This window comes from Cryptomeria japonica, chromosome 3, assembly GCF_030272615.1.
Source record: "Cryptomeria japonica chromosome 3, Sugi_1.0, whole genome shotgun sequence".
Taxonomy (NCBI): Eukaryota; Viridiplantae; Streptophyta; class Pinopsida; order Cupressales; family Cupressaceae; genus Cryptomeria; species Cryptomeria japonica.
Window position 1 is genome coordinate 79,097,203 of NC_081407.1, and position 72,089 is coordinate 79,169,291.

Sequence of the window (72,089 nt, forward strand, 5' to 3'; positions counted from 1 at the left end):
CTATTGCCTCTCCTATTCACAAGTGTTTGAAATTTCCCCATAATGGTGAAGTTGTTACTGTCAATCATAGTCTCTTTAAACCAGCTGAAAGAACTTCTAGCGTTCCTATTGATTATTTTTGGCCTAAACAATTCCAATCTCTTCCTCCGCGAAGTGATCATCTTTTCAAATCTTATCAAAAGTGGAAAAGAGATATGATCCTATCTCTAAGTGAACCTAGAACACCCAAACTTGACATTCCTATCATTCTTGAGAAGGAAGTTCTTCCTTTGAAAGATAAAACCAATGTCTTTCCTCAAGAAGATTCCCAACCCATCCCTATGGATGTGACTATGCCTATATCTAATAAACTTCCCAAGGGTAGACCTATACCTCCTCGTCATGATGGACTTGGTCTCCTTCCTAAACCAAATATTTCTCCCTTATATGGAGCAGTTCCTCCTCCTTCCTCTTATGGAGAGAAGAGACCTTCCTCTTCTCCTATTATTCAACCTAAGAGACCACAACCTAAACACCCAAGTGATAAGGATGAGAACATTCCTCCTCCTCAATCTTCTCAACTTCCTACTAAGACTAGACGAAATCGTTCTACACGTGAACACTGACGAAAGCGTCGTCTTAGAGCTCAGGCAGCTACTGCTCAAACTTTGCAATCCCCAAAAACACCTTTAACAAGCATTATTCCATTTTCTCCTCAGCCGACAATTGAGCCGAAATCTCCTAAACATAAGATGCATGATGGTCTTGATCCTGTGCGAGTTAAAGATCCTATTTTTATAAATCTTGATGATGATATAGATGAAAATGTTATTCATGATGCAAATGTTACTCCTGTTCATTCTGATAGTGAATATGAACTTGTGGATATCGATAACCATTTATCTAACGCATTTTCTAAAGCACTTATCCTAGCTCCTAGACAAGAACAATGTGGCTCGGAACATGAACATAGCCCTTGTTTGGATCTTGTGATAGCTCCATCTGCTGTGTTGGATGTTCCTCCTCTAGCGTGTTCCCTACCTTCCCGAAATACTGATCAGCAAGATCGGGGGGTAGATGACGTGCTAGACTAGTTTCATTAGCATAGCAGATTCTCTCTCCCTCTCTTTTGTTACTTCTTCTATGTGTTATTCTCATTCTTCTATTTGTTGTCCTTAGTGTTGTCTACTTGAGGATGATGCAAAGCATTGAGATCTCTCGATCTCTCTCATGTTGACTCAAAAGACACATGTGTTCCCTTCTTCTAGGTGACCTTCCTTGATTGGGGAATGAAGAACAATTATGCATACATACATATGATATACATGAATTATCATACAGCATACTGACCCCGAGGAAAGCGAAGTCACCTTGTGCTTTGTGTTTTGTGTCTATTATCCTTGGGCTTATCTCACACTTGGGGGCTAAATCCTTGTGATAACATGCTCCTTTCTCATTTCATATATGTATCACTACCTTAAAGCAATCACCCCCGGTGAGGTGTGTGCGATCGCTTTAACGTAGGGGGGCATACATCCCATTCATATCTTTTCAAGATACTTGAAAATTTCTTGACAAATTTAGCTTTGCCTTTTGATATCTTTCGTGCATGACTCATAGTGAGGGAACCTTACTACTGACAGTCATGGTTCTCCCTCGTGATCTTCCCTTTTACTTTGTCAATCGAAGTCGTAAGATCCTTAGTCCACTGGGGGCTTGGTGTATCTTGCCTCCTTGACGTGGTGAAAGTTTTTCAATGTTGTTTCCTTGTACTTTACCGGAAGTATTGGCGTACGCTTATACTCCCGCTAAAGTGGGGGCTAAATGTAGCGTCCTAAAATTGCAACACTTGCAATTTCGACCGCATTTGGGTCTTCACGATGGCGACGCAACACTGAAGCTGAATGGAGACCCCGAAACTTGCTCACGACACCAAAAACTGCATTTTCTTGCACCCTGGCCTGATCCTCCTTTGCACCCTGCTGTCCGGGGAGGTGGGACCAGAGTGCCCAGCGCCCTGGTCCCCCAGGACCATAGCGCCCAGCACCCTGGTCCCTGGCCCTATTTTGGGCCCGGTCTCCTATGGGACTTCGGTCCTTTTTGTTTGCAAATTGGAAAATAACATTTCCTGGTCGGCCTAAGGTCAGGAAAATCAGTCTTTTAACCCTAATTGGCAAGTATATAAACTACTTTTCCTCTCTCATTTTGGAGAGGATGGAAAAAAGGTGGAAATGATATTCAAACATTCAAGCATTCAAGCATTCAAGCATTCCTTCAAGCAATTGATCATTCTAAGTCTCCATTCAAGGCTAAGTGTTGCATTCAAGACAAGGATTCAACCATTGAAGAGGAGATCACTTACAACACATTACATGCTACAACATACAACATACAACAAACAACAACATCTATACCTTCGCATATAAGGATACAAACATCCTTACAACAAGGTATTAGTACTTGTTTTACATTACATTTACAGCATTTCTCATTTCTTGGTTAATTCCAAAATCGGGGTTTGACCTAAGGGCAAACCCCTAATCCCTAACCCCCCAATCGTCTTCGCTTTTCTGTGTGTAGGTTGCAGGTACGCGGCTAAAATTGAAGATCTGGAATCCTTGTGCAGAGACGAACAGATCCCCCTTCGTTTCGCGGATTTTTCGGAGGACCGTGTGCATGCCGGGCGCCATTGTCCCGTCAACTTTTGCTCAAATTTGCAGGACAGCGCCGTCTCGACATTTTACTGCTAATTTCAGGTCCGCAGCTTCATATCATATCCCTAACTCAGTTTATAAGCGAATCTTTCTCACTTTCTATGTATTCCTAGCTTAATTCTTCTATCAACATTCTTTACAAAAGAGGGTAGCCTTGCTGTCTTAACCCTTGAAACTCATTTAGCATCCAATCTTGCATTGTGTGGGATTGGATCTTGTGGGTTTCAACCCCTCTTTTGAATGTAAAGTCTCCCAAGTGAAAACCATCAACCCTAGAGACTCTCCCTTCTCTCTCCTCGGAGTTGGGGAGGGGAGAACGACTAGGGTTCGATTTTTCCACTTTACACATACATGTAGTAACCATTGCATTTGTGAATCATATAGAATCAAATAGACATGCATCCATACATGGAAAACAAAACATAAATAGATCGCTGCCAAAAACTGCATATCATATATATATAACTCAAAAATGATAATGTGTATGAATACAATAAATAAATTTGAAGGCTCAGATAACATGATCAAAATGTCTCAACCAACACTGCCTCTGTCAGTGGGTGGATCCTGTCCACTAGGTCATGTCCTAGGATGTTGAGGTGGTCCCATAACACCACCACTACTAGTTTGTCGAGAAGTAGATCGACTCGATCTCCTCCCCATGAAGGAACTATAACTAGGCTCTCTCTGACCCTCAGCGATAGCTCTCTCATAAGCCTGTCGATAATAAATAGCCTCCTGTGCAACAACTAAATATCTATCTGCCTGGTCACGTACCTCTGTCGCTGGTCCGAATAGTTGATCATATGCATCCATGGTGATCTGAGCTCTCCTGACTACCTTAGCTCTCTCCCTCTAGAGACGATCCCTCTCAGCCTCTAAAACATCGTAGTTTGCACGGTGGACCTCTCTCTCAATATCTCGTCTAGCGACCTCCTCCTCCAAACTCTGAATCTACGCTCTGAGAATCTTCGGATCATCCTCATTGCCCACCTGTCCTCTCCCACCCTCTGCAGCAAGCACGTCCTCCATCTTCGACATATCATCATCGTCATCTCCATCCTCGCTACTCAATAACTCTGAAGAATCATCGCTATCCCCGTCGTTGATAGACTCGGTGTCTCCACCAATGTCTACATCCTTGTCTCCACCTCCCTCATCTCCTATCTCATCCTCTACCTCCGCTCCTCCATCTCCCTCAGCTCCTCCCTCGACTCCACCTTCCTCTCCTCCGACTCTCTCCCTTAACTCTAGTCTCAATCTCAACCTAAGATGGCGAATTTGTTGTGCTATAATTAGAATAGTAGGATCAGTAAGTGGAATGGGCCTATGTCTGGCAAACCATGCATCATACTCTGACGTAGTCCCTAGATCCGCTGCACCTCTACCCCAACCCAAAGTAATGGTTGAAGAGCATCAAACTCAGTAGAAGCAACATGCGACTGTATGTACACCCCCCAATTAGATACCTCCCAAGATACACAAGCAAAGTAAGCAGTAACAACTGGTGTCACCTGTACCTCTCCAAATTGTCTCAATACCCAACCTGGGAGATACATCTCTATAATCCGCTGCATCTCAAAAGTCCTATCGATCAAATACCTTTGTCGTCGATAGAAAGGAAAGTGTACTACGTCATCCGCCCAACCGGGGCAATCTAAGTATGGTCTCCAAATAAAATGCTGCAGTATGTCAAACTGATGTCTCCAATACAAGGTGTTACCTGAACCCTTGTGTTTGATACCTGTTGTGTACCTAAAAGCATAAGGCTCACCAGGCTGCAAATCAACATGAGTAACAGGCCTCGAAATAGAAATATGCTCCCATGTCCAAGTCTGGAGTAGTGTCACACCATAACTGATAGACCGATATCCAAGATATACAATCCCATGCATCTGATAATACAACATGGCAAGAAGACATGGACCCCAAGCATATACTCGTCGATGAACAATCATATCATGGAGCACTCTGCCCCATCCCACTGGAAATTTGTGACCTCGTCTGTCAGGTATCAACAAACCACCAACAATACTGCACAATACAATAGTCATGTCATCATAATCTAATCGGGCCCAAGGGATGTCATATCGACCATTCATCTGCAAGTCCTATATCGCACACTCAAAAAGTGCATACAATCCAGCAATGCCATCATCATGGTCGTACACAACTCTCTCACCATGAATCGGAATACATAGTATACGCCATACATCCTCTAAGGTAATGGATGCCTCCCCTGTCGGAAGAAGAAAAGAACATGTCTTAGAATGCCACCGCTCTATCAATGTTGTAATCATGGCCCTGTTGGTCGTCACCTCTGGCAAGTGTAACACATAACACTATGCGGGGGAAAAAGTGACACTAAGAAAACATGCCCTAATCTCACTTTCAATCACACACTTATGGAATACGAAAGAGCCTAGAGGTATCACACAATTGGCTACTTCTTTTTGTGGAAGAGAGAGCCACGGGCTACCTATTAGGATTTCTATTCCTTTGTTGCAAATGATAGATAAAATGATGCAAGTTCAACTACTAACCCTAAAGTGTAAGTATGAACTAGTAGCTTTGAGCACAAGATTGTAGAATTGAGATTTAATGATGAACAATTGTAAGGATAAAAGGAGAAATGTAAATGTGTACCTTGAATGGATTTGATTCTGCAAGATCTGCCGCTGAAGCCGGAAGCCTGAAATACTGAAGCTACTACCTCTGAAACTGCTAAAATTCACTGAAATGGACAAGGACCAGGGCGCCCAGCGCCCCTATCCCAGGGACCAGGGCGCCCAGCACCCCTGTCCTGGCAGGACCAGGGTGCCCCATGCCCCTGTCCTAGCTTTCTGGGTTGGAATTCGGTGTGAAGTTCTGTCTCGGTCTGCTTCCGTCGGATCTGCAACTTGTGGCGTCCTTCGAATTCGGAAATCTGCACTTATATCTGAAAAGGGTTGTAGGCGGCTATATAGGGTTTTGCCTTAGTCAAACCCCTGCTTCGGTGATTTCCACCTCCACGAATAGCCAAGTTGTATTGTAACAGTAATGTGTGTGCAGACCTTGTGTGTGTGCAAGATCCTAAAATGCAAGTAAGCAAACTAGAGCAACCTAGAAAGTAAACCCTAATTGCTTGTAAATGATAATGTAAATGCTCCAAATCAAGATGCAAAGTGATCTAAAGCATGAATACAAATGATACAATGAGGCTTATGCAAAGACATGAAAACAACATGAAATCATACCCAACCCCAAGGGAGGGGTACAAGCCAATCTTCAGTCGGTAATCCCCTATTGCTCTTCAATGTCTTCGAAGCCCTAAATGGATGAATGAAATTGATGAATGCTTGATGGATGGATGTTGAATGTTGTTGAAGTCTTCAAAGATCTGCTCTTTCGCTGCATAAAAGGCCCTTGAAACCAAAATTCCCGATCCTTTCAAATGAAGAAAGAGAGCTCTTATATATGAAACCCTAGGTCTTAATTTCAACTTTTGGCCGACCTAGAGATTGAATCTCCCGCCAATATCTTGGGGTTAAGCTTTATTTTATGATTGGATCGCGCTCCTAAAATTTTGAGAAAAATGTCTGGGACCGTGTGCACTCTGAGCGCCATGGTCCTCTCCGGGCGCCATGGTCCCAACAACTTTTCAACAAATTTTCAAGGCCGTCGGATATGATGATTTTAGAGAGAATCCTGAAGTTACAGCTGATTTCGAGATGTTTTGACCCCCGAAATCAAGCCCCCAAGTTCAAAATAGGACCTAATTAGGGTTTTTGATTAAATGATGTATTAGAGGAATAAAATGAAAGGGGCACACTTTAATGAAAAGGGCCCAACTTTATGATATGGGAGATGATAAAATAGAACCTTAGACCTAATTAATTTGATTAATTAAGTGCTAAAGGGGAAATGCAATGCAAAATACAAAATGCGCCAAGGCAGGTGCTAAACTAGGTGTGAAATTGTACTACTTTAGCAAGTGCGTACAATTTACGATGCTACATTTAGCCCCCACTTTAGCGGTCATATGAGTACTACGTGCATATGCAAGCTAAAGTACAGAAAAGTAAACATTATTTGAAAAAGGATATATCCATAAGTCTGTCGAACGAAGCCCCCAACAGTATCTGCAGTACACAGTTAGGAACCGCACCCTACAAAACACACGTTAGATCACAAAATCACCTAATGCTTACTAAGGAAGGTGATGAAAATTCAAGGGTAGCTATATGCCCCCCCCTGTTTCGGCTTGCTAATTTTAGTGAGTTGAAACAGGGTATCATGTTTACCACTTCGAATTGTTAAAGAATATTGATGACAAATGCTCACAAAAAGATTCGATATGAGATCAAAAACTAATGGAGAATCATTTGGCAAGAAAGAGGACTAAATCTCAATTCCAACACAACAAAGAGTGTGAGGATTTGAGAGTTCTCTAACACAAGATGAAGGATGTAAATGGAAACAAAATGCAAAGAGAAGAAAAGAAAGGGGAAAAGCATGAATACACACATTGGTGATCCATGAGAAGAATAGTGAGAGAGAAAACATGGACTTCTCGCCCCTAGATCTTGTCTAGGTGGTCCATGGGAAAAGGACATGGAAAACTAGCCCCTAGGGTCTGTGTAGGTGATCCATGTAAGGGAGGAGAGTGAGAAAGTCTAGCCTTATGCCGCTAGTTCCACTCCACCTCGTGCATGTGTGTGTAAGGGAGGTTAGAAGCACCTCATAGGAGTCTATGCCTGAGTATGCTACAACCTGTATATGTATAGTACAAAAGCATGACATCTCGCTCTAAGAGTCTGTGCTCTAGTTTCGAGAATAATCACCTTGCATAAAAGAAAAATGGAGACATCTCGCTCTAAGAGTCTGTGCTCTGGTTCTGAGAATGACCCATTGCTCAAAAAGTGTAATGTTTATGTCATAAGCAAAGTAGAACAAGGATACCTACCTTCATCACAAAAGAAGATACCCCAAAAATGCAACAATGTCATAGATCCAAGCAAGAGAGTTTTGCACTCTTTAAGCAAGGATAAGATAGTTGAAAAGGGATATCTTGTAGTATGTGTAAAGGAGATCCTTAGAGGAGAAGAGATCTTTGTACAAAAGACACCTATCCCCGAGAGGAATTGTCTTAGACAAATATAACATCTTCTAGAATAAGACAAAGAAGAGAATAAGAATGCAATACTTCCTTCTTTTGCGAGGTGAGAGTGATTCTTAATGAAGGATGACGCTCTTTTTAACCCAATTGGGAGAGTGAATTCATTATGGATGTATTTTACCAAGTGCAAAAGAGGTTGTAGTCAAGGACTTACACCTCTTGTAAGAGAGAATCTTTGAACAAACAACAACAAATGCATACAAGGAATAACATCAAGTAATAAAGTTCACACCATCCACGAAATAGGAAAAAGTGGATCCTTAGATAAAAATAAGGAAAGATCATTGCCTCCCAAGGATAAGGACAATGAGAAGGACTCACACAATCTTCTAGGGAGAGATTTAGACGTAAGCAAAATGTACTACATACTCACATGAGTTCATGCAAGCAAGACATTAGTGTATGTAAAATGCTCCTCACAAGAAGTGGGTAAGATAAGAAAGAGAATACACATCTTCTCCCATTTCTAGGAAAAGAGGATTCTAAAGAACAGATGATCAATATTTCCACACTATTACCCCAAAGGGAAATTTTAACCATAAAAAGAAGAGATGTATGAAATCACTCTTGTCCCCATAGGAACAAGAGATAACATAGAAAATTAGGCTATTATGTTGCTTCCAAAAATATGATTGCACTTGAAATTGTACCATCATGAATGACAATGAGCCCCCAGTAAATGAGCTACCAATGTCACATAATGATGAGCAACATAATAGCCATTAATGTTATTTAAAGACATGATAGATTAAATGAGGTATTTGAATATGACATGCTAAATGCTCAACTATAAGTGAGATCAAAAACATGTATAAAGTGATAAAAATTGAAGAAGAAAAGTCACAAGAAATCTTAGAAGAGGGATGAGTGTAATTTATTAGAGCCTTATCCCTAGAGGAAAGGACTTTATGATGAATAGGAGATAAAGATTCATAATTGGATTTAGAAATTTGAGGGGAGTCATAAAGAGATTTGTTCATCGCCAAGATTTCCTTATGAGGGAAATGAGAGTTGATAGAAGTAGAAGATGATTTAGTTGAAGTGAGATCATCATCACTACTAAATATAGCATTCACATTGAGAGATGGTCTTTTAGATGCTTTGGTGGGCTTAGAAAGATTATATCCAAGTCCAAATGAATATTCATGCATGTTATGTTCTAAAGGAACTTTAATTCCTTGTTCATTTGTGCCACAACCATTTCCACTATAGCCACTCTTAGCCAAAATATGAAAACCACGACCATAACGATTAGCCATTTCAGAAAGAAAAGGTGGTTTTTCATAAGACAAAGAAACAAATTCTTCAGAATTAGAGGTGTGAGGAGAAGAAGTTTGAGAAGCAGCCACAAAATTATTGCTCATAGGTTCAGGTAAGACTGATTGATCTCTAGTTTCTTCCTTCTTTTTAACTTTAAACTCTCTAGGAGGAACCCTATACTCACCTACAAAGGTGGGATTGAAATCAAGAGATCCCCAATAGTCTTCTACGAGAACCTTCTCAGGATCAAAAGCCTTTTCATGTGTAGATTCAAGTTGAGAAGAATCTTCTTCAGGAACTTCAGACTCATCCAAAGAATTTTGATTATCAAAGGGTGATGATTCATCCATAGGTATCTTGTTTAATGAGTCATCACTAGAAGAGGAAGGCTTAGAAGAACTCCCTTTGGAAGTAGATGTTTGCAAACAAGCTTGAAAATTAGTATCACCTATCAAGGTCTATGTCTTATTATTATAAATAAATTTAACTTGTCTATGCAATGTAGAGGGGACAACTTGCATACTGTGAATCCAAGGTCTCCCTAATAACAAGTTGTATGTTAGATTTCCCGACATAACATGGATAGGAGTAGGCAAAGTGACAGGTCCCACTGTGATGGGTAAGGTGATAATACCTAATGAAGACTTAGCCACATTATCAAAGCCTTGAATGGGACGAGAGTCAGGCTCAATAAGGGATGTATCCACATTCATCTTATGCAGTAGATTAATGCTACACACATTAAGGCCAGAACCATTATCTACCAGTGTTCGTCTTATAGCAGTGTCATTTATGATAACCACAATCATCAAGGGATCATACTGATGTTGAATTTCACTAGTAGGCAACTCATCTTGAGTAAACACAATTTGAGCTTTAGGATTCATCACAGAGTTAACCAAAGACACTATATTACTAGATGTATTAGGTGGAGGAACATTCAAATCTTTCAAGGCATCTTGTAACATTCCATGATGAGCGGAAGAAGTTTAGATCAAATCCCAAAGGGATATCTTAGCAGGGGTAGCTTTAAGTTGTTCTATGAGATCATATTCCTTACCAAGAACTTGTGAAATATGAGGAGCTTGAGGAAGAATAGGTTGGGAAGGAGGAAGTGAAGTTGGGATAACTGGAGGAGGATTAGGTTGCCTATTGTTTCTTGTGTTATAGGTATGAGCAACCGCATTATAACTCTCTCTATTCAGTTGCTTAGCATACTCATAAGGGCTCTTAGTAGAATAACTTCCTTGCACAGTAATAATAGGTTTGTTAGGAGTGCAAAAAGAATCATTAGCATAACCACCTTGAACCACTAAGATAGGTTTATTTAAAGGTTGAGAATTTTGAGAAGGACAAGCACCTTGGACAGTGAAGAGAGGTTTGTTAGGTGTTTCATTCACATGTATCAAATTGATTGAGGATGGTTTAGAGGAATGAACAAAAGTGTAGGAAGAATTATTGATAGTCTTCTCTTGCACTAAAATCTCATCACGGATTAAATCAATTTTAGAAGAGAGACGAGGGGTAGGCATTGATGTTCTAGTAGGCAGAGTAGTACTAGGAAAGGTCATATCATCCTCTATCATCAAAGGATCTACATGGGGAATAAACTCTCTAGGAGAAGGATCAACATTACTCTCTAAAGTCTCACTTTTGAGAGGGAGATCTTTGAAAGATACGTTAACCATCTGGCTTTGAACTAGGGTATCCTTATGAGTAGAACCAAGTTGAGGAGAGGGAGATGCTTTATTTTTAGAGGGAGAATAATTGAGATTTAAGGAAGGTGAGAAACTATCAAGGGAGTTTTCAATCTTGATTTCATCCCCTTTGGATAGGGTTCTCTCATGGGGTAGAGAATAATCTACACCTTCTTCTAATGGTTCATCCCAAATAGTGAAGTTGTTGAAAGGAATGTTTGAAGTATTGTCAATTTCGGGAGAGGAGATAACATTGTTTATTAATTCCTCATCCTTAGGAGGGAGAGCATCAATAGATGTGTTAAACTCATCCTCTTTCCTCAAAATATGTTCAATATGATCTTTAGGGGAGAGAGAATTAAGGAAATTTCTTATTATTTCATTTTCTTTCTCTAAGGGATGCTTATGGGTAAGACAAACCTTAGGAGAAGGGTAAGCATTTATCATTAATTCATCATCTCTAGTGGGAATTTTGTTGGAAAAGTAAATGCCATCACTAGGAAATGTAGGGATAATGTCATCTTCTTGCACAAAAGGATCCTCATGAAGGGAGTGTTTTCTAGGAGGAACATGAACATATTTCTCCAAAGATTCATGCTTAGGAAGGAGATCTTTGAAAGAAGTGTTCATAACCTCTTGTTGCACTAACATGCCCCCATTGGAAGGACCAACTTTAGGAGAAAATAAGTCAATGTCCATCAATACCTTTTCACTTAGAGAGGCATCCTATAGGAAAGGTGAAGTAACATTAAGAAAGGTGTTTATGATATCATTCTCTTCCTCTAGGATAGCTAAATAGGAAGGGCACATTTTAGGAGAATTGTCAAGATCACTCTTAAAGTCTTCATCCTTAGAGCACGGGAGAGTCTCAAAGGGATTGGTAGCAACTCTTTTAGGCACTAAAATGTTGTTGTAGATGGGGGGAGGTTCTTTCGGAGAAGGAAAAATTGAAACAAGGGAAGCTAACCCATTATCACATCTATGAAATGAATGCATCATGACAACAATTTTCCTCTTTCAAATGATAACACATGCAAAATAGCAGGAAATGTTTAATTTTAACCAATGCAAGCACTTAGAATGTAGATTTAGAAAATGAAATTTATGATTCAAATGAGTTCCTAAATCAGAATTGAAATTATTGATCCCAATTAAGCTATCCACAAGTTCAACTTTGAATTGAAAAATTAGGGTTTTAGAAAAAATTTCCTCTAAATTTTTGAATCTTGCAAGAAATTAAAACTTGTAAATACAAATTTGAATTTGAAATAGCATAAACACTCAAATTTGAAAACATAAATCAGAATTAGAGAAGATTGGAATTCACGTCAGGTTCACCAAAATGTGTGGGGGAAAAAGTGACACTAAGCAAACATGCCCTAATCTCACTTTCAATCACACACTTATGGAATACGAAAGAGCCTAGAGGTATCACACAATTGGCTACTTCTTTTTGTGGAAGAGAGAGCCACGAGCTACCTATTAGGATTTCTATTCCTTTGTTGCAAATGATAGATAAAATGATGCAAGTTCAACTACTAACCCTAAAGTGTAAGTATGAACTAGTAACTTTGAGCACAAGATTGTAGAATTGAGATTTAATGATGAACAATTGTAAGGATAAGAGGAGAAATGTAAATGTGTACCTTGAATGGATTTGATTCTGCAAGATCTGCCGCTGAAGCCGGAAGCCTGAAATACTGAAGCTGCTACCTCTGAAACTGCTAAAATTCACTGAAATGGACAAGGACCAGAGCACCCAGTGCCCCTGTCCTGGCAGGACCACGACGCCCCACACCCCTGTCCTAGCTTTCTGGGTTGGAATTCGGTGTGAAGTTCTGTCTCGGTCTGCTTCCGTTGGATCTGCAACTTGTGGCATCCTTCGAATTCAGAAATCTGCACTTATATCTGAAAAGGGTTGTAGGCGGCTATATAGGGTTTTGCCTTAGTCAAACCCCTGCTTCGGTGATTTCCACCTCCATGAATAGCCAAGTTGTATTGTAACAGTAATGTGTGTGCAGACCTTGTGTGTGTGCAAGATCCTAAAATGCAAGTAAGCAAACTAGAGCAACCTAGAAAGTAAACCCTAATTGCTTGTAAATGATAATGTAAATGCTCCAAATCAAGATGCAAAGTGATCTAAAGCATGAATACAAATGATACAATGAGGCTTATGCAAAGACATGAAAACAACATGAAATCATACCCAACCCCAAGGGAGGGGTACAAGCCAATCTTCAGTCGGTAATCCCCTATTGCTCTTCAATGTCTTCAAAGCCCTAAATGGATGAATGAAATTGATGAATGCTTGATGGATGGATGTTGAATGTTGTTGAAGTCTTCAAAGATCTGCTCTTTCGCTGCATAAAAGGCCCTTGAAACCAAAATTCCCGATCCTTTCAAATGAAGAAAGAGAGCTCTTATATATGAAACCCTAGGTCTTAATTTCAACTTTTGGCCGACCTAGAGATTGAATCTCCCGCCAATATCTTGGGGTTAAGCTTTATTTTATGATTGGATCGCGCTCCTAAAATTTTGAGAAAAATGTCCGGGACCGTGTGCACTCTGGGCGCCATGGTCCTCTCCGGGCGCCATGGTCCCAACAACTTTTCACTAAATTTTCAGGGCCGTCGGATATGATGATTTTAGAGAGAATCTTGAAGTTACAGCTGATTTCAAGATGTTTTGACCCCCGAAATCAAACCCCCAAGTTCAAAATAGGACCTAATTAGGGTTTTTCATTAAATGATGTATTAGAGGAATAAAATGAAAGGGGCACACTTTAATGAAAAGGGCCCAACTTTATGATATGGGAGATGATAAAATAGAACCTTAGACCTAATTAATTTGATTAATTAAGTGCTAAAGGGGAAATGCAATGCAAAATGCAAAATGTGCCAAGGCAGGTGCTAAACTAGGTGTGAAATTGTACTACTTTAGCAAGTGCGTACAATTTACGACGCTACAAACACAAACCAAGCTGTTGGATATGCTCAATCTCCTCATCAAGTAAATCAGCACGAAGATCAAGTCCACTGGGTCTGCTCTGTCGGCAGTATAACACTCCAATGTTCTCTTGTAAAGAGAAAAAGTTCAAAATATCAGATGTCGGATTACGAAAACAAAAAATTTCTCAGACGCATGACAAAAAACATTCACATACAATGAATGTGTTACGTTTACTACTAATGCGGTACAATTATGGCTTATGCGTAACATTTATAGCGAATGCGTGATGAAAGGAGCGCATGCGTAACAATAAACACTATTGCGCAAAGAAATCAACGAATGTGTAACATTATGCACTAATGCGTAACGTTAATGGCTAATGCGTGACATTATGAGCATTTGTGTAACATTAAGAATGAATGCGTAAAAATCGACAGACGATTGCGTGATGCAAAGGAAAAATTGAACACTGGATTTTTTTTAAAAAATAGCAAAAAACAGGCAAAAAAGAAGGAAAAAATTAGAAAAATACCATGCCGCTAGTTCTAGGAGGTCTCTGATATGAACGTACTTGGTCAGACAGGTGCAATCGAGCTCTATAACCAGCCATGATGATCAAATACTCGAAAGAAAGCACAAGATTTGCAGAGAAAACAAAGAACTTACCAAATACCAAATGAGCAAATGAAAACCTAAAATCTCTATTTATAGCTCAAAATTAGGGTTTTTTGACACCTCGACACTCGTGGTCCCCGCCAGCTTCAAACAACTTGTAGCCTACTCAAACGATCTCAAAATCATCTGAAACTTCACACGATTGCTTATTACACTAATATCGAAAACATGGTCTCAATTTTTGAATTTTTTGACCACCTTTTCTGAGGGGGCATATTTACACTATACAGTGGTACCAAGGCATACTGGGGAAGAATTTTTTATTTTCTTTGAAACAATGTGGTTCCGACTTCGTCTCAAATAGGGGCAAATGTAGACACCTAAAAATGTCTCATTGATCATGTACTAATTATTCCTCTAATTGATTAAATAATTTTTTAATTCTTTATTAAGTTAATTAATCATATTCTTGTAATTTCTTATTTCCTATTTATTCATCATTTAATCATTTTCTAAATATTAATTAAATATTTATTATTTAATTAATTCTGATTAATTCTCCAATTTAAATAATCTTTATTATTTAAAATAATTTTGTTCTCAATTTCTATCTCTAATCATCTAATCATTAACCCTTTTCTAAATATTAATTAAATATTAATTATTTAATTAATTGTAATTTAATCCTTTAAATTATATAATCTTTATTATTTAGTTAAAGTCCATTTCTAGCATAATTAAATAGTTTCTTAAATTATTTAATTAACTAATTAATTCTTCCATTTCCAAACCCCCAAATTCAAATACATGTGCATGATTTCAAAAACCAAATTGAAAATCAAAGTCAAGTTCTAAATATATTCAAATGCTAAATTGAATTTAAAATAAATTCAATTATTTGAATAAATTTCATGGAAAGATTAAATTGAAATCTAAGTTAAAGTGCAAGCAGATGCTAAATTAATTAATTAAATAATTTATCTCTCTAGTCTCTATTTTCATCTTCTAGTTCTCTTGGTCATCTTCTTTATTTCTTCCGATCATTCTTTTTCTTCTTTTAGTTAGCTTTTTCTCAATCAGTTGACTCAATTAATCTATTCAATCTATTCTGTTTCACCTCTAAGTCACTAGTTCAACTCTCAATCAGCATGTGAGCTCACATGAGTTCCACCTCTTGATCATCCTGTTCCACCTTTTCAATCAATCTCATCCAAAAATCTGTAAATTGAGCATTCAATCCTCACAATTCCTCTAGATCATGAACTTCGAATCTTTGTGTCAATTGCAGGTTGCCAGTACAATATCTGAGTCATCATACCACAGAGAGAAGAAGAACAATGGAAGCCATGATGCACAATAGGGAGTTTCATATTGTTTAATTTAATTCCATTTTGCATCTATTTCATTGGTTTTATGTTTGAATTGCTTAGATAGTTAAGGAATTCTTGATTGTCCTTATTTCCTATTTAGCAACAGTGTATTTAAGCATAGCACAAGACCTACTAGATGATGAAGTGCAATAAAGTTTTACCACAGATCAACAAATCCATTGGAAATATACTACATAAGATTTATTTGTTACTAGGGTGATTTCACCAATCATTAGGTGCAATTCTACTAGTCCACAAAGCTTTCCTACCAATTCTTAGTGTGATTCTATCGATCCACAAAGTGATCCTACATAGTTGTAGGTGGATGTTTCTCGAGTGTTATGCAACAAACCCATCGAACCAAGAGCACACCCGCTAAAGTGTTTGAAGTTCTACTAGAGCATGACTTGCAAGCTAAAAAATGCTTTAAAAAACATATAAATAATCGATTGGAACCCATTATGTGGGTCCCACTTGGCATGCCAAAATGTGTGCAATGAAATATGATTTCAATAGAATGAAGAAAATGTTTTAAACATTCAAAATCACAAGACAAGACATCATCATGATAGGACGAAAGAAACATGAAATAATAAAAGGAATAAAAACCAAATTAAATCCTAAAATAGCCTTCTTGATGCAAGGATTTATCCTTTTTGAGGATGTATTTGATGTGTGCTCACAATCTTCAGATTGTATTTCCAAAGCTCAAGCTATAATGGTTAGACATGTGAAGGTGATAACATGAAACTGGTGTCGATAGCATGGATTCTTCATAATGACATGAAGTTGTTGCAATGGTATGAGCTCTGCAGTTCTCCTCTTGCATAATCTAAGTTGCATAATGAGAGAGTGAGATTAGTTTTGGCTAAGTGTAGGAGAAAGTGTGAAAGAGGGCTAGAATTTTCAAGTTGGAGATCAAGGGTGGAGAATGGTCAAGGTTCTCACCTCTAATGGGAGGTTGGAAGTGTCAACCTTAAAAGAGGTGAGAGGACATGTAAGATTGTGAGAAGTGATGGATGGAGTGTAAGGAAGATTTACTATAAAGACATTTCTTGTCTCCATCCTGAAGGGTACTTTGGAGAAAGGAATAAATAATTTTTTAATTCCTTGGAGGAGACAAAAGGGAAAGAGACCCATGTGGGTCCTTCCCAAGAGTAGAAGGAATTTAAGGTTGAGGTGGACATGAGCTGACTTTGGAGGCTAGTGCACACGTTTAGAGGGAATGATTAGAAGAATAATCATGGATTAGAGTACAAGTGGGAAATGTAGGAGGATGTGACACCTGGAGAGAGAAGAGAGAATGAGTGGGAGAATAAAAAATTAGATTTTAATCTCAAGTGGGAGAAAAGAGGGATTTTGAATTAAATAAAATAAAAAAAGTGGAAGAAATGCTAAGCATATTTAATTAAATAAACATAATCATTTATTTAATTAAATGTGATGAAGAACTATAGATTAATTAAATTAATTAATTTTTTTAGGACTATAGAAGAAGTGGACTTTAATTACATAAAATTATTTAATTAATAGCTATACTATAGAGGAAGGGGACATATAACGATTAGTTTGATCAAATATTAATGATTAAGTTTGAGTGTTTATAGTAACAACGGGATGTGGGTCCCACCGAGTATGCCAAAATGAAGACAGTGAAAATATAAAGCTAACTAAATGTATAAACATTGTAGTAAACTAATGTAAACACAAAGCATTATACCTTCATTACTTCCTCGATTGAGCCAAAGCGAGTGCACCCAAGCTTCACTTGATTTTCTCTTTTGATGACTTTTGATGTGGATTGCTCTCAACAACATAACAACAAAGATTTCAAATAGAAATTTGAGCATAATGATGATATGATTGCAAGTGTTTGATTTGTGAAGGGAGGGGGCTCCAATTTATAGTTTTTTGATAGAATAATAGATTGTTAAGATTAAAAGTGGCATGAAGGATTGAGATTGAAGGAGACGAGATGGGTTGGATTGAAACTATAGCCTTATAACATGTGTCACATTGGGAAGGACACTTGTCATGGGAAAAAATGACAAGTGTACACAAAAGTGGCAAAGTGAAAGAGGTGTGAGAGGAGGGAGATGACAAATGGAGCAAAGAGGAAAGTGTGTTGGGAAGAACACTTCTCACACATGTCTGAGCACCAAATAAAATATTTGGTCAAGGTGAAGTGGAAAATGGAAAATGACTTCTACATGTAAGTCATTTATGAAGGGTAGTCACACGTGGACTTAGGTAGTTGGGATGAATTTGAAACTAGAAGAAATGTTAATGAGGTTAGGAATCAACGAAATTAATTAATTAATTAAAGATTAACCAACTAATCTAATTAGAAGAATTTAAGATTTTGGCTAAGGTGGGGTATGATTTATTAAAATAAGTCAAATCTTAGAGGAATAAAAGACAACATAATTAATTATGTCTAGGGATAGTAATTAATTAATTATTATAGAAGAATAAAAGGGAACATAATTAATTATGAAATTAATTATGTGCAAGGATAATAATTAAATAAATATAATATAATAAACTATTTTAGAAGAATAAAGGTTATAAAGTGAACCCAAATTAATAAGGGTAAAAGTACAAACCTGTGTCACACTTTTATAAAGGAAAATGTTAACACAACAAAAACTGCTCAATTTTGACGGCATAAAAGTGACATTTCTATTTTGAATTTGAAGATGATGTAAACTGATGAAGTAAAACTAAACTTGACGAAGTTTACGTCTATTATTAAAAAAAAAAATTCTAACAAGAATTGATATGTTTTTTTTAATTTTTAAAGCCTTATTTTTTATTGCTGAAAAATGTTGAAAATCAGGGGGTCTAGTTTCCACCAAAAAACAAAATATAAATGAACTTCTTCTTCTTCTTCTTTTTCCTGATTTCAATATCCCAAATAGATGACATACATATGTAGTGCATGAAAAAAAAAGTTCGATATATATTTTCTTCATTATAACATTTTAAAGTCCAATGCGACAGTTTTCATCTCCCGCCATATTTTGTCTACTAAATTTATCTTAATCAAAAAAACAAAAATACCCTTTTGGAGAACACTCTATCCTCTAGTGATTCATATGTTTTTAAAATATTTTCAAAGTGATTCAATATATATATATATTTTCAAATCAGCCTTACCGAACATTCAAATACCTACTTGTAGTATTTTTAAATTAATGTATATTAAATCTAATCAAAACATTATAAAATTTATATGAATAAATTATTGACTTTGAGCTCTACAAAAGGATGTTTTTTGTTTTTTGAAAAAATTGAATTTTCTGCAGCAGAAGTGAAAAGTTTCAAAAATTTGAGATATTTGGTGATGTGGCTACCACTTAGGATGTTTTGACTATAAGGGTTTTGACTGAATCCTTTCTGATCAAAGCTGAACGCTGATGTGCGAGAGAAACTTCATATAAATGATTTTTTTTTTTTTGTTTTACAATTTGAAAAAAAAAAATCAAGTGTGAATTTATTTAATTGATTTTTGCATTTAATCAATATTTTTTGCAAAGAAGAATCAATTGTTTGTAACAAGGGTTGCGATTATTTACAACTTTTGTACTTTTTTTAATAATTGAAATTAGTAATCTATCTATAACTTATAAATATTGTAGACACCTAAAATTGTCGTGTCCTAATTAAATAAATATTTTTATTTATTTAAATTTTTTTTTTTTGGTAGGTAATTGGCCGAAGCCTAAATAGCTTTTGGCTGGAGCTATGAACCAGTGGGGACACAGTAGGGGCCCCATCTCCATTACATATCTTTGAATTATTATTATTATTATTATTATTATTATTATTATTATTATTATGTTTGATTAGATTGACCCCAAGACCTTCCCCATCTTATGGAAGGCCAAGAGTCACAACTTAGAATTCCACTTTAGATGTTCCTATTGGGAATTGAACTTGGGTCTCCACAATGAGAACCCAGTGTTTTAACTAGTTAAGCTCAACCCCTTGGACTATTTATTTAATATTTTATCTTAAGCTTTCTATAAATTAAATAAATGTTTATTTATTTATTTAATTCATTTATCCTCTTCTAGCCTTTCCCTATTTAAATAAATATTTTTATTTATTTAAATTATCCTTATATTAAATAAACATTTTATTTGTGTAATTGTCTCCACTTCCTCTATTAATTAAATAGATCTTCATTTATTTAATTAATTCATTAGCTCTTTTCTTCCATGACACTTGTCATTTATCTTTTCATTTATCCTAACTACCCTCTCATTATTTTATTATTTTCTCCACCTACCCTTTAATCCTAGCCGACTATTTATCCTTTCAACTCTTAATCTTATCCCTCCATTTTCTAAGGTGTCTTCTTTATAAGAGGATACTCTCATCCTTTCATTATATATGATTTTTTATTATGGTATATGTGTTTGCGTGTAGGTGAATTGAAACTCAATCTGAATAATTTGTGCAATGGGGAATAAAAGGACTAGATCAAGGTTGTATGATCGAAAAAAGGGACGATAAAATGAAAGGTCATACAAAACGTTGTCAAGAACAACCTGTTGATGTTCAAGAACAACCTGTTGATGTTCAAGAACAACCTGCTGATGTTCAAGAACAACTTGTACCTGTTGATATTCAGAAAACTACAACTAAGGTACGAGATCAAATTGGTAGTAGTCAATCTAGAATTTTTTTCTTTGATATGAAAAATTTGATGGAGATGGATGAAGATTCTCTTTTCAATGAAATTTGATCTGAAGATACGATACTCGAAAGCACATTAAAATTGCAATGTAAAAAAATTTGGGATGATTATTTTCAAAATAAATCTTTGTTTGGAAGAGCACAATTGTTTACTAGGTTATTTAGGAAAAGAGAAATGACCCCTGTTTTGGAGTTGTTGGGTGTTGATAATAAGAAAAAGTCATGAGATACATTAGTAAAACAAACTATAATTGAAAATTTGACCATAAATTCCCATAGTCGAATTTTGTGTGTCTACACTGAGAACCTCAACGATAGTTGGTTTACATAGTCTCAAGTGCAAGCCTTTGGTGGGATTGGTGGGTGATGCCATATGTACTACTAATGCCTTGAAAAATAATGTGATGATTGAAGCTATAACTATGATATAGAGTAGACTGCGTAGAAACAATATGAAGACCTTTGCATATTTTGTCAATTTCAATGAAAATCTAGTAATGCAATATGAACTACCCACTAGTAACAATTTGCCAAAAAAATAGAAAAAGGAACATATAATACTATGACAAAAAAACAAAACAAAACTTAAAACTAACATTTATATGTTTGTTTTAATTAAAAAATATATATTTAAAAAAAAATATATTAATAACTACAACTAAAAACATTAAAAATTAACATATAAATATATAATAATTACTAATTTTCTAAAATAAATACCAAACAAATACTATAAAAAAAAATTAAAAAAATAAAAACAAGTACACCTAACCAATATAGATTAAAAATAAATAAATTTTTAAATAGCAATAAAAGATATTCGTCAATCTAAATAGGAAATAAAATAATTATAAATTATGTGTACGACTAAATAGGAAATAAAATATTTGTAATTTTTTTTTGGGTTCATCTACATGGGAAATAAAGTTGTTGTAATTTTTTTCGTGCTCTTCTACAAGGCAAAAGGGCAAAAGAAAAATAGGCAGACCCTTGAATTTAGGCAATTGTAGAGATTATTGACTGCTGTGGTGTAAAACCAGATTTCTCTCCAATCTTCTAACCGATACCAATTATTGCCTGCGTAGGCATATAACCCACCAAAATTCAAGCCAATTGCGATGAAGATGTGACGTAATCCAAAAGCATGGATAAAGGATCAGATATCCAAGAATAGAAAAACTGTTCCACTAAACGTGTATAAATAAATATACATAGGAGCAGTAGGTTAAGGATTATAGTTTTCATCTCCTTGTCGGTCTCTGAATTCGGGATTTCCTTCCGGCTTAGGTTGCTGAGGGAGTATTTTGCCCTTCGGTTTTCAATGGAGATGGAGAAAGTACGCCTCAGACAGAATGTGTTGTTGAATCATCTCAAACCCGTTACCTTCCCCAAAGCTTCAACTGATCTTGTGGTAAGTCTTAAAATCTAACGCCTAAATAATGAAATGATTTTTTTTGAAACCCGGAAAATTTATTTGGTTGAAAATCGGAAATCATGCCTTTTTGCTTGATAAAAAATCTGAGGAAAGATCCAAATGTTGGGGAGTAAAAATCTATGTACATGATGATCTAATTCAGAAAATTCAAGTAATTCATGGCGGAAATTAGTGATGCTCTTTGTTTTCTGATTGAGCTACAGTGTTATTGGTAATCAATTGATTTTTTCAAAAATTAAATGGGTTTGCATTAATAATTGATAAATAATGCTCTTTTTTTCTGATTGAGCTACAGTGTAGTTACTAATCAATTGATTTTTTTTTTTAATTGAATGGGTTTGCGTTATTAATTAACAAAACAAAGCTCTATGTTAGCAAATCAGACTGGAATGAAATCTGTTTTTGTTTTTTTTCATTTTTAATCATTAATAGTATTGTTTTATGTAATGTGTTGCTTGGGTAACGCAAATATTGTTCATGCTGCATTGTGTTTTGAAATTATTCAATTCACAACTCCACATTTTGATGCTTTTTTACCTCTTTGATTAAGCTGATGGGCTATATACTTATTGATTTTGAATGAAATGGGCTTCAGCTAGTAATATATTACAGTCTAAGTTGAATACAGATTATTTTAATCTGTTGGGTTCCAATTCAAATTTCAAGGGTTCCCATGAAATGTTAAGCTTCGTGCCTCTAGTAAATTGGGGCCATCCTCTTGTTTTTCTTTGGTTTGAGAAATTGCCCCCTTGCCCAGAAATTTGTTTAGGCAAACCTACCCAGGTGTCTGTACCGTCCAACTCACCCAGGATGACAACCAGAATTGGGTACCTGTGCTAGGGGTTTCTATTACGCCAGTTTAGCAAATTCACATAGAATTGTACCCGGCCTCTTCGTGATGCAGGGAGTAGATTCAGAAGGGCTTTAATCCATGTCATTGTCATCCCAATCACTTTGCCTTACCACTTAGATTATGGCCTGCTGGATTAGCTGGGTGTCGTTGTGTCGTTGTGATTCAAACAAGCATTTAGCAACTTTTTCTTGTTTTAATAAAATAATGCCATTTATATTAACTGTATAAAGTTTCTAGAGATTTTTTGTGGGTGAAAAAGTCACACACCATGGTCTATGCAAGTCAAGAGTCTTAAACAATATATCTATAAAGAAAAACATAAAAATGCTAAGCAGCAAGAGTTACTGATTCTGTAACAAGAGGCAGTTCATGTTCATCTAGTTTCCATTCATCGAGGTTATTCTAAGCATCTGGTTAGGCTGCCAGCCTGTAAGATTAGATTGTTCATCATCTAGAGGTTGATCAGCACTCCTAGGAGGAAAATAATCCAATGCAAGACAAGGAAATTTGCCGCCGTTTGGCCAACCATAGGCACCTCTCTCATGGGGTGAGAAGAAGCTGAAGGCTGATGGGAGGCTTGAGACCATCCATGAGCAGTTGGGAGGCACGAGAGTCGTGAGAATTCCCACGAGTATTATGATTCCTCTACTTTCTACAATGTCAACGTCCTTTAGGAAGGGATTGGCCCTTGTTGGAAGGAGAGGTCAGTGGTATTTGAGCAACGATGCAATGTGCATTGCCCTAGTGGTCATGAAGCATCTATAGGTGAACAATTTCAAGTGCAACTTTATTAGTTTCCACTTGTATCTGCATTAACACTTTAGAAAAAATCATAGATTTAAAATACATAGACAAATTATATCAACAGTCATACCAAAATTTAGTAAGATGTTGTTAATAGTTATAATATAAGACAATATGCTCAAACTTACTCCATGATCTTAATTTAACGTTTTCAGGGGATTATATGGCACCTCTGGATCTCATTTGCTTAAATACTCTTGTACATGAATTCATAGGTGGTTTATGATTCATGAAATAAGACCTCAAGTGGAAAATGATTTTTTTTGGGTTGTGCATTTAAATTAGTCAATCTGGGTATAATGGCCTTTCTAGGTCATATGCAGTTTCTTGAACAAAATTCTTGATGCATTTACTGCACAACAAGGGCAAGCTCAGTAGTTCCTTAGGGGATTTGAATCCAGGTCATCACTTTGGCAGCACTCCAACTTTACCTATTACTCATGCCCATTGGACATGCATTTTTGTTGTGTATTGGAGATTGTGTTTTGGTGTTCAGGGTTTGCAACGTTACTAGTTTGTGGTTGGCACTGTCATGAAGTGAGTATTTGTATTTTGTATGTCTGAATTTGAATGAAGGATGAATGATGGAGTTCTTTTTTTCTACGAGGAGAAGGAAAACTTTTTAAATGCCTGTTTTTTTCTTTTTTTTCTTGTATAAGATTCTCCACATTTATGGTTTCAGAAACCTGTCCATTTAGGGAATTTTTATAGAATTTATAATGCTCTGAATCGTCATTACCCAGGTACCCTTGTTGTTGGTTCCAGTTTTCAGAATATGAGATATTTTACATAGGTGATATTAAGCCTTTAGTGGGATATGATTTTTCGTTGTTGTTTTGAGTGTGTGCACTTTGCTGCATCATTTATTTTGTGTCAAAATGATGTTCAGAATTTATGATTTACAAGACTATGCTTTATGCTGTTTTTTCTGAATCTTTTGATCAAAGACTTTGGATGCTCTATGCTTGAAATTATTATGACCAATGAAATCAAGTAATGCTATTTTGAGAGGGTTTGTGGATACTTTATCTGGTATTGGGTTCTCTGCTCTGTTCTAAATATCTGTACACTTGTGTTTCTTTAATGCCATGCAAGTGTATTTATATGTATACAAGCACTAAACAAATGTAGGTGTGTACCTTGCCAAGACTCTTGTTTAGTCTCAAAGGTTGGGGGTCTACATCCCATGAATAGGAAGTGTTATGCTCTCTATATTCACCCCTTACATTTATGATTTCCTGTGATGGTTTGACACAGTTTTCAATTTTGTATTTCTCACACTTACTGTGAAAAAGAATTGACAATTAAAGCAATTTCTTGTACTAGACAATTCATTGTTTCTGAGGTCTCATACATGGGTTTTAGTAAAATGGTAAATTTGATGATTGCCTTTGTTCTCTTTTTAACAGGCTACAGTATGTGCAGCTGGAGACAGCGCTGCCTATGAGCGAACTGGTGTATTTGGTGATGATGTTGTAATTGTTGCGTAAGTGTGTGCCTTTTTGTGCTTATTTGATGGCTTTTTTTCTTTTTGAGATTTTTTTGTAAGCTTTGATTACTCACATTTCTTCAGCTTCAGTACAGATTTTTTGTTCATTCATGTTATTTGTCACAATGCTCTGCACTGCTTGTACTCATCTTCTTGTTCAATTCTTACTGATTTTCTGATCAGCATCTAATCTCTGTGGTATTGGTGATTATTTCTGCAGTGCATATCGCACACCTATATGTAAGGCTAAGCGTGGAGGTTTTAAAGATACTTTTCCTGAAGACTTGCTTGCCCCTGTTTTAAAGGTCTGGAATAATAGCTATTTTAATAGTTGGCTTGTTGCCCTCATTTGACTCCACATGGCATATGAAAACATGGACAGTTAAAAAATTCAGTTTTAATCATTATTGTTCTTAAATCATGAAGACAAGGGGATTTGTCTCTGAATGTTGTTTATCTTCATGTAGGCGGTGATTGACAAAACTGGAGTTAGTCCAAATGAAGTTGGTGATATTGTTGTGGGAACTGTTCTTGCCCCTGGTTCTCAAAGAGCCAGTGAATGCAGGATGGCTGCTTTCTATGCTGGATTCCCAGGTATTTATGCTGCTACTTTTTCAAGTCAATTTTGTCACGAGATGTGTGAGTTTCTCTGACATTTATATTCTGTTTTTTACTTTGTCATGCCTTCAGAGACTGTACCTGTTAGGACTGTTAACAGACAATGCTCTTCGGGCCTTCAAGCAGTTGCAGATGTTGTGGCTGCAATTAAAGCTGGATTTTATGATATTGGTATATAAATTTGATTTCTTTCTGTGTATTATAATGGTGGCTTTGAATTTAAACAGGGCTCTGATTTTGGCACATGTCTTCTTTAGGTATTGGTGCAGGGTTGGAGTCTATGACTGTCAATCCAATGGCTTGGGAAGGCTCTGTTAATCCAAGGGTAACAATTGAAACAACTACAACTGAACTGTAAAGAGATGGCTATTGTCTTTTTAAGTTTTACAGTTTCATGTCTCTGTTTATCCTCTTTGTGGTTGTTGATTTAGTGCCTTGCAATAGGTTGAAACCCAAAAGCAAGCACAAGATTGCCTTCTTCCGATGGGTATCACCTCAGAAAATGTTGCTGAACGTTATGGAGTTTCACGTCAGGAGCAGGACAAGGCAGCAGTATGCAAAATATTTTGAGGGTTTAATATTTGATTTATGTCAAAGCTCTTGTATTAATAAGAACCTATTGAGTTAAAAGAAACATGGAGGACAGAATATGAGTGGTAATGACAATAATTTTATTCAGGTTGAATCTCATAGGAAGGCAGCAGCAGCAACAGCTGCAGGAAAGTTCAAAGATGAAATCATCCCTGTTGAAACTAAGGTAAAAAAGATTAGCATTTTATAATCTGTGTGAAGTCTTGTGGTTGAAATGGTTTTTATATAAAGATATCGACATGATCCATGCTATGGTTCTTATTTTTATGTTTAAGCTTGTTGATCCTAAAACTGGAGACGAAAAGCCTGTGACAATTTCTGTTGATGATGGTTTTCGTCCCAATGCATCTTTGTCTGATCTAGCAAAGCTCAGACCTGTATTCAAGAAGGATGGTAGCACCACTGCTGGTATGTTGTTTCCTTTTGTATGGTTAAGATCACATTTTTCATTCATTGTTTATATACAAATGTTGGACGTTGTAATAGATTACAGACTTATTACCTTTGCTAAGATTTTAGACTATGTGTCATTGTGTACTATGGAATCGTGGATTTTTTATCCACTTCATTTAAATAAAACTCTTGATGCAACCCTTGCAGGAAATTCAAGCCAAGTCAGTGATGGAGCTGGTGCTGTACTGCTCATGAAGAGGTCATTGGCCATGCAAAAGGGTTTACCTATTCTGGGTGTTTTCAGGTTTGAAATGTCAATATGAGTTTGCTTTACTACTACCATCACGGTTGAAATTAACTCCATTTCACTTTGTTCTAAATTAATTGTCAATTTGATTTTGCTTTACTACCATTACGGTTGAAATTAATTCCATTTCACTTTGTCCTAAATTAATTGTCAATTTGATTTTTCTTTGCTACCATCACATTTGAAATTAATTCCATTTCACTTTGTCCTAAATTAATTGCTTCGAAACATATGTTTTCTAGGAGTTTTGTCGCTGTTGGAGTGGACCCAGCTGTTATGGGAGTTGGTCCAGCTTTTGCAATTCCAGCAGCAGCAAAGGCCGCTGGTTTAGAAGTTGGGGATATTGATCTCTTTGAAATAAATGAGGTAAAACATGACAAGTTGGAACTTAAAATCTGATCATTCAAATTATTGAAGCATACCCTTTACTGACATTAACTTGCTTTGTTACGTATTCACAATTTTTGGGCTAGGCTTTTGCCTCTCAATACACATATTGTAGCCAAAAATTGGAACTGGACCCTGAAAAGGTGAATGTTAATGGAGGAGCTATGGCTATTGGTCATCCCCTTGGAGCCACAGGTAATAGAATGATTTTTTTTGAAATTTTTTATGAATTTAGGCTAGGTTTTATTCACACATGGACATGTTTGAGATGTAATTAAATTGTAAAGATAATGTTTTTGAAATCGATTCCAAAATGTTATCTTGGTTTTGTTTTCCTTGTGTGTAATGACATTATTGTTGATGTGTTTTTATGCACTATGCAACACAGAATAAAATACCAAAGGCACTCTATCCTCTCTTGATCAAAATCTCCTTGGATGCTAAATTAGACGATTGATCCAGACAACTCCAAGGTTTCTATTGTCAGGTCATGACGTATAGATAGGTCAATTAGTTGATGTGATTTGCTGGTATCACAAGGGGACTTACGTTATACAATGAACTCCTGCTTGAATTTTGCCGGAACTTAGATTCTAACAACTTGCTTGGAAAATATAAGGGCAAAAGAGATAGGGTTTAAGGAGAGTCCAATCTAATCCTAAGAATGTAGGAACGATGGACAATCTTTGGTGAAACTCAACTAAGCCTTGCTTTGACATGCAAAGCAACAACTCCACAAAGCTTAGTGCAATCTTCTAAGGTAAGCACGTGATGTTCAAATCACTATTAACAACAAGGATATCATCAAGACAAACACACAAGAATGCATATCAAGATACAAGGATATTGAATTGATTGCTTTAATAGAATGTATATCAAAGTGTGAATAGCAATTGAAGTTAAGCTCATTTAAGGATTCCATTTGACTACACAAGGCAAACTTACAATCAACAAATCGCTAGTGGTATGGATATATGAATTTCACCATTGATTATGCATAAAGTTCTTTCATTCATCTAAACAATATGAAAATGAATTGAGAAGTAGAGACCTTGCAATTTGTTGAAATAACACATCAAATTCACCATAGCTTCAATGAAATCATATGTTTTTTACAACAATGTCTTGGCATCAATCTTTGCCTTCTCCTAATCTAACTCCTATTCTATCTTCTACTTTATTCTTCTTATTTTACTACTCTTATGTTAACCCTTACAAATGAGAAAACTGAGCCTTATATAGATAGCTCTTTACAATGAATGGCTCAGATTGATTCACAATCAATGACTAAGATTACAAGGTAGAAAACCTAATTAGGGTTTGTTACAACAAACTCCTTTCGGCCAATGAGAAAATTACATCATTTGGACACTAGTCTATCTTTGAATGTGGTGAACCAATAGAAAATGTGGTTGGTATCTTGAATTTTGAGCCATCATAGGATGAGTTGGATGCATTGTATTTGGACATCTTGACTTGGAACCCTTTGATTGGTTGAATGGCGACTGGGATGCCACCTCAACTTGCATTGTAGACTTGAATCTTCATCATTATGCTTAGGTCTTGGTCTTCCTTTTCATAGCTCTTCTAGGCATGTAGACTATGTGATACCACATGGTTGCTCATCTTGCACAAGTTCACCTCCTTGCTTGGAAATATCTGCTTTGCATGGTGCTTGATCCCAACTTTCGTGATGTATTTCTATCTTGATCCTTGGATTGATCTTTGCTTCTGACTCTTCTACACTTGACTTGAACTCCTTCGTTTCGGTCATGGTTGATCATCTTTGTGCATGACTAGGAGGTATCTTCATTGTTCTATTAGCCTTGAATACCTTGCTGTACTGATTGTAACCTTGTTCAAGGAACTTACAAAACTTCTCCCCATCTTTGTGGTGTTGTTCCAGAATGCCTTGGAGTCATCTTGATCTTCATTTAAACACCTTGATGTTGTAAGATCCCCATGTTGAAGACCGTTAACTTGTGGAGTAACCCTTATATAGCAATTGCAATGTTGGTAGTGGGAGGTGTGAGTGTGACTTCTCTCGTGTAACCTCCTTAAGTCTTCTTAGTCTTGATCACTGTTGCTGTTGCGGAACCTTTCCGTGCTGTGAAGTTCCTTCTTGATGCAACCTTGTCTAGACCTCCCATCCACACCTTCAAAATGCTCCTGGCTGGGTCTTCTATTTGATTTACCTCTCTGGATTACTTGATCTCCAACCCAAGTTGTGAAATCTATCCTTGCTACCTCCTTTAATGTTTTGATGTCAAATTATTATTTCCTTCCTTTTTGCCTATCAACATTTGTGTTGACATCCCCCTTTAATGAGATGTAAACCTCGTGCCTGCCCTGATATGTGCTGATCTGACACTTGCATTGGTTGAGTCTTCCACTTCAACGAACATCAGGTCTGCTCGTTCGCCTCATATCTGATCATAGAACTCGTCTACTAATGAATTTGCCTTGCTCTGCCATATGTGCTTAGGTCAAATTCTGATTTGCCTTCTAATGGAATTGTTTCAAATTGTGTTGATTTCACCTTATTCATTTTATCAGGTCTGATTGTCAAATTCACCTTATAATTTACCCTATTTCTGCTGGTACTTGCATCTACTTAATCTTTTTCAAGTGGTGAGGTTCTTCCTTCTCTATGCCCCATAATTGCTTGTATCAAACCCTATTCACTTCTCCCTTGTAAAATTCAGGTTTCCTTTTCCCCACAAATTTGCCACTTTCAGATTGATGAAATTCGACCTAAATCTGATATGAACCAGGTCTGCAAAATTACTTCTTAGGTCTGATGAAAAATACCCCCAATCTGTTCTTCTTTGTTCAAATTAAGATCTGTTTTTGTCTGAACCTTGAATTCCACACGCTTTACTCAGACTGGAAATGGGACTTATTTAGAAAGTGAAGTTCTGTGTCTGATTTCACTTTTTCAATGTCCGATTTTAGTTTTCAAGGTCTGACTGTGATGAAATTACGCACAGAATTAGGCTTCAAACAGGTTGCGTTTGCTTCATCTCAAGCTGAAATTGACCTCAAATCAAGTCTGAGTATATTGCCATTTTTTATTTATTTTTGAGTGTGTTTTAAATTATTGTGAAATGATTTTCAAGCCTTTTATATACATGTATTCAAAGTTCAAATGGTATCACACTCTTGTTTGAGTTCGACTTAGGTCAGGTTTTAATTCCAATTTCCATTGTCTACTACCTTATTCAAGGGCTTGAGCACTTGCATTGATCTCTTCTACACACGATTTATGCCTTAGGTCACCCTTTAGATCCCTCATCTCCACGTTTTAGTTTAGGTCAGGTCTTAAATAGGACCTACATGCCTTGGTTTAGTTGTATCTTTATCTTGCACGCTTGAATTAGGATCTGCCCTACCCCTATGCGCCCTACCTTGCTTTTCAACATGCTACACTTTGCTTCACACGCTTTGTTTAAAGATAGGGCCACACACTTTGATGGATTCCCTCTTCACATGTTTCATCTTTTGATCTCCCTTATCTTTTAGGTCAAGGCTTTAATTTAGGATCTATAAGTCTCATTTAGGTCAAGACCTTATGTTACTTGGGTCTCCTCCACACGTTTCAATGCATTCCTCAATAAAGGTTGCTCCATTTAATTGAAATCTTCCTATACGTTTGGAATTTTAGGATCACCTTAAGTTTAGACCTATATTTGAGGGCATAAGTTTCATGCTTAAGTCTACACCTATCCACCTTTACCACATGCCTAAAATTAGGGTATCTTTAATGCATTTTAGGCCTACACGCTTGATTTTAGGCCTGCTGCTTTCACACGTTTCTCCACTCAATGTCTTAGTTTGGGTTCAATGAAGATTGGGCTACACTTTTCACTTAGCTCAAGCTGTTTACATTTTTTAATTTCTAGGCCAAGACCTACATTTAGGTTCACATGTTTTGCTTAGGGCTGCCCTATTTGCCTGGGCGGGTTTTTATGTTCCATTTGCACAAATAGATGGTGGAATTTTAGGTCTTATTTGCACAAAATTTGCAGCATTTTTGTCCTAATTGCACAAGTATGTTGGTCTTTTGCTATGCATTTGCACAGCTTTGGCATCTTTTGGGGCTTCATTTACACAAAATTACTTGGGTGGCATTTCAATGTTCAATTGCACTAAGTTGAGCTGCTCTTTAGGTGTCATTTGCACAAAATAGGGCAGCATTTTGGTGTTTAATTGCACAAGGATGTCGGCAATTCAGGCCTCATGTGCACAAGCTGTTCGGTATTTCATGTTTGGTTTGCACAACCGCATATGCTGGGTGGCATTTTGACCTTGAATTGCATAACTTTGGCAGAATTTTAGGTCCTCCATCCACAATTTGATCAAGCTGGGTGGATTTTAGACCTTAATTTGCACAAAATAGGGCAGCATTTTGGCCTGCAATTGCACAAGCACGTCTTAGTAAGCAAGCCACTACCAAGAGCATGACTTGAGCAAAATTTTGCCTTAGTCAATTTTTTTGAATTTTCATCCAAATTTATCAATTTTACCACCTTACTAAGCTTTCTCTTTGATTGTTTCAAGGTTTTTGTCTCTCTAGCATGGGTGCATTTCTAAGGTCCATTTGCACAAATGCCGCTTGATGAGAAAGCCAGTGCTAGGACCATGCCTTGAGCAAGATTTTTACTTAGTCAATTTTTTACCTTTGAAATTCTGGTAAGCGCAATGCCTTAACATTTCATCATTTGAATATTTCACATCATGGAAAGCAATTCTTGACCACCAAGCCCCAAACCTAGCCTATGCTACCTTAAAACCCTAGCAACTTAGTCAAGTTTACAATTGAGATCCTAGTGACATTATCACTCAATACAACTCAATCATCCAAGTCTCATCCAACTCCGACTCCAACACTTAAACAAATCAACCCTAGCAACATAGCATCTTTCCTTGCAGCCTGACAACTCTCTTGCCTCTTGACAATATTAGCAACTAATGATATCAAATTTTCACAATCCATTATGATAATTGCATAAATGTCTCTGGATTCAATTGTGTCAAATGTTTTTGCATCAATTTGACACAATTGAATCCAGAAACATTTATGCAATATTAGCAACTTCTCAACTTTGACATCTCCTAGTGATGTGACCTCAACTACTCATCTTGGGCTGACAGAACCATCCTTCACTCATAAGTAAAGGTTAACAACCGAGAAACTACCAAGCAAAGCGAAAAGTGGGGGTCCCCATTTGCAATGGAGCGATGTGTGATTACGTCACAACAATTATAAGGGAGCACATGAATGCTATGGTAATAATAATAACAGTTCATTTAGTCTACAATCAAATGCCAATCTCCACAAATCTGTTCATTTTGGCTAGTAAAAAGAGAGTTTCATGTTGCTGTGCACATGTGCGTGCATTTCTAGATTTATGAAGCCTTAACTGAGTTAATGGTTAACACAAACTTTATTTTATCCATCTGAAATACACTGTTATAAGTTCGACAGAAATTCTTAATTTCACTAGTAGGGTTTATTACCAGATTTCTGTTAAAGATTTGCAACATTGATCTTTATATCATTGTCTTCAGGGGCTCGTTGTGTAGCAACATTGTTGCATGAAATGAAACGACGTGGCAAAGACTGCAGGTTTGGAGTTATCTCGATGTGTATAGGTAAGAACATGCTTGTATTATTTTCAATTTGAATGATTTTGATGAAATTGTTTTACATATTTTTAACCTTGGGGCAGTAGTTCCATGGAGGGGGAGGGAGTGGTAGGGGGTTTGGGTGCCAGAAATTTCTCAGCAGATGCTGCACAGCAAAAAGCACAGTTATTTACAGCAAAGTGGTCCCTTGAATTACAAGCTTTTATTCTCTAGGGTTTAGTTTTAAGGATAAAAAAATTGAATAAATATCTGAAAAAAAAATCACCATCGATTGCTATCCTTTTGGTAACAATGCTTCTTACAAATTCTCTATACATGCTACAAATTTCCAGACTTCCCTGCCTCTTCTCTGCCTTCTCTGTCTCGTCCCCCACCTCTTGACTTCTTTCTCTCCTAAAGTTGTGGTCCCTCTTCATTTGTGGAGATTTTATTGAATCCTGATTCGGATTTGATGCTCTTCGTGCTGCCACCAACAAAAAATAAATTGGAGCTGTATAGCTCTCCATGGGACTCCATTCCAAGTGAAGGAATCATTTTATTTTGTTATTAACTTATTATTGATTATTTTTGGGTTTCCGGTGCTGCTGTTAGGGACTGGAATGGGAGCTGCAGCAGTGCTTGAACGTGGTGATTCTGCCGATCCACTTTGCAATGCTCGGCCGATCAAAGATAATAGTTTACTTTCAAAGGATGCAAAATAGAAGATGAATATCTTTTTGAAGGTTCTGAAGTGCGACAGGTTTTGTAATTGATGGATATTCATTTGGCAGCTCCCATCTATAACTTTCTTCTTTGTGACAAGGTCTTTTTCATGGTTTTTTCTCTAGGATGCGTCAGGGAAATAATTAATAAGCTCCTTGGGTAATTATTTTACATATAATACAATATATAAACAAAATCCCTGTAAGTGAGACAGAACTGAGTAATGCGATACCACGATTTATTGTTATGAATCTCCATAGCATTTGAATTTAAAATTTAGTAATTTATTGTTATGAATCTCCATAGCATTTGAATTTAAAATTTATTACTAATTATGCTTTAGTAGAAGTTGAAGAAATGATCAAGGCTTTTTCTCTGTGTTCTGACATTATTGTGCTGTAAACTTGGGTTTTCAGTGAAATCAGTTTTTCATTGTTATGGTTTGAGTGTTTTTGTCACAGAGATAAAATTAGTTGCTTATTCCCTAATTTATGTCAAGTAACAGTGGTGGTTCTTTTTGTATCACTGTGCTATTTGTGTTACACCTAGAGAACTAGATTTTTACTATTCTTTTGCATGTTTTTGGGATGGGGACAAAAGGCGACAACTATTAATAAAGTAAGAAATTTTTTAAAATATGATGAAATTTCAAATATTCATATAATAAAGCATTCATCATAACATTATAGAACCTTTGTGGTAGTTGAATAGGAACTATGATGTTCTTTATATATACATATGAGCATGAATTAATAAAGACATGCCTGACTTGTGTGTATATTCAAGCGAGAGATTTATTACACAGTTTTCCCGAAGCCTGTAAGATTGCATGTTTTAATGTCAAAATCATTATCGAAGAGGAACAGTTGAGTAAAAAGATAACTGGTTATGTTTCAGTTTGACCTTAGATGGAATGCTAATAGATGAGATTGTGCTGAGTTTGTGCAGAGACATATTTGCATTATAATAATGGTATTTCCTGCCAACTATGATTTCATTGTATTCAGCAGTATAATGACCGTAGCATGGCAACTTTGTCTATGACAATCCTTGTAGACCTAAACAGATTGTCCAAATGTATGAAACAAGATAGAACCTGATTGTGGCTTTGATTGTGAAGATCTAGAGATTTGCAACAGGGGATATGTATTTGGTAGATTTTGTGGTCATGATTCATCATTGGTCTATTACCTGGTTAGACTTATAGTTTGCACCCCTTGTGGGGTCCGGGGGCAGACACCAAGCCCAAATTAACCTTGAGACAGATGGGGGATGTTTGGACGTCCCTTGGTGTCTTGAGGATGGCTAGCCATCCCAAAGTGTTTATTACTGTTACTAATACATGGGACTCTATCCTAAGGAGTAGTCCAATATTTGTCAAAGAATCTTAGGGGAAAAAGGTACAACAGCTAAGGTGTCTTGGAGTCTGGACATATCACGTAATCACCATATTATCGGTAGTGGTATTTTTAGAAGTTTATTTTAATTTTTAAATAAAAGGTGAAACCACCCGAACATCATATTAATAATATAAAAAAGTAGATAGACAGAGTAGCGAGGGGCTCCAGGAAGGAACCTCAAAAGCCATTTGACAGATTTCATGCCTTTTCGATTTGTTTGATTTCTGAGACCGTTTGTCCCGTAGTATCAGGCGCATAACCTGTTGGGTAGCATGACCATTTCTTCCTTCCGTAGAAAAAATATATCAGTGTTTTCTGAGCAGATCTATTCCCTACGTTACAAAAAATATTTTGATTGAATTAAGTAATTAAGATTTGAGTTATCAGTAAAGAGGCTGACAAATGGGGTTATGTGATCTTAAATGTCTCTGACATTGTATACCCCAAGAAGAGGGTTGATATCTGCCATGTCTTTATTGCAATACCTTTGGTTTACCTTTTTCTATTGCATATTTTGTTTAATTGTTTGTGGTTATGTTTTTGGCTTTACCCATACTTGTAATAATAAAGACCTGGCACATAGATGGGATGATAATAAAGTATTAACGTGGAAGGAAATTCAAATATAGGGTTTTGCCACTGTAGTAATTAGATTCAAGATTATGAATATGCATGGATATGGGCATAAGGAATATCCTTGAAGACAGTAATAGCGAGTGGCCAATGAAATAGTTTTGTATGTTGATGGGAAAGGGTCTCCAATGGTTTCTCCTCACTTATATTCACTTATGGATAGATTTGATTATATGAATATGTTAGAGAGACTTTTTTGATGAACTGTGCATGTTTTGTTGTTGAGAGGCTGGTATGGATTTTTAGAATGTCCTTGGTGTCATAGGATATATAATCTCTCTATGTTTTTGAGTGCATAGCTGATTTGTAAGAATGATCACTGTGTATATTCTACGGCTACGAGAAGATTGGCTCTCTTGTACGTTACTTAGGCTTTAGGCCATGCTATCATGTTTTGGAAGGAGAGTCTTTTTTATGCATGCATGGTGATGTAGTTTTACAGACGGGAAATGGAAATAAATGGAAATGGATCTTTTTATAGGTTCACGATTCTGGGTGGTGTGTTCATGGGTTTATAGATGGTTTATGGATTTGAACTTGTGATTTTTTTTACAAGAGTACAAATTCTCCACCATTAGGCCAACTTAGGGGATCCTAGAGACGTGAGAATGGTGAATGTAATGGATTTTCTCTCTTTTGGCATCTCTTTTCACCGGCAAGGTTTTCGAAACATGACAATGTGAGATTTAGTATTCGTTATTTCAATTAATTTTATTTTGGAATTTTGATCCTACAAGTTTATAGGGAAAAAGATAAAACAATAGAATGAGGAATTACTTTTGAAGTTGCATGATGAGAAAAACTCCATAAATGACGTTTTATTTGCATTTCTTGAAAGGAAGAACGTATGTGTATTTAGTATTTAGTATTGATGGTTTTCTCAAGTCAATTTTAGATAAATGCTATTTTCTCATGTATGATTGTAAATTGTAATAATAATGTGAGACTATTTAGCACAAAGATTTAGGGCATTCACATTTTTTCTATTGGCATAACTTTTGGAGTATGTAATGTTTTATGCCACATCTATAATAATTTTAATACATGCAAGATTAGTTGAAGTACCACATAATTATGTATGAATCTGTTACTATTGAAAGTTTTTGCATAATTTTAAATTAATTTATTATTTATTTTTTAGACTTTAGTCTTTGTGCATTTTCAAATCTCACTATGATCTTAGTTAGTAATTATTTATTATAATAATATTTTTTTGTCTTATATATATTTTAATAATTATATCAAAACTTTGAACTTTCCATCTTGAAATTTTTTTCTACGTTAGTAAACAGATTCTTACTTAGTGAAAAATACGAAGATATTATATTATTTTAGTTAAGTGAGTTAAATATTATTTGTTTCACATTTGGCCTTAATTTTTTTTTCCAAGCAGAAAATTTATGGGCTCATCATGAAGCATACCAAGATAACTTATTAAAGATAGGTTAAAAACTTAAACATAGATGGGTGCTCTCCTAGCAAAGAAGGGTTGCTTTTACTATTTATTAATTTTAATGTATTAAATGAATTGTATTCAAATAATAAAAGAATTGTTTGTAATGTGAAAAAAGAAAAGAAAAAAGAATCTTTAATAGTTAATTAGTATAGCAGTTAATATCGTAATTGACCTAGATAAATTAGTTAAGTTTAGATGTAGGTTTTGGTTAGGAAAATAAAATGAGTAAGATAAATAAATATCCTGATATTGGAGAGAGGTATGTTGATTGATTGTGATTAATATATGATATTTAAAATCCAGGGTAGCTTTGAAAATAGACAATTTTGATCAGTGTGCTTTGTCAAATCTAGAGTTTTGTGGAAACTTGAATCAAGACCATATACCCAACCTTGAACTTTTTTTGAATATAGCCTCAAACATTTAGGTTGGTATTGACCACTAATTATTGACACTAAAACTATACCATTTGAATAGACATCTAGAATTAGACTTTGCTTTAATAATTAACAATTATTGTCAAAAGCTATATTTAATAGATGTGTGTATGAAGGGGTTGCTTTCACACATTAGGATATTTAGGATATAAAAATGCAAGCCTCTTATACAAAAGCAAAGATACAATTTTGAGAGAGAGTCCATAGTCAATTAAAAGGTTTGGAAAGTAAAGAATGCATTTTAGAGTTTTAGTTGTTTGGCAAGGTTGTGTCTGTATGCAAGGGTGACACTTGTATGTAATTTTTTATTTATGATGTAAATAAAAGCTTTAATATTGTGTCAATCATGTGGTTGTGTTTAATTGCATTTACAGGCAGAAGGTATTAGGTCTTCAAATTCAACTATGTTTTGGGTATTGTCCTTCAAGGTGGTTGCCATGGACAACATAGTGCACATGATTCAACCTTTGATTAGAAGCTTATAGTGTACAAGAAGAGGAGACTATATTCAACATAGTTTTATGCAAGATTTGATGTAGTTGAGATTATTGATGCAATATAGAGGTTTGATTGTTGAGCAACTCATTTTCAAGTGACGATGCAAATGGATTCTCTTGATTAGAATGGATAAATAAAGGATAATGAAAGGAGCTAGGGACAATGCCTTTTATTCAAGTCTCAAGTGCACACTTTGAACTTTTTGGCATGAGCTGATAAGTACCAGTAACATTGGATTGAGTTGACTTAGGGCCTCAATAAAATTTAATTTTAAATAAGTGGGTCAAGGTTGCACATGTAATTAAAATAAAATATTTTGCTCTAAGATTTAAGTGAAGAAAAAAATATAAGATTAAGTCTAGGGCTAGTGAATGGGCCGTAGTGAATAAAATAAGGTGTTGGGACTATGCACTTATGATAACCATGCAAATAAATGTAAAGATGATTTGTAGGAAAAATGATCCCGGACTAACATGTGCATTAACCTAGGTCAATATTTTTTGCATACAACTCAAGGGATGTGAGTGGGCTTGATTTACTATGCATAGGGAGGAGCCAAGCTATCTTGGACTTGCACTTTTGTTGATTGTAGGTGATAGGGATTTGGTTGAGTGTGTCCAACAAACTAGGTAAAAGGAGGTTACATTGAACAAGATTGACATAATAAAACAAATACAAAATATATGTACATAAGAGAGTTACGGATCTATAAATGAGATACAAAGGGAAATCTAAAGTTGAAATCCAATTATATAGGATCGAAGTGTTAAGACCCTCTTCTCGATTCTATACGTAACATGCCCCCTTTAGAATAGTAGGGGGGTTCCTCGAGATGGCCCTAGTATTATAAAGGGCAGACAAATAGGTTGGGCTATAATAGAACTATTCTTTTGGGGGAGGTAGGGGTTTCCCACCCAACCCATATAGATCTATGTGAGGTGGATGTGCGGCATTTATCGGAGGTGCAATGGATCAATGACCTCATCGGTTCACTCATCGATCGCTCATAAACCTCTCATCGATAGTAAATGTGTTGGGAGCCACGCAACAGGTGTTTCTCGGATGTGTGACAGATGTGCGACATAGTATGGGGGTAAAATATTGAAGTGGGGGTGGATTGGTGGGGAGTAGCTTGGGGTCTGGGTATCTATATAAGGGTGGGTCCAGGTAGGAAAAGTGGGGGCTAGTATGCGTTGTGTTAGAATATTTAATCTTTACTTGGCTTAGGTTTATTTGTATTTAGTTTAGGATATTGCTTTGGAATTCCTACATGTAATTTGTCCTCTAGTACATGTGCGAGGACAAGTCATTTATTTTATTTTCCTTTATTAAGGAATATTAGATTTCCTCCATAAGAGGATGTGGACACATGGCACACACATTTTATGAATGGTGGCATTCATAGATATGGGAGTTACTTTGTAACTCTTCTCCTCATCTCTATTTAAGAGATGTCTCCTCTCTCATTTCTCCTTAATGAAATTATTGTAAAGAGCTTCTCTCTCTCTCTCTCTATCTCTCTCTCTCTCTCTCTCTCTCTCTCACACACACACACACACACACACACACATTTTAGGCATTGCCTCATTCATAATATCACAAGGGGTTTTTCTTTGCTTTTCCCCTTTCAAAATTTATTGTGCCTCCTTCCTCAAATTTGGGTGATTGCTCCAAGGTTTTTGCATTTCTCTTGGTAACATTTACTTCATCAATAAACTTACTTGGATTTTGTTTTCCTTCCTTGCTCTTGTATTTCCTTTCATGGTATCAGAATAGGTTTCTAATCCTTGTTTCAAGTTGAGATTGATGAAGGTTACCATTCTGTGGAGTTCACCTTCTTGGAGGCATTCTTGAGAGGAGAAGAAGTTCTTTGTCTAATATTTTCTACTGTGCAGGTTTTTTATTTCAGATTTTAATTTTTTTTCAAACTTGTTAACAAGTTTGCCTGCAGGTTTAATCTTCTATTCTAGTTTTTTTATTAAAAAAAAAGAAGCTTTGGAAGGCTTACTGCCAAAGTTTCTTCTTGTGGCTTTGGAAGGCTTGCCACCAAAGTTTCTGGTTTTTTTTAGTGTGAATAGTTTGGAAGGTTTACCGCCAAACTCAGCCTCCTTAATCTGTTTAGTCGGCTTGTCGCCAAATCTGATTTATTATTACATTGCTTCTCTATTTGTTTGTAGGTTGTAAAATTTTATTTCACTTGCAAATTATTGTTGGTTTATATATTTTCTAACAATTTATGTTTGCAGATTCAAAAAAAACAAAACTATTTATGTTTCTCTTTGCTGTAGTAATTTAGTTTTTATATTATCTCAATCTTTGGTTAAATCTGTTTAAAATAATTCTATTAAATCTAAATTTATTTCATTTTAAATCTGAATCTATCCATTTCATTTACTTCAACCTCTGTGTTTTCTAATCGCTTCTTGTGTAGACTTTAATTTCAAAGATCTCTGGTTTCAATTTCAGTTGCAGATTTTTGGATAGTCTCTATTCTATTAATCTGTGTTTATATCTTATGTGTATATCTTCTATATTTTTTGGCTGCGTGCAGATTGTTGTATCAATTCTTTTTGTTGCCCCTCTTGTCTTTGTTGTCCTCGCTTGTTCTACTCTTGTTACTTTTGTCTCTGTGCCTCCTTTGTATTGTTTTCTGCTATTTGTTCCTGTCATATTTCTCAACCTATGCTGCTTCTACTTAATTATTTCTGTGCATTCATAATTTCATTTTCTCTCTGCATTTTCTTCATTTTCTGTTTGTAACATCTCTATAGTTTCAGTAATCATTATTTTATTTCTACCAACCAACATTCTTTGTCCTGCAATAACGTCTTTAATCATCCCTACTTGTAACGTCTTCCTTTTACCTGACTTACGTTGATTATATTTGCTGCAGTTTTCTTCTTATTCGTTTAAAGCAAAGTTTCAAAGTATTTATATGTGAAAAAAAGAGTCGTAAATTTTTTTTTATCCAACTTTCACGTATAAAATCAAGTCTAATTTCTTTCACTTAAAATAAGTTTACTTTTTAAAATAAAAGTCTCATTTCTTTTACATTAAGTAAACTTTATTTAAAAGTTTAGTTTAATTTAGTTCTCCTAAAAAGTTTATAATAAATAAAAAAATTTATATATAAAAAGCTTCAAAAGTTTATTTAAAAAAAAAAAAGTTTTTTATATATATGAATTTTTTAATAAAGCTTTTTAATTGTTTTCTTTATTAATAAAGATTTAAAGTTTAAATATTAAATTCATTTATTTAAAATTTAAGTTTTTTTTTAAATTTAAATTTGTGAGTAAAATTTAGAAAATTTTATTTTTTCATATATATATATTTTTAAAAATATTATTAAAATTTGATTCTTTTTTAATCAAGGAGGTTAATTTTCGTTTTTTAATCAAAGGGAAAAAAATTTTACTAACCATTATTTTGCTATCATGTCTACATTAATTCCGGAAATCAAATTAAATAGTTCTAATTATCATTCATGGAAAACACATATTTCTTTTATTTTTCGTTTCAAGCATCTTTTGGATGTTGCGATTGATAAAACCTTTGAGCCCGCTACAACTACTCCTCAAGCCGACCAAGATAGATGGAAGGCTCAAAATGAGGAAGCACTTGGTTTAATTGGTATTTCAATGGTTCCTGATTTGTATGTTTTAATTGGAAATTGTACAAAAGCGTATGAAGCTTGGGAAATTTTAAAAACAACTTATGATAGCTCAAATGAATCCCGAAAAATTCAGCTTCAAGATCAACTCGAAGATCTCAGGTATATGGATTTTAAAACCATGGATGAATTCTTATTAAAGTTTGATTCTATTAATAGTCAATTAACTGGTTTAGGAGTTACACTAGTTGATTTATGTTTAATTCATCTTATTCTTAAAAAATGTCTTCCTCATCAATTTCAACAATTTATTACGAATATTCATGCTCAACTTGCTATTCCTAGGTTAGCTACTCAATTAACTTATGATATTTTTCGTAATCTATTACGTCAAGAGGAAGCTAAATTAATTCAATTTGGTACTCTTAAAAGTAGTGAACATGCTTTTATGTCTAAAAATCAAAATCATAATAATAATTTTAGATCCAATAATAATAATAATCATAATCATAATAATAATCACAAATCTTCTAATTATCAATCTCATTCTAAATCCTATCATAACAATTCTCATAATAATAATAATAATAATAATCATAATAATACATACAATAATCAAAGGAATAATTCTCAAACAAGACCCCATTGCACATATTGTGGGAAAGATGGACATATTACTAATAATTATTTTAAGAAGCAAAATGGTAAAAAGCCCATGAACCAAAATATTCAAAATAATCAACAACATAAACCTCATTATAAGAAAGGTAATAATAATGGTAATTCATCTTGTCATGCATTTACATATACTTATAAAGTTTCTCAACCACTTGAGTGGATTATTGATTCTGGTGCATCTCAGCATGTTACTTCTCATAAAGAATGTTTTGAATCTTTGCATCATGATACTTCTAATATTCCTGTTCAATTAGCTAATAATCATAGTTGCAAAGTTGAAGCTATTGGTGATGTGAATGTTCCTAATGGGAAATTACATGATGTTCTTTATGTTCCTGAATTAAAATCAAATTTGATTTCAGTTCCTAAACTTTGTCAAGATTATAAGATTAACTTTTATAGGGGCATGTGTTATATCATTGATCCAAAAACTAATCATGTTATTGCTATTGCTAAAATGGATAGTGATAACTTATTCAAGTTCTATGAATTTGCTCCTACAAAGTATTCTTTGCATACTACTGTTGATTTTACTATATGGCATGAAAGACTTGGCCATCTCAATTTTGATTATATTTCATTGATGCAAAAAACAAATATGGTTGATGGATTGCCTAGTATTGTTCCTTCTCAAATTGTTTGCAATGGTTGCATGAGTGGTAAGATGCATAGGGAACCCTTTCCTCATGGTCAATCTTCGAGGGCATATACTAAATTGCATCTAGTTCATAGTGATCTCTTGGGTCCCATGGAGAATCCCTCCATCTAAGGTTCAAGGTATGCACTTACCTTTGTTGATGATTTTTCAAGGAGAACATGGATATATTTCCTTCATAGTAAGGATCAAGTGCTTGATGTGTTTACGGAATTTCATATGTTTGTAGAAAGGCAATCTAGTTCTAAAATTAAGATTCTTCGTACTGACAATGGAAGAGAATATGTCAATAATGCATTTAATGCTTATTTGAAATCTTTTGGAATTAAACATGAGCTTATTGTTCTTTATACACCACAACAAAATGGTGTGGCAGAACGGAAGCATAGGACAATTGTTGAAATGGCTAGATGTTTATTGCATGCAAAAAATATGGATTACAAGTTTTGGGTTGAAGCTATGGCTTGTGCAACTTATTTAATTAATAGAACACCTACCAAATCCTTAAAGGATAAAACTCCTGAAGAAGCTTGGTCTGGTAGAAAGCCCAATTTGTAGAATTTAAGAGTTTTTGGTTCCACTGCTTATGTTCACAAACCTAAGGAGAAAAGAAAAAAATTAGATGCTAAATCTTCTCCTTTTATTTTTGTTGGTTATGATGAAAATACTAAAGGTTATAGAGTTTACAATCCTATTACTAACAAGGTAAAAGTTGCAAGAGATGTTTGTATTGCAGAAAAAGGCATTCATGATTGTTCTAAAGTGGAGGATGATGAACTTGCTCAAAGCAAAGTTGTGCTTGTGGAGGACCAACCTCCTTCTCTTAACCCTACTCCTAATGCATCTCTTTTTATTCCTTCTAGTGATAGTGATGATGATAATAATAACTCTACTCCTCATGAATCTTCTTCTAGTGATGAATCCATTACTTCTAAAAGAAGACCTAAATGGTTTAAATCTTTAATTCAAGATAGTGATGAATACTTAGCTAGAATGGATAGACTTCAAGCTAGAAGAGTTAATTATTGTAATTATGCTTTAATGACTACTATTATGAATTCATATGATCCTAAAACATTTGATCGAGCTAAAAATCAACCACATTGGCAAAAAGCAATGAAGGAAGAATATGATACTTTAATTTCTAACCAAACTTGGGATTTAGTTCCCTTGCCTCATGGTAAAAATCTTGTTTCTTGCAAGTGGCTTTATAAAACCAAATTGAATGCTAATAATCAAGTTAGTAAATTTAAAGCTAGATTAGTTGCTAGAGGGTTTTCTCAAATTGAAGGCTTAGATTATACTGAAACTTTTGCTCCTGTTGTTAAAATGCCTACAATTAAACTTGTGCTTGCTTTAGCTTCTAGATTGAATTGGCCTATTCATCAAATGGATGTTAAAAGTGCTTTTCTTAATGGTGATTTACATGAGGAAATTTATATGTCTCAACCTCCTGGTTTTATTAAAGAAGGTAATGCACACTTAGTTTGTAAATTAAAGAAATCAATTTATGGATTAAAGCAATCTCCTAGGGAGTGGTATTCAAAGATTAATGCATTCTTTCTTTCTCAAGGCTTTATTAGAAGTAAAAATGATCCTAACTTGTATATTAAACATAGTGAAGATGATATTATCATTATTATCTTGTATGTAGATGATTTGATTCTTACTTCAAGTTCCAATACTTTGATTTATGATATTAAGTTTCAACTTAATCACAAATTTCAAATGACTGATCTAGGTCTTTTACATTATTTCTTAGGAATGCAAATTTGGCAAACCTCTAAAGGAATTTTCTTATCTCAAAGTAAATATGCTCAAGATCTCATAGATATGTTTAAAATGAATGATGCTCACCATGTTTCAATTCCTATTGAATTATGCACTAAGTTAATGCTTGATATGCAAACTCCTCTTGTTGATCCTACTTTGTATAGACAATTAGTTGGAAGTTTGAATTATTTAACTCTTACTAGACCGGATATTGCTTATAGTGTTGGTTTGGTTTCAAGATTCATGTCTAAACCTCAACAAACACACTTTAAAGTTGCTAAGAGAATTTTAAGATATATTAAAGGAACTATTAATGTAGGTTTGTTTTATGATGCAAATTCTGATTTTACTTTAAAAGGTTTTACTGATTCTGATCTAGGTGGAGATCCCAATGATGGAAAATCTACTTGTGGTTATTGTTTTTTTGTTGGTTTAGGAGCAATTTCTTGGAATAGTAAAAAGCAACACTCTACCTCTCTTGGATCCACTGAAGCTGAGTACAAAGGATGCACTAATGCTTCCAAAGAAGTCTTGTGGCTTAGAAGACTACTTGAAGATTTGGGTCTACCTCAACATGAACCAACTCAATTGTATTGTGACAACCAAAGTGCCATTGCCTTGGCTAAAAATCCAGTTTTCCATGCAAGGACAAAACACATTTCTCTCCAACACCACTTTATTAGAGAACAAATTGAAGACAAGCAAGTTTCACTCCTCTATTGCAAGGGGGAAGACCAAGTTGTAGATATTTTGACCAAGCCACTTTGTAAAGAAAAGTTCCAATTTCATTGTAAAAATCTTGGATTGCAACCCATTGAAGGGTTTGATGTAAACTCCCCAAGTAAAGCTTAAGGGGGGGTGTTAGAATATTTAATCTTTACTTGGCTTAGGTTTATTTGTATTTAGTTTAGGATATTCCTACATGTAATTTGTCCTCTAGTACATGTGTGAGGACAAGTCATTTCTTTTATTTTCCTTTATTAAGGAATATTAGATTTCCTCCATAAGAGGATGTGGACACATGGCACACACATTTTATGAATGGTGGCATTCATAGATATGGGAGTTACTTTGTAACTTCTCTCCTCATCTCTATTTAAGAGATGTCTCCTCTCTCATTTCTCCTTAATGAAATTAATGAAATTATTGTAAAGAGCTTCTTGCTCGCTCTCTCTCTCTCTCTCTCTCTCTCTCTCTCTCTCTCTCTCTCTCTCTCTCTCTCTCTCTCTCTCTCTCTCTCTCTCTCTCTCTCTCTCTCTCTCACTCATTTTAGGCATTGCCTCATTCATAATATCACAAGGGGTTTTTCTTTGCTTTTCCCCTTTCAAAAGTTCTTGTGCCTCCTTCCTCACATTTGGGTGATTGCTCCAAGGTTTTTGCATTTCTCTTGGTAACATTTACTTCATCAATAAACTTACTTGGATTTTGTTTTCCTTCCTTGCTCATGTATTTCCTTTCACGTTGTTACATTGCTAGGTGGGAAGATATAGTTGAGTTGGGTAGGGGGGGCCCTACTATTCTATAGTAGGGAGGTAGATTAATTTTGTTCATTTATTTTGTTCTAAAGGTCATTCTTTCATAATCCATTGTCGAAAAATGGAGTTAAGATGCTACAAGGTGACCATTCTCATCATTTTAGGAAGAAGTGTCTAGACACTAGCACCCAACTTTAGGGTCCAAGTGTTTTTCATTGTTTGAAGTCTAAAACCATTCGTCACTATCTACTCTATTTGTTTGCACCATTACATCGTGATCAAAATCCTTCACTTCTCCACCTACACACATGAAAGGGGAAAATGTTGTCTTGTATAGGGGCTTGCTTAAGTCAAACCTTGTGTTGGTGTTCCCACCTCCACAACAACAATGATGAATGAAATCCATTGTGTGTCCGCTTAGAAGTAGAGACAAATAAACTACATAAATTTAAATGATCACCTTAGGCATGAAACCCTTGCTTGAATCTCATGTGAGGTGATGTAGACTTGCTCTCATGAAGTTCTACAAGGTGTTAGTACAAGATAATGATAATGATGAGAGGGATTCTTATAACATATTGTGAATGAGAGAGGGAGTTACTTTTATATGCAACTAACACCTTTTCACAGTAATTTTTTTAGGGGAGATCAATGTCAAGATTATATTTGTCAAGGGTTTGAAGCCAACATCTAAACTTTTGAATTTGGGGCCAATTTGGGTGAACAATAGTGATGGGTGCTAGTGTCCACCCCTTTTTGGAAAGTCAAAGGTCAATATTGAGAGGACACTAGTGCCCAATGCTAGTGTCCTACCCAATTTGATAGTTCAAAGGGCCAAGAACTATAGGTTGTCTCTAAGTTTGTTGATTGGGGCTTGGGGCCCAAGATAGGCTCTTCAATGGCTCTTCAATTCCATTTTTAAACTCACTCTTTAATACTTATGTTGTTTCCTCTTTCTTTCTTAAATGAATGCCCATGCTCAAGAACTCTTTTAGGATGTAAGATTTGATTGATTCCATTCTTTTAGCAATTTATTTTGTTATATTATGTCTTGATACAAGAATGAGGCTCCCCATTCTATGATATTTCTTTACATATTACATCTAGTGTCATTAGCACTTAGAAGGATTTTCTTTGTAATTGCTTTATCTATCCCAAGATCCATAATTTCCTTCAATTCATTATCTATTTGTTGCCACACAAATTCCTTATATTTGGTATTCATGAAGAACTCAAAGGCTTGTGTTACAACTTAAGAAACTAGCAACTACGTTAGTCAACATTTGATTAGAAAAAGTGGATTCACCTAAGACTAAGACTTAGGGTTTTAGAAATAAACCAAATTTGCAAACCCTAGTTAGGCCAACAAGCATGAGAAAATAAATCTAGGGCCAAAACTATTTTAAACCAAGTAATCCAATCATACCAAAGAGTTTGTGACAACATGTCTATTATCTCCATATCATTTCTTATAGGTATGATACAAGAACGATCCTTTGTATTGATCAAAACAACTCATGATAGCTATGCAACTTTTCTTGACAACATTTGTAACTATTCTGCAAACAACAATCCCCCAAATGATGGACATCAACAATTCTTATTGATAGACTTGACATCAATGATAACACCTATTATCAACATGGATCTCAAGGACTACAACAATAAGGTAAATGACCAAAGCATCCAAATTTGATTTTGAGGCTTTCGTTGAGTTGAAAGTAACCAATGACATGATGTCAATACTTGAAGAAGTGGTTAACTACATGCTAAAGCTAGACAAGCAATTGAGAGAAAAGATAAAAATAATAAATTCATTTGAAAATAAAATAATTCTAAGCATAAAAGATTAAAAAGGCTTGGCAAATACTTTGGACCAATGGAAAGTAGAACTTAGCAATGTAGGTCCAAGTCTACTATCCTCTATTTGTGAAAAATGATGAATTAAACATAGAGAGGATAAATAATATTTTAGATGAAACATATGCCTTAGAGGTCCTTTTTTATAGTTTTAGTAAAGAAACTAAGGCTATATTAGATGCCAAATATATAGTCCATAAAGAGAAATTGAAGAATATTGAAGACTTCCCATGACCCATTGAAAGAAAATTTGTTTCTTCGGAAGATAAATTTATGGGGCTTAAGGTATATTTGAATTTCTACTAGTCATAAATTTTGATAAGAAGAATCCACATCATCAGATGACTTGATTCTAATATTTTTTTTAATAGCCTAACTTCCTATAGCAACATCAACTCCTAAAATCATGGTATGTAGGGAAGTTCCACCAATTATAGAATTAGAATCAAATTAGTTTTGGGAAATGATATATTTTCTTTGAGGTGAATGCCCATTTTCAGCATCTCCAAGTGGCCTCAACTTCCTGTACTTTGAGCACAAATTACTATTTTTTCCTCTAGTGAAACTGACATGCTTTCCTTTCGACATGTCTTGTAATTAGTTTTGAAATGAAAAAGTGACAAGTGTACAATTGTCTTTAAGCTTGTTTTCTTGCTTGTTCTTATAATTTAAGGGAATTTTGAGCCATTGTACTTCATCTTCTAAAATTTTGAGAGAGAAGACCTTTTTTTTCTAAAAAGTGTTTAAGTATAGGTGCCTACAAGGGAACGATACAATTTGATTTCTTGCTTGACTATATAGAAAACTTTGACTAAAAGTATAAAAAAGATTCATAAGTTTGTATTACAACTATCTCCATATTGTTATACTTGAAATATTTTGAAATATAATGAAAAAGCTTTATATGTTTCAAGTCTATGATGTTTCTATGGAGTATGTTCATTTTCTTGCATTTTTTCAAATAAACTTGATTAAATTGTTGTAAATTAAACATAGGGGTTTTGAGTGTGATATAAATGATCTCAAGTAGAATTGTGATGTAACCCATTATATGGGAAATTGATGCAATGCAATTAATTTCAAGAATCCACTAGTTTAATATTAATTTGCTAAACATGTGTAATTTTCTCTCTATAATATGACTCTATAGCCCTGATAAGGCACTAATCTTAAGAAGTTTTGAGTCTTTCATTTTAAAACCAAATAATAATTGGAAATCACAAGTTTTTTTTAATGTCTCTCATAGGTTAAGAATAAATTATATATTCTCAAAGCAATAAAAGTACACAATCCAAGATTTAAGCCAAATGCAAAGGATTGCTTTATATTTTCTTGGTTCAATGGATTGAGAATATTTTTGTTTCACAATGCCCTACTTAATATCTAAATAAATATATATGCATTGTTAATATAAGGCTACCCCATTGGTCTTGTAGAACCAAAAGTTCAAAAGAATTTATCTTTAGGGTCAATTCTTGTTCTCTAGTGATCTAAGGTTTTTGATCATGCGAAGTGGCTAAACTTTAGGAGGTCTTAGAGGAATCAGTTGGAGAAACCAACACAATATTTGATCAAGATCCTATTTATAGCATCCATGATCCAATCTTTGATCAATATCCCATTCCTAATCATGACATACAAGATGAGCCTATCTTTGATCAAGATCCTACCTATGATCAAGAAATTCTAGATGAACCTCTCATAAACCTTTGTACCGTCCATGATAATTTTTTTTGAAGGTAATCTTATCCAAATTTCAGTAATCTTCATTTGCCAAGATGAGATACTTGCCTTCCATGGACACATATATAATCAAATAAATGACGAATCACATCAAAGAAGAAGATAAAGAAGATACCATGGATCATATTGACATAACAAATGATCAATAGGCAACATGTATAACCAAGGATAAATATATAGTATCTTAACAACTAGGATCCACTTTTGTCAAACCAAGATTTATTGCAGATGAGAAAACAATAAATGTTGATGGTTCTCGACTTAAATTTGGGTTAGCATCTTTCTTTTAAAACAAAAATATCCCATTACAAATAAAATTTGTTAGAGAATACAATATCAAGGGAAATGATTAGGCCTAGACAAGAAAGGAATTTTAGAGATAGTACAATTTTATGTAAATTTTAGATATTAAGGCCTTGGTTATTCATTGATCAAGAAATTAAATGATTTTAGTGATACCTAAAATATATTATGGGAAACTTCATCCAATACAACCATTCCAAGTAGGATCCATTTATAGTCCTACCATAAGGTTGTTGCCAACACTCCTTCCATTCACACCATAAACCATCATTACAAAGTCTTTAAACCCACTAGTTGGAAGCAACAAAATAAAATTCTCACAAAGAAAAATAAAAATATTAAATGTCAAAGGCCAGTGAATCCAAAAATCCAAGTAAACACATGAAGTTAAAATGAATCCTAAGGAAAATTGGATCAAACAAAGAAAATGATCTAAATAAAAAATTTAATCAAATAGCGAGCCGCAAGAAAAGAGGTCTTCTACGTATAAATTGGGTCCACCTCCATTAAAATGGTCTTTAATCATAGTCTAATCCCCATTATCATTTCCTCCAATTTTATATTCCTCCACTCATTCTCTCTCCTCATGTCTCATCTTCCTAACGTGCCCACTTGCACTAATCCTTCATTAACCCACCTAATCACTCCTCTTAATCATTTGCACATCCCTAATCACCTTGATTAGGGATGGGTCAACTCTTTGCCATAAATGGCTTTTCCATCTCATCCTCCAACCTTAAATGCCACCCACTTTTGTCTATCCAAGAAATTTCAAATTTCTTGGATCTTTACATGCCCCCTCTTCCCAGAGAATTTTTATTTCCTTTATCCTTTATTCTCCCCACATATCCTCTGTTTTGGAAATTTTTAATTCCTCTTGTCCTCTCCCAAGGAATTTATATTCCTTTCTTCTCTTCCCAACCTATACTTGGGGAACTCTTCTCCATGTACTTGAGAAGTGTGGAGATAAGAACATGCCTTTAAGGAAAATCTCTTGGATCTCCCACTTGTCTTCTCAAATCCTCTCTCACTTACTTTCAATCCTAGCCCTCCATTCCCCTTCAATCTTGGCCATCCATTTTGGGCCCCTCGAATCTATAAATTAGAGTCTCCTCCCTTCACAATGGTATCCATCTTTTGCACATTGTTATGTTGTCCATTTGAGTCACAAGGCCATCCATCATATCCACATTATGCCCAAATATTGTCACCTTAATCCCTCACCCATTACATTATCCAAATCTTATTACTTGTTGTGTAGTGGAGAGCAATCAACATCCCTCATCCTAAGGAGAAAATCAAGTGGATATCAAGGGCGCACTTCCACTTCCCACTCAATCAAAGGATGTGAAGAAAGAAGGTGAAACGAGTTTATTTGTATGTATTTTATGTTGTATTGTGTTTTATTTTGCATTGCAGGCATGTAATTTTGCTAATCTAGATTTCCTCACCCTGAAGTCAACCACTAAATTTATGTAATTCAATTAAAAATTAGATCTATGAGTGCAAATTTGAATTTGCATGAATAATTGAATTTGAAATAATTAATCCAAATTAGACAACACACAAGTTCAATTTTAGAATTAAAAATTAGGGTTTTTGTGAATTTAAACTCTAAATTAATGAAATTCAATTGAAAATTAAACTTCAAATGCAAATTTGAACTTGAAATACAAAAACACCTAGATCTGAGAATATAAACCATAAATTAAAGTGTAAGATATCAAGTTCACCAAAATGTAAGGGCAGATTTTTTTTAGGGTTTCCACCACTAGATTTAGTAGAATCCCTTAATTTTTACTTAGGGACCAATTACATTAAAGAGGGGTGAAACTAATAATCTAGCCTCAGATCAACAAGGATAGGGCTGAGAATTCTGATTAGATTCACTGGTTAAGATTTGATTCCCTCTTTTTAAGTTGAATTATGACAATGTTGAAATTAGGGTAAATGTGTTGAAATTGAAGTAATTAAGCATAAACAGTGAGCTGCAGTTGTCAAACAGAGGCACAATCCTGGATTTGAGAAATATGTGAATCTTTGGATCTATTCCTAAAAGGTTGTCCTGATTTGTTAGGACTAGAATGCCAGTCACTTTGATCATCTAAACTTCTCACCATCCAAAAGGAAAAAAATTCATCTCTGTGAATAATGTCAATCCTGAAAATTGCAGCTTCATACTTGTTCCTGAGCATAGTAGAGAAGGGAACATGGTTGGGAATAGGGGTTTGCCTTAGGTCAGACTCTAGTTTTGGAATTAACCATGAAATAGAAATAAAATGTAAATGAATTATTGAAATGGAAATGGTTTCCTTTTGAGGGAAACGATGAATAATGTCTGAAACACTAATGATATACATTTTAATGAAGTGATTTTTGTCCTCACAAGGAATCAAAGTTTCATGTAGTCTTCATAAACATAGAATATGAATGTCAACTCAATGCTTGAATCTTGACCTTCTGCTCCAATGCTTGAAAGAAGACTGATTATTTTCTTACTTAAATGTAGATCTCAATTTTTCTCTATTGAGTGGATATGAATTCGAATTGATTCTCAAAATGAGAGGGGTAGACCTCCTTTTATACTTTCTAGTTGAAAAACAACTTAATTTTCTAAAATGAGCTGACATGGGATCAAGATTCTCGCTCATTTTAAATGACTGTTAAGAGGCCCCAAAATAGGCCTTGATTGGGAGGACCAAAGTGAGGGGTGCTCTGGTCTATGAGGATTGGGGCGCTAGTGCTCTAGTCTTGACTAATCAGGGACACATAAAGTTGGGGGAGAAAGTGTGCATATTGAAAAAAATGAGTTTATTGCATGGTGTGAGCAGAATCAAGGCTTAAATTAGGCCTCAACTGATGAATGCCAAGGTAAGGGCCCAAATGAGGACAAAATTGTAAGGGAGTACAATTTAGGATGCTCTATCTCCTAAATTTTCCACTCTTGTCTCTACCATGTTAACTCTTCTTTTCATAAAAATGCAATCTTCTCCTACTATTTCTTTTGTTTCAACTACACCAACTATATCAATTTAATTTGTTCATTCTTCAACTGGTAGTGAGTGAATTTTGGACACTGCTCACAAAAACATTGAGAATATGTTTAGCACACTTTATTCTCTTCTTTGCTTGTCAGTAGTGTCCACGTCCATGCTTGATACCACAATGATAGATTTTGACAAGTTCATGTCTGAGTCTTTGGCAAATGTGTCGACCATGGAAACCACTTCTACAATTCAAACACATACTTCACCAATTGTAACCACTATTATTCAATAACAAGTTACATCTACATGGACTATGGTTACAGGTGTTGAATAAGGTGCTCCTAATCTTCCTACTTGGTTGATATCAATAATGCTCCAAAGAATGAAATAAGCCATCTCTCCAGAGGACTTTGATTTTGGCCAACTTGTTCTAGTGAAATCCAAGGTTGCAAAAAGAGCCAAAACACTTTCAAGGGTACGGGTTCATTAATTATGAAATAAATATGAGGAATTGGTTGTGCCACCTCTAGATAAAAGTAGTTAAGAAATTCAAGTTTTTTATTATGTGGTAAAAAGGACTGGGCTTGGCAAACAAACACTTAAAAGTGCCAAGGCAGACTTGTAAGAAGTAATGGATGCATTAGTTGAAAAGTATAATAGGGATAAAGTAATTAAAGATTTGTTGAAGCTTAAAGTATAATAGCCCACTTTTGTATTGTTGAAGATTAGTCAGTCTTCAGAAATGATCAAACCTATTGTTACATCTATTGATGAGGATGCCATCAAGAGGGTTTAACGAGTTGGTGCTCAGAGAAGAGCAGTAAGTGTATGGATTGATAGATTGGTTGCACATGGCACTCATCTTTTGAAGTCTTCCATTGGGTTGCTAAATAATATGAGCAATGTCAAAATTGAGTTAGATTAGACACTTATATGTTGTCACATGACTTGCCGATGTTAGATAAAGACCTCAATGCTTGAATGAGGTTAAGAGATTTTAAATTGGAAATGTTGGTTGAGAATAGGGTAATTGCCACAAGAAATAAATATTTTAAGTATTGGTAAGAAATGAAGAATAGAAAAGAAGTTCTCAATGAACTAATTAAAGATTTGTAGGAAGCTCAAGAACTATGTATTTACAAAGGGCTAGATATCACTGTTAAAGTCAGATAGCTTCCATGAAAATTACTTGATGAAGATCAAAAAATGCTTCTCATGGATACAATTATCCGACAGTCCAACTCACTAATTCGGATAGAGATAGAGTTGGAGGATTTCTCAATATCTTCTATTGATAAGTTAGTGGATTTTCAAGTAACTCTAGATAACTTAATGGTCATTTTAAGTAAATATAACAAGACCTACATCAACATAGAGGACACCATCTTATGAGTTCAGGCTATTTCCAGCTATACACCAGGACCTTTACAAAGATGTGAAGATTTTATATGGAAAAGAATGTTGATGATGAAAATATGTCTTGAAAAACTCGGTTTATTTTACATGCTTTCTTTTATGCATTTTGTAATTTGTTCATGACATTTTACATGCATTTTGTAAAAATGTAATTACATGTAAAAACAACACAAGTCCTAAATCAAATTGGACTTTGTTATTAAATAAGTCAAGTTAGTTGTAACCTTCCTCTTTTTGCTCTAAGCTTTCCTCTGTCTATAGTAGGGATCTCTACTGTAAATATTATCTTTTATCTTATGCAAGGAAACTCTGCTAAATTGAAGAGCATTTTGAAAATTTGTTTTTGATGTGTAAATCAGAATTCAATCAATGAAAGAAGCAAACTTGCATCCAATCTTTGTCGTGGATCAAATTGTTACGTGGTGGGATTGTTCTTTTGTCTTTCTTGTTGCATTCTCTTGAAAGTTATTTAATCATGGTGTAGGGTGGAATCATTTGACTAAGAGGTACTCTAAATCTAATTTTGTAGTCTTTGAGTTGGATTATTATATTTAATAATTATGTTATGTGAATGAACTAGAAGTAATTTGAAGACTTTGAGCTGCATATTATTATCTACATTTTGTTGATTGGATTGTAGTGTATGTTGAAGACTTTGAGATATACTATATCTTTGTTCTTTCAATGTACATAAGAAGTAATAGATTTCATGGGCTTCTTGTTTATCGAAACTTGTCAGCATCTCTATAGTTTTTCTTTCATCTGAATAGAGTGCATATTGGTTATTATTTCTCCAACTGGTATTTTGTGGTTTATTACATGTTACAACAAGATTGTAATTAAAATTTGTTGTAAAAGAAAAATATCCGTTATGAAAAAAGAGAATAAGATGAATGTAACATCTAATGAGTAGTTTAGTGTACATAAGCTTAGTTAAGTACTAGTTGTCCTAGTTAACAATAAGAAGGAAGCTTCCCCTTTCTTAGAGAAGAGATTTAATCTCATTATTTTGTGCCTGCTATAACCATTTTTAATAAATTAGTTAATTATAAAATATTCACCGAACACAACTCAAAGTAAAAAATCCATCATCCACTACCCCAAGTATGAAAAATAAAAAATATTACATATAAAATGTCAAATAATCCATCCACATCTACCACCATCCATCATAATCCAACATCTCATTTAAAATTCAAAGATCCTAATTAAATTTGTCACATCCCAATACCAATACTTTATCATAGGGACTCTCATGTTACTTTATCATGATTCACATATTTGGATAAGGCCGACCCCGATATCAACAAGGATCATAAATACATTTATGGGTTATATACAATTTATAGGTCACTATTGACATATCATGGCACCAACATCTACATCAACAGGTCATGTAATGAACTAAAAGAGCCAATGATCATTTGAATATCAATTTTAATTAGAAAATACTAAAAAAAAAAGAGGAAAAAAGTAAAGATACATAATTCATCTAATAGTGAAAACCTTCTTATAGTGCTTTGGATGAGTACCATGATGAAAACCTAGCAAAGAAGTGATATGCATAAGATTGATTATATTTGTGGATCATTGCACTTAGGGGCAACTTGTCTCATCTCCCATACCTTTTGTCATGGCATTTGCATCCATCCCATCTCATTTTTATCCATCCTCCCTACCCACCTAGATGTTGATGATGATTGGGGGACAAACTTTAAACATGCCATGGAAAAATATTTTCATGTCCATCCTTTGTCCATGTACTATCCAACATCATGCCATTGCCCACATAGCACTATCAAAACCTATATCTTGGATAAAACATAACGTTCTTATTCAACATGGTCCTTGGAGATCATATCCTAAATCCTTCATCCAATAATACCCATGCCTCATATCTCCCACATATTCATCCTCCCATTCACTACCTAACCAATCCTTTATCCTTTGATCCTTATCATGAGATTTGGTTCTCCATTATCATTGGTTTTGAGCCTCCAATTTGGTCCACCTATCCAATTTTCCCCAATAGACCATCCAATCCCAAAAGTAATCCATTCAATTACAACAATCCTAATCCATGCATTATTGCTATTAAATCTAGCAAATCATCCAAAACATCCATTGTTTTTGTTCCCATCATTGTTGCAAGCCATAATTAACTTAAGTCACATTATCATCAGTACAATATGTCTTTCCTATTCCTCACATTTTTGGGATGTGTCCTTCCCATATCAACATTTTTTCATCATCATCTATCGATCAATTATATTTTAGCTTGACTAGGGGAAAAATCATATTTGTCTAGATATATAGTTGTGCATACTTGCTTTCTTGCTTGCTTGTGTGTATCTTTCATTATTCTTAGCTCTTAAAAAAAAAAAAAAATGTCACTTTGGACATAGCTTCAAAGTGGGAAAAAATGTAGAAACTAAAAATTCTTCCTAATTATCATTATTAATTATTAATTTTATTGTCCATTAATTAAATAATTTATCTATTTATATATCATTATCAAAATAATTTAATAATTCCCACTTTATCTATTTAATTAAATAACATTTTATTATTTTTAAATTAAATGTGAACTAATTATCCACTTGATAAAAAATTATATTTTTCTTCCATCAGTTAACTCTTCTTCATTTTTAGAAACTTTTTCTTCTTTTCTAAGTTGACTTTTCTTCAAATTAGAAATTCTCAAAAATTTAATTTCAAATAGAAACTTGATATGCAAAATTATCCATCAATTAAAAATAAATAATTTAATATTATCCTCTTATGGATCTGAAATGGAAAATTTCCTTCTTTTTTTTTTAGTTGAGTTGACTCCATAATCAATTCTAAATTCTTCGTTCTCGCTTGGAAGTCTATAAATAGGATCATTCCCTAATCTTTTTCAAGATCTCACATATTACGCAAATTCATTTTCTCATAATAAATCAAATTCAATGTTATACTGCAAAGATTATATTTAATTTATCTTTCATGTTTTGAGTTTTTTAAATTTTCTTATATTTTAAACTTCAATTCTTAATATGTTACTTACCCTATTATTTCAATTTCTTCCAACAACTCCTATACAATCCTCTCTCTCTCTCTCTCTCTCTCTCTCTCTCTCTCTCTCTCTCTCTCTCTCTCTCTCTCTCTCTCTCTCTCTCTCTCTCTCTCTCTCTCTCTCTCTCTCTCTCTCTCTCTCTCTCTCTCTCTCTCTCTCTCTCTCTCTCTCTCTCTCTCTCTCTCTCTCTCTCTCTCTCTCTCTCTCTCTCTCTCTCTATATATATATATATATATATAAAAGAGCCTATGAGATTTAATACTGGATAGTTGTCTACATATTAATAATTATTTGGGATGAACCTCCACCTCATGACTAGGTTGAAGTTCTACTAGAGTGAGGGAAAAGTATTCCAATTAATTAGAGTAGAAGGTGGTAGGGACTCTCTAATGGGATATAATAGAGTGATATGGGTAGCACACCTCAAAGATGAACCATGAACATGTGAACCAATATCTTAAGAGGATGCACCATCTTGGGAGGAGCCATCAACCTAGGAGCTAGAGGCATGAATAGTAAACTGATCTTCACTAGCATTCTTCCATAATTTCATCATACCCTTGTAAAAATAAAGTGGGCTATCAATAGCTAGGTGGCTAATGGAAAACCATTGCCAATGTTTGAAAGGGAGACCTTCATAGTCAAGTGGTTGAGTCCAAGGCCTGTTTGCCACCATCAAAACTATATTTTCATGAAGAGGCTTGAAGATATCAATGTCCAACAAGACTACAACAAAAGTAGTGTCTCATGTAAGAAATGATCAATCAATCTTTAATAACCATCCAATAGAGTTTCCTATAGCCTCATAGTAGGAATCCTATCAAAACTAGAGAGGAAGATTCAAAATTTGAACCCATATAGCTCTGGTATTTAAAGGTTCAAAAGGGTGTTAAAGGAAGCAAATCAAGGCTAGAGAGAGAGAGAGAGAGAGAGAGAGAGAGAGAGAGGTGTAGGAGCACCCAAAGACACAAATGAATCCTAAAGAGTCTAATATCACCCATGAGGTGAAAATATAACAGACTTTGTCACATTGACATCATATGTAGTAGGTTGATAGGTTTGTCAGTCAATAAGACCCAATTGATGTAAGGCATTGTCATGGTTGCATTTTATAAGCCATCATGGATAAATGACCATGTGGGTCAGCAGGAGTCTAGGAATGAGTAATGCAATAAATATTGGTCTTAGAAACATTAGACCAATCCTTGGAATAGGCCAAATACACCATGGAGTTGCCAAATTTGAAAAGTGCAAGCTGACAACTTTTGTTGTCATTGCAAAATATTATAAAAAGAGGTAACTAATCCTCCAACGGTTCCAAAGTTTGAAAAGTGGTTGAAAACCATTAGGGTGGCTATATTAGGCACAATTGGATATATTCCATGGTTTTTATTGTTGAAGTTGTTGAAATTGGTGATGTTTTGGATTTTTGGAGCAATACAATATACTTGGAGTTTCCTAAAATTCTGCGTGTTTGATGTTCATTTCTAAATGGTACGGATTGGTGGATGCCTGAAACCAATTAGATGAGCTAGGTAAGTCTCTTACCTTTCATTTGAATCAATTTTGAGGTCTTGAAATAATTGGATTGTAGAGATCCATCAAAACCTATCCGGGTTGGTCACAAACCCTACCAGCACCTAGGGTTTCATTGTAAAAATGCCCTTAATCTAACATTCACCAGAGGACCAAACAACCCATGGGAAAATGTTAGAGGGGCCATTGCACCATTATATTTTGGTGTTGGTTTGTAGGGAGGCTCCAAGCCCGAAGAGATTGAATTGACCCTAGGCGGGCATCTCTATGTGACTGCCTGAACTGAAGAAGTGAAAATCACTTGTAGTAGGCAAAGAAGATGGGATCAAGTCTTGAAACCTTGGATTTGGTGGTATGAAACCTGACCCCACCTTTCATAAGTGTTGGTTTAGTCGGGGGACTAACACAAGGGGTACTTGTTTTGTAAATTAGGCCTAATTGGTTTAATTAGGTCTAGAAGGACATTAAGGATATAGAACTTTCAAACTTGGGGTTAGGGTATAATATTTTGTGGAATTGTGTAACTTGATAAAGGGTATCTGAATATTCCCTTAGCTTTTCTTTTCCTTTGAAATTTTATTAAGTTGTGCGTGGAGAACTCAACCGGTAGGGCTACTAGTCAACCGATAGGGCTACTAGACAAATAGGATAGTTGTGAGACAAGTACCCCCTAACACATTTGACACTCAAATATTATGGATGTTTTGTGTTGGTTGGACCACAAATAGAAAAAATCCAATAGGTTTCCATTCCACTGGTACTGAAAGATTGTCTACCATTCACACAAGGGTAGAGTGTTTTCATCCCACTGGTACCGGAAGATACTAATCCTTTATGAGTTGATAACTTGGTAGGTGTGTTATTTGACACCTAAAACAAACAAAACAACTTGATTTGGATATAGTAGTTGTGGGTGAGGGAAGGTTATCATCTAGTTTGTTGCCTGGCTCTACATTATATTGGTATCAGAGTGAGTTGGATCACTTGGGGAAAGTGATTTTTGGTGTATGTCCGCGGAAGGAAGTGAGGGAGAGGCTAGCAACATGCCTCCTAAGAGTATGTCTCAAGATGCCATCAAGAAGTTGTTTGAGGAGATGTTTGAAAACAGAGTGAGGGAGTTAGAGAAGGCCAAGGGCAAAGGAAAGGAGGGTGAATGTGACTTTGGTGGAGAAGAAGAACAAGGGGGAGAAGAAGAAACCCCAAGGAAAGAAGCTAAGTTACCTGCAGATCAAAGAGAATTTTTTGAGGTTCTAAAGTCCATTGGTAGAGAATCATCATCAAGTAAAGATGGAATCCTTATGTTTAGTGGGAAAATAAATGCATAAGAAGTGATGGATTGGATTGAGGCATTGAACAACCATTTTGAATGCATAGAGACCCCTGAGAATAAGAAGGTTATCTTTTCTAAGTCCAAGATGAAAGGAGAAACACTCACTTGGTGGAATTACCTTTGAGGCAAGAGGGTGAAGGAAGGTAGAGGTATGATAACCTCATGGGATAGAATGTTGGAAAAATTGAAGGCACAATTCATCCTAGTAGACTATGAAGTCTAAGTCTACAAGAAGTTACAAGGTTTGAGACAAAAAGACCTTGATGTGAGTGCATATACCAAGGAGTTCGATAGGTTGAGTCTAAGGACCAAACACCATGAGGAGGAACCAAAGAAAGTGGCAAGATATCTTAATGAATTGAAATATAGTATCCAAGATGAGATCAACATACTAGCACCTGAGACAGTAAACAAGTGTTTTCAACTAGCACTAAGGACAGAGGAGAAGTTAAAGAGAAAAAATAATTAGAATAATATAGGTAGAGGGGGAAGAAAATTTAGAGGAAGAGGCCATATGAATGGTAGAGGACAGAGTCCTAGGCCACAAGGAGAGGATAATAAAGAAAGTCAACATGGAGATGGTAACACAAGAGGGGGTTTCAGAGGAAGAAGACCCAATCATAGAGGTAGATTTGGTGGAAGAAGTTGGAAACCTTTCAGATGCTACAACTACAATCAAGTAGGTCATACCATAGCTAAGTACCCTAAGAAGACTGGATCAAGATCCCAAGGAGAGAGAATAACACATTATGTTCAAGACACTGATTGTCAGAGTGTCAATTCACCTGATTCCTGTGGACTTCCAGAGAGAGGAGAAGCCTTGATGATGAGGAGAACATTGTTGAAGTTACCAAGCAATACTGAACCTCCACAAAGGAAGACACTCTTCCAGACCACATGCAAAGAAGGAGCCAAGGTATGCAAGGTTATAATAGATTCATGTTCAACTAAAAATTTAGTATCCTTAGAAATGGTAGAGAACCTAAAATTGAGAAGAATTCCTCATCCATTTCCATATTAAGTTTCTTGGTTTACTAAAGGAAAACAAACCTTGGTAGAGGAGCAATCATGGGTTGAATTTCAAATAGGAGCATACAAAGACAAAATTATGTTTGATATTGTTGAGATGGATGCCTGCCATCTTCTTTTCGGGAGGCCATGACAATATGACCTCAAGGTCCATCATGATGGACACAAGAACACCTACTCCATCACCAAAGTACCTGATAATAGTGAGGATCAAAATGAGAAGGAGGCCAAGATTATGGTCATGGAAGGAAAAGAAATCCTCAAGGCAATCAAGGAAGAAGGAACACCTTGTTTTGCAATGATGTCAGTACCAAGGCAAGAAGAAGAACCCACTGTAGACACCTAAAATTAATATTTAATTAATTTAAGCCTGTCAACATAATTAATTGACTTAATTGTGTTGTCCTTATTCTTCTCAGTGTTAATTAAATCTAATTTAATTAATCCTGTCACTATTGTCTAATAATTAATTTATCAAATAAATTAATTATTCCCCTATTCTCCTAAAGTCCCCTCCAATACTTGTTTCCTCTAAACCCACTTAGTTAATTAATTTTAATTAATTAACCTATTCATGTGATTCCTACAAATCACTTTTCCTAATCCCATTAGCCTAATTAATCCTTCTAGAATCTCTCATAATCATGATTATCATTACCCTCAATTTTAATTCCCACTCATGTCACATCAACATTGAGTCTCTCAAAGAAATTCAAATTTCTTTGAATCCCTCAATGCATCCTTATTTTGGAATTTTTAATTCCTCATGTTTGAAATTCAAATTTCTCCCCCCTTTTCCCATGAAATTTTATATTCCTGTTTATTTTCCCAAGGAACCCTTGATCCATGCCTTCTATCTCAAATCAATCTCAACCCTCCATAAGGAAATCAATCTTGGCCCTTCCTTGGCCTCCTCCAATCTATAAGTTGGATGATCATTTCCTCACAAAGGTTCTTCCATTCTTCTATCCTTATGTTGTCAAATTCTCCTCCTATCACACTCTCTTCATAATCCTCTATCAAATCCATCCATCCTTAATCTCTCAATCCAAATCCAATCCATCAATCTATCTTTTTGAGCACAAAGGAGATCAATCTACATACAAATCAATCAAAGGAGAAAATCAAGTGGAGCATCATCAAGGGGGGCCTTCACTTCATCAAGCTCGATCCAAGGGAGATGATAGCTTGCAAGGTATAAAATGGTTTTGTTGCATTTTGAATGTTTCTTTATATTTCTAACCATCTAATCTCACCTTGCACGATTTTATCCTCTTCATTCTGGCACGCCCGATGGGACCCACGTCCCTAGTCTAACCTTCCTTGCATTTTTTTGTGAGTTTTTGGTTGCAGGCAACGCTTCAGCTTAAAATTTTGTACGATATTTTGCATATCCTAGGACGAGTTTGTGTGTTTTGTCATCTTGGGATTAGGGAATTGTTGTACTACTCTATGAAGAAACTCGTATGAGTTTCTGATTGATCCTGCATACTATCTCTCCTCTTTCTGATTCTATGTTTCTTCTTCTCTATCACAGAAACTCATACAAGTTTCTGTTCTAAACCTTGCGAGTTTCTGTTTACTCATATTGAACCATGAGAATACTCATACGGGCCTGTGCAAAAGCTCGTACGAGTTGCTGTTCTGTTTACTCGTTTCAAAAACAAAGAGGTTTTTTCAAGAGTTTTATAAATGGAATATAACATTTACGTATAAATTATATTCCATATTTATTGTCAGGATGTTTGAGAGGGGTTTCAAACTTCTAGGAGTTATAATGCAAAATCTAGTTTTTGGAGGTTTTTCCAAATTTCAAGGCTTTTCAGTATCATGAGTTTTTGGATGTTTTGACAGTCTAACAAGTGTTTGCAGATCTCATTTTTCAAAGGATTTATCAATCAAACCTACGCTTGTCAAAGACTTAATTTTGAAACTACTAACCAAGTGGTTTTGCGGGTTGCCTTGGAGATTCAATTAAATTGTGTGTTTTCAATTTTAGGCACTTAGGCTTAATTAGGGGGTAAATGAATCATTGTCTTCCATGTTTGTGGAAAGTTTGAAAGTAGGAGAGTATGCTCTTGTCTATCTAGACAATTAGAAATCTAGACCTTTGGCACTTTTCTAGTTTGTTTGTGTTACCCTTAGCGGACATGCCCTCCTGAGTTTCTCTTAGAACCAATGAGAGGGGAACGACCCAAGTGAGTACACCCGGACCTAGGGTTCCCAACTCACTATAATAAATAGGCCATTGAGATTGAAAGAATCAATAGTTGGGGCTAAATGAGAGTTCACTCTCATATTGGGTGCTTAGTAGAATCCTAGAGATCTCAATCACACTTGCGTGACTAATAAGTTCTTGGTGCTTCGTTGGGCTATAGGCCTCAATTGCGCTTGTGCAACTGTGAAGGGTATTTCCTAATGGGAAACCATACTAAACACCTTGTGCATAGTGGCCAAAAACCTTCTAGTCATTGGTGCAGGAGGTCGGACTTCTGAAGCCGCCCATATTTTTATGACCCTTAGTAGAGACACAAAGTTTTCCTTGAGGATTTTTCATGCGAATTGATGCTTGGCTGCCCCAAAGAAGTGAGTGTCATGGAGGGGAGCCAGTGGGTTCAAGCATCTAAGTGTTCACTCTAGGTAAGCGTACCCCAATTGGGATCCATTGACTATTGTCTTTTCTCACCATAGGATATGTTGTGAAGGAGCATGAGTGTCTTTTGAGTCTAACTTCTTTTGACCATTGTATTTTCTTTACTTGACATCTCTTTCCAAGTCCATCGCCCACAACCAATCAATCATCCCTCTTTCCAAATTCCATCTTGTCATCATCAAATCTTTAATCCATTTCTATCTATCCAAGAAATTCTCCAATCCCCAACCCACTTTCATCCAATCCCCAACCCACTTTCATCCATTCAAACAATCATCCTTCCTCAACTAATATTTTTGTCTAAATCATTCATCCGACTTTGGGTAGCCTCCCCCTTTATTCTTCCTTTTATCTATATGTTCGTCCATAATCATTCTCCCTCTAATCCAATCAAATATCCAAAATTCCAATCAATCAAATCCATCCATCTTTCTAATCTGGTTATCCAATTATCCATCAAGCAATCATTCAATCCTTTAATCCAATCAAATCCAATTCATCATCAATTCCAATCAAGTCATAATCCAAGGACCCAAATCCAAATCCAATCAATTCCTAATCCAATCCAAATCCAATCAAACCAAGTCCTAATCCAAGGACCAATCCAATCCAATCCAATCAAATCCAATCCAAATCCAATCAAATCAAGTCCTAATCCAAGGACTAATCCAATCCAATCCAATCCAATCAAATCAAATCCAATCATAATTCAATCAAATCAAGTCCTAATCCAAGGACTAATCCAATCCAATCCAATTCTAATCCAAATCCAATCCAATCCAATCCAATCAAATCAAATCCAATCCAAATCCAATAAAATAAAGTCCTAATCCAAGGACTAATCCAATCCAATCAAATCTAATCCATCATCATTCCCAACCAAGTCCTAATCCTCATCTTCATTTAACATCATCTTCATAATATTTCTCCTCCAAAACATATTCATCCAATTCCAAACTAATCCTTCATTCTCAACATGACTACCCAAAATTTCAAAGCTTGGTATGAGAAGATGCTCATGGAAGTTCACGAATCTACCTACCAAGTTAATCTCATAATCTACCACTCGCCTATCATACCTTCATCCATCCTATCTCAACACATTACACCCAATCCCAATCTATACCATATCTCTTATCCTTCCTCTACCTTCGACAAGGGAAATCCATCTTATTCCCCATCCATATCTCCATCTTATTCCCCATCCATATCTCCATATTATCCCTCATCCACATACTCCTCTAATCCAATATGTATACCTCCATCTCCCCCCCCTTCTACATCCCAATCCCCATCCTTCTACAATGCATTCATTACCTCTACTCCCCATCCAAATCCTTTACTCCATAGTCCTCCAATCATTAATCCTATTTCCCCAATCCATTATCCGAATCCTCTATCCAATCCCAATCCTCCATCTAATCCCAATTCTCCATCTAATCCTAATCCTCGAAAATCCATATTGTCCACATCCTCCAAATCCATCATCCATAATCTTATCCAAGACATTCTAGCAAAGGATACAAAATCCTCACCTCAAAGAAAAGTGGCCAAGTCTCCTCAAGTCCTCCATCCACCCCAATCACCTCCACCTCAAAAAAAATCCCAATCCTCTGCACTTCACGATACCCCCATTTCCCCATCTACTCACATCAAAGCTTCCATATCTTCCTCCATCACACAATCTCCACAACTCCAAACATGCCAAAAGCTTGTTCCAAAGCATGCTAGCATAGAATACTCTCCATCTCATGATGCATCTCCCTGTACTCCATCTAATGATGGCATTCTCTCCACTTCCTCTCATAATCATATGATTCCTCTATCCAACCCTCTCCCTCCATCGCATGATCCTCTTCCATCTCATGATCCAATCACCCCTCCCACTCCATCTCATGATACCCTCCCTAGTCAAGAGCAAAGTATCCCCTCATCTCCATGTCATGATCCCAATCCATCTAAAGATCCTAATCTTCCTTCCACATCTCATTACCCTCAAAATAGACTTGCATCTCATTTCCAAAATAATAAGGGTCCTCAAGATAATACTCAAGATGTTGGTACATACTCTATTCCTCTTAAATCCAAATTTCCTTCATACAAATCAAAATCCCATTATCCCCCATCATCCACATCCATTTTGGGACCTTATATTCCAAAGCTAAATCCTCCATTCCTTCCATCCATTTTGGGTCCTTACATCCCTCCATCCACTATCCCTAAGCAAGATCAACAAAGACACACATCATTGAATGCCTCCCAACACACTCCCTCCATCATCCCACCATCCATATAATCCTTAAGTCATTCATCCTCATGCACCCATCCCATTGCTATTTGAAGCAATTTGGATTCCCAATCTAAAAAGCATAAAGCTCAAAATCCACAAAAATCAAAGGATCAACATGTCCCCTCAAAACGACATGCTCAAAAGAAAAATATGATCCAAAAGAAAGAAAAATCAAAAAGGCCACAAAGGCCACAAAAGAAAAAATCAAAAACTATGTGGATTCCCAAAGAGGCAATGCATCCCAAAGCAAAATCAAAATTGGCATCCAAACTTGCTAATCCAAAAGCTCCATCCATTCATAAGTCCTCCAATCCTCCATCTAACACTCCTCCATCTTTAAAATCCATTTTGGGTCCTTATGTCCCAAAATCCACCATCCCAACTCCATCATCCCCTTCTTCTATTTTGGGTCGTCATTTCCCAAAATCCACACTTTATCCTCTATCTAATTCAAAACACTCTCCCCCACTACTCCACCACCCTTCAAGGTGTGTGCCAATGTTGATCTTCCACAAATTCTTCAAAACCCCATCCATTATCCACCATCCACATTTCACAATCCCATTCCGTTACTCCAGTCCTTTCCAAATCCTTATCTTCCATCCCCTATCCATTTCATCTCCCCAATTATTGTTACCAACATCTATGAGCATACCTCCACTTCAAAGAAATACCAAGGGATACCATCTATGGAACTAGATGCTTGAGTCATCCCTTCCTCTTTCATGCATCCACTATCTTTCATATCCACTCATCCTCATCTTTATCTATCCAAACTATTCTAAAAATTCAAACAAAAAAATCAAGAAAAATACAAAAAAAAACTAGAAAAAAGTAAAGAAAAAATCATTTCATCCTATGGTGAAAACCACTTCTTCTAGCCTTGGGTAAATACCATGATGAAAAATTGGTAAACAAGCATCATGTGTAATCCCCTTATCCCCTTGCACTCTACACTTGGGAGAAAGCTTCATCCACGCAATCCTCCCATCCATCTGCATCCTATATAAGTCCATTCTCCTTCCTATCTTTGATCTTGACTATCCTATCCATATCCTCCATCTCATATCCCTCATCCTATTGAAATGAATCCTCCATTATTATCTTTCATCATGATCATATAGAGGCAAAATAATGTATATGCATACATGCTTTGGAGCATTCAAGCCTTAATCCTCTACCATACATATCCATTACACATTATCCTTCCACCCCATACATCTTTATCCACCATCCTTACATCCTTACTTACACTACCTCTAGTGTGGGGCATTGCACTCCTTTGCAACATAGTCCTTAGGTCTTTATCACCCTACCATCTATCCTTTATTCCTCCATATCTTATCCATATCCATCCACTCCATCCACCTGTCTCGTATCCAAACAATAACTCCCTCCTTCCATTCATCCATCCTCTTACCAATCCTTGGTTCTCCCTTGTCATTGGTTCCATTCAATCAAATCCTATTCACCAATCCACCCCATCCTATCCAATTTCTAATCCAATCTTATCTCATCTAATTGTATTCTCCATCTCTTCCAATTCAATCAATAATCCCATCCCCAACCAATCATATTCAATCATCCATCCCCTTTTTTTTCCTATCTAATCATTTATCTTTCTTCCAATCCATCAAACTGAGCTTTCCCCATCTACCTGAGCTCGCACTGACTTGTGCCTAATCCAAGCACCCATCCATACTTTTCTAATCAAATTCAAACAACAATCCTCTCATCTGTAGATCTTGCACATCCAACTTGTATGTTGTCATCCATCAATCAATCCATCGCTCTGCCCATCAGGATGAATCCTTCCCATGTCTGGAAGTTCATCCAAATCCATCACCTGCCCATTGGGATGGCTCCTTCCCTAGTCCGACAATTTATCCAAATCCATGTCCTACTCTTGGCAAGAGATGTTAGTTGGTCATGTGCACGTTGTCTACAAGATTGAGCTTTTCACTTTGTTTTCATCTTGTGTCCCAGGACTATACTTATTCAGGACTGCCTTGATCATCCTATATCTTGGTATGTCTTGGCTGGTGTATAATGGGGCATAGTTTTCATGGTATGGTATGTTTGAAGGTCTTCCTTGTACGAACCGACAACCCTGCATTATTGTTTATCAACACTTGCATGATTGTGTGCAAGGCATTCATATTTGACCAAGCGTCAGTCCACGCCTCAGATCTTCAAATCATCTTGGTTCTTATAATCAATGGTGTAGACTATCCATGGCAATATCAAATCTAGGTTTTCTCTCTATACATTCTCAACAAGAAATCCAATCCATTTATCATTTCTTTTTCTCATTTCATTCACAACACTCCAACCCATCCTACTTACCTCTTTCATTATATTCATCCTTTCATCACTTATTCTCCTAATTCCTTTCAAGAGCACACCCGTGTTCTTCGAACTCGCATTTCCTCTCGAGGGGGCATACCACTACTTCCTCGTCATCCTTCCTTCTCGTCATAATTCCTCATCTTATGACTGGGGCATCATGCTACTAGTCCTTATCCTTTTCTTCCACTATGTTTTATTCTTCTTTGATATAACATCATTTCAGGACACTATATCAAAGAGGCGCAAAATGTAGACACCTAAAATTAATATTTAATTAATTTAAGCCTGTCAACATAATTAATTGACTTAATTGTGCTGTTCTTATTCTTATCAGTGTTAATTAAATCTAATTTAATTAGTTCCACCACTATTGTCCAATAATTAATTTATCAAATAAATAAAGTATTCCCCTATTCTTCTAAAGTCCCCCCAATAATTATTTCCTCTAAACCCACTCAGTTAATTAATTTTAATTAATTAACCTATTCTTATGATTCCTACAAATCACTTTTCCTAATCCCATTAGCCTAATTAATCCTTCTAGAATCTCTCATAATCATGATTATCATTATCCCTCGATTTTTAATTCCCACTCATTGCACATCAACATTGAGTCTCTCAAATAAATTCAAATTTCTTTGAATCCCTCAATGCATCCTTATTTTGGAATTTTTAATTCCTCATGTTTGAAATTCAAATTTCTCCCCCCTTTTCCCAAGGAATTTTATATTCCTGTTTATTTTCCCAAGGCACCCTTGATCCATGCCTTCTATCTCAAATCAATCTCAACCCTCCATAAGGAAATCAATCTTGGCCCTTCCTTGGCCTCCTCCAATCTATAAGTTGGATGATCATTTCCTCGCAAAGGGTCTTCCATTCTTCTATCCTTATGCTGTCAAATTCTCCTCCTATCACACTCTCTTCATAATCCTCTATCAAATACATCCATCCTTAATCTTTCAATCCAAATCCAATCCATCAATCTATCTTTTTGAGCACAAAGGAGATCAATCCACATCCAAATCAATCAAAGGAGCACATAAAGTGGAGCATCATCAAGGGGGGCCTTCACTTCATCAAGCTCAATCCGAGGGAGATGATAGCTTGCAAGGTATAAAATGGTTGTGTTTGCATTTTGAACGTTTCTTTGGATTTCTAACCATTTAATCTCGCATTGCATGATTTTATCCTCTTCACCCACTGCAGATGGCAAGGTAGAAAAGAAAAGGGTGGTAGTCCTTGAGGAGGTGAAGGAAATGTTGAGCAAATACAAGGACATAGTTGCAGAAGAGTTGCCAAGTACCCTACCACCAATAAGGGAAATAAACCATTGCATTGACTTCATTCTTGGTGCCACCTTAACAAACAAGCCAACCTATAAAATGACTCCCCAATAAAACGAGGAAGTTGCAAGGCATATCCAAGAGCTGCTTGATAAAGGTTTGATAGGGAAGAGATTGAGCCCTTGTGTAGTCTCGACTGTCTTAGCACCAAAGAAGGAGGGAACATGGAGATTATGCACTAATTCTTGGGCCATTAACAAGATAACCATTAGGTGTATATTCCCTTGCCTAGAATAGAAGATTTGCTTGATTGTTTAGGAGGTGCAAGATATTATTCCAAGATTGATTTTAAAAATAATTATCACCAAATAAGGATTAGAGAAGATGATGAGTGGAAAATTGCTTTTAAAACAAATGAAGGGTTGTATGAATGGAGGGTGATGCCATTTGGATTGTCAAATGCCCCTCTCACTTTCATGAGACTCATGAATGAGGTGTTGAAGGAGTTCATTGGTAAGTTTGTCATAGTATATCTAGATGACATCCTAGTGTTTAGAAAGATAAAGGAGGAGCACCTAAAACATTTAGATATGGTCTTAAGAAGGTTGAATGAAGAGAAACTAATGATAAACATGGAAAAGTGTGTGTTTTTGTAGGAAGAGCTGACTTACCTTCAGTTTGTGATTTCTAGAGGAAATCTGAAAATGGATGCTGATAAAGTGAATGCCATTCTCACATGGCCAACTCCTAGAACAATTGGTGGTGTAAGGAGTTTTCATGGCCTTACTACCTTTTATAGGAAGTTTATCAGGAACTTTAGCTAGATTTGTGCTCCCATGTTAGAGACCATCAGGGATGGACAAAAGTGCATATTTTCATGGACCAAGGAGGCGGATGAAGCATTTGAAATGTTGAAGAAAAAGGTATCCTAGCAACCGGTTCTCACCTTACCTTATTTTGACAAAATCTTTCAGATTGAATGTGATGCAAGTCATTTGGCAATAGGTGCAGTACTCAACCAGGATGGTAGGCCAGTTGCATTTTTTAGTGAAAAGTTGAATGATGCTAAAAAAAAATATTCTTCCTATGATTTGGAGATGTATGCATTAGTTCAAGCACTAAAGAAGTGGAGGCACTATTTGCTTCCTAAAGAGTTCGTTGTGTATACTGATAATCAGGCACTAAGCTTCCTAAATAGTCAGGAGAAATTGAGCCATAAACATATGAAGTGGGTTGAGTTCATTCAGGCCTACACCTTTACAATCAAACACAAGAAAGGTGTCTCAAACAAAGTTACAGATGCTCTTAGTATGAGGGAACTAACAGTTTCATAAATCCAGTTGGAGAGTGTGGGAGTTGATTCCCTCAAGGGTATGTATGCTACATATGAAGATTTCAAAGACATCTATAAGGTATGCACTGAGTTTGGTAGCAGGTATCATTTAGAGTATTTTGATTATTTGATTCAAGATGATCTTATTTTCAAAGGATGTCATTTATGCATTCCTAAATGTTCAATGAGGGATAACATAATTAAGGAGAAGCATAGTGGTTGCATGGGAGGACACTTTGGACTAGACATAACTCTTGAGTTGGTGAGAAGATTTTATCACTGGCCTAAATAGCAAACAAATGTTAGAAAATTTGTAGATTCATGTGTGGTGTGTCAAAATGCCAAAGGGACAACAACAAACGTGGGACTATACCAGCCATTGCCCATTCCTTCAAGACCTTGGGAAAGTGTGAGCATGGACTTTGTGATGGGTTTGCCAAGAACTCAAAAAGGTTTTGACAATGTTTTTTGTGGTTGTTGACAGGTTTAGCAAGATGGCACATTTCTTTCCATGCAAGAGCACAAGTGATGCTACATATGTTGCAAACCTTTTCTTTAATGAGGTTGTGAGAATACATGGTTTACCCTTGAATATTGTGTCAGACAGAGATGTGAAATTTGTAGGGTATT

General features: G+C 35.5%; 1 protein-coding gene across 1 annotated transcript; it reads left to right on the plus strand.

Annotated features, from left to right (window-relative positions):
• The first annotated feature begins 21,363 nt into the window (after positions 1-21,363).
• LOC131027906 (3-ketoacyl-CoA thiolase 2, peroxisomal) lies at positions 21,364-33,925 on the plus strand. The gene is made up of 14 exons (XM_057958007.2): positions 21,364-21,857; positions 24,948-25,024; positions 25,248-25,332; positions 25,495-25,621; positions 25,718-25,816; positions 25,903-25,970; positions 26,090-26,197; positions 26,325-26,402; positions 26,512-26,644; positions 26,837-26,933; positions 27,179-27,302; positions 27,410-27,518; positions 32,895-32,978; positions 33,564-33,925. Exons 1-14 carry the CDS (start codon positions 21,768-21,770, stop codon positions 33,671-33,673), a joined length of 1,389 nt encoding a protein of 462 aa, XP_057813990.1. The 5' UTR covers positions 21,364-21,767; the 3' UTR covers positions 33,674-33,925.
• The last annotated feature ends 38,164 nt before the right edge of the window (positions 33,926-72,089 follow it).

Coding starts and splice junctions, on each gene's coding strand:
- LOC131027906 (XM_057958007.2), top strand. CDS start 21,768: ATGGAGATGGAGAAAGTACGCCTCAGACAGAATGTGTTGTTGAATCAT. Junction 26,198..26,324: donor AGGAGCAGGACAAGGCAGCA/GTATGCAAAATA, acceptor AATTTTATTCAG/GTTGAATCTCATAGGAAGGC. Junction 32,979..33,563: donor AGTTATCTCGATGTGTATAG/GTAAGAACATGC, acceptor TGCTGCTGTTAG/GGACTGGAATGGGAGCTGCA.